This window comes from Nycticebus coucang, chromosome 4 (genome assembly GCF_027406575.1).
Source record: "Nycticebus coucang isolate mNycCou1 chromosome 4, mNycCou1.pri, whole genome shotgun sequence".
NCBI classification, from domain to species: domain Eukaryota; kingdom Metazoa; phylum Chordata; class Mammalia; order Primates; family Lorisidae; genus Nycticebus; species Nycticebus coucang.
Genome location: NC_069783.1, coordinates 84,350,777 through 84,411,724, shown reverse-complemented (window position 1 = coordinate 84,411,724; position 60,948 = coordinate 84,350,777). Strand labels below are relative to the sequence as shown.

Genomic DNA, 60,948 nt, shown 5'->3' with positions numbered 1-60,948 from the left:
CAGGTATGGGCTGAGGACACCAGGGACACACACAGCTGGCAGGCAGCTCTGGCCACGAGCTCCTCCTCCTTTACAGTTGAGAGTGTGGTGAAGTGCCTGGACTATGAAAACAATGCCTGAGTTTAATTGTTCAGTTGTTCGCTTGACTGCCCAGCCAATCACCAGCTGTGAGACCTCAAGTCAGTCCTTCAGTCCCTCATGTTCTGGTTCCTTGAGGTTAAGGTAGTACTCGTGGGGCTGCTGTGAGGATTAATGAATCGGACTGTAGGCAGCACTTCCTCCTGCCTCATAATGATACTATTGCTATTTCTTTATACAGATGATAACAGCTACCCTTTAGTGAGCCCTACTATGTGCCAGGCTCTGAATTATTGTCCTATCTACAGTGACTCTTAACCTGTACAGGAAACCTCCCAGGTAGCGAACCATTATCACACCCATTTTACAGATGAGGAAATAGAAGCCCTTGCCGAGTGGTGAGCCAGGTTCCCACCCAGGCCTGGTGACTGAAGCCCAGACTCTGAGGACCCAGTGTCTAACAGCTGCATGTTTCTGCTGGGGGAAGGGGCCTGGGCCACGCAGAATATGTCGTTTGCGCACCACGGGGATTTCTGAACCCAGCTTGGGCGCCCTGCACCTGGCACGTGTGAACAGGAGAAAAGCTGGACTTCTCAGGTGGCTCCGCGGCCCCCAGCTTCACGCACCCCTCCCAGCGCCCTCACCCACAGGTCTGGGTTTTAGGCAACGTATCAGTGATGCCTGTTAAAAGCAAAGCACGGGAAAGGAGCTCTTAACAGTACAAATGTGTCCCTTGCCACGCCTGATTCTCCTGGAACCCCGGCGCGCACAGACAGAAGTTGTGTACACAGGATTTTAGTATTTCCTCTCCGGCTCCAGCCCCAATTTGAGGGCCTGTAAAAGCTTGAATGGCGTCCAGTGCGGCGTGGTTTGCCTAAGCCCGGCTCCCGGCGCTGAGTCAAAGCAGCCCACACAGGGACTGGGGCGCCTGCTGGGGGACCAGCTGAGGGCTGGGGGACAACGTGGGGCCGGGCGCCTGCGGAGGGGGGGCAGCGTGGAGGTCTCAGGCGAGGTGCCTGCGGGAGGCCAAGGTGGGAAGGGGGAAGGGGACAGGCGGAGGTTTGGGGGATGAGGGGGGTCAGGGTGGCTGCAGGGGGCTGGAGGGAGCGGGGTGGCTGGGGCGCCACACCCGTGTCCAGGCGCCTCCCCCCCCCCTTCCAGCCGCTCCCACCCGCTGAGTGCACTCCGGGGTGGAAGGAGGCGAAGGCGGGACTGCCTGACCCCTGTCTTTCCCTGTGCCTGGGAATTCTCCCACTTCATTGGGGTGGGCATGGGGGTTGCTCCCTGTGGCTGAGAGGCTGCTCCAAATGTCTTCTCTGAGGCTGGGAGGCTTTGCTAGCTCCTAATTTTTAAATATGCTCCCAACACCCCATGCCCTGCTGGGAATCAACTGACACAGTTCTGGAACTGGCTGTTGTGAGTATACACAACTCACCCTCTCTGGGCTTCAGTTTCTTCATCTGTAAGACCAGGCGGGGTGAGATTCCATCTCTGGTCCCTGACAGCACCATGGAGTCTGAGGAGATGGTGAGCTCCCCCGCTGCAGGACACATGCCCCAGCTTTCTAGAGGGATGAGGGCCCCACAACCAGCCAGTAAGGGGAAGAGTGAGTTTCGGGGCCCAGCAGATTTGGGGGGAGATTAAACAGAGCACCCTACTCTTGGGGAACTGGTCACCAGCTTTCCAACAGTCCCTCACACTCTGAGCACAGGTACTTCTGTCCACACCACCCAGGTCAGACTGGGCTGGCCTCACACCTGGAGTCACAGGAGATCCATTCAGCTGCATTCCAGTCTGTGTTCCCCAATTCCCACATTTAAAATCTGAAAAGCAGTTGTGTATAGGTTGAATGTGAGTGCCTAGGTGATGTTAGAGACTGTCTTACCTGAATCTCATTTGGTGGCTTGAAGTGATAGAGACAAGTTTAATCTGTCTTTATCCCACTTGCTGGGAATTCATACGTTGCATTAATATTAATGTGTTTGATGACAATGTCTGCCCCAGACCCTGCTGTGGGGGAAAGGGAGTTACATAATAAACACCATAGAACTATGACTTTTCTAATTCTTCTAAAAACAAACAAACTTCAAAACTTCCTGACCCCAAGGGTTTCTGATAAAAAGCTGTGAACAAGCAAAAACTAAAGTGACCAACCAGAGAGAAATGGCAGTGGCTACGATTCAGATGGTTCTGCTGTGCTTTCCACACAATGACACTCTGGAGGATGGGACCTGCTGGCCCCTCAGCCCACTGGGGACATCGTGTAGCACTAACAGTGATTTTGGTGTTTAAATAGATGGATGCTTATGCATGATATGGCCCCCCAAAGCACATTCCTTTACGGGCGGCTGAAAGGATATTTTTACAGTCTCATTTCAAAATAATGAAGATTCACTGGAAGGTACAAAGAACCATCTAGAGAGGTCCCTTGCACCCTTCACTCATCCTCCCCCAAGTCTCACATTACCATGGTGCTTACAACATCAAAGCCAGGAAACTTGGTACAATCCTTAGAATGTATCTGCATTTTACCAGATAAATGTACACTTGTGTGTTTGTGTGGGTATTTGGAGTTCTTCGCAATTTTATTATATGTGTAGCTTTGTGTAATTTGTCCTTGACCCTTTGAACAGTGTCTTTGCAGAGCAGAGGTTTTTCACTTTAATGAGGTCCAGGTTATTATGTTTCCTTTTATGGATCATACTTTTAGTATCTTTTTTATTTTTATTTTTTTGTAGAGATAGAGACTTGTAGTATCAAGTGTGTGTTAAGATACATACTTGCCTTGCCTCTGTGCTTTTTCAAGTCTTACAGTTTTGTGTTTAAATTCATTTAAGTTCATAATTCAATCTGAGTTAATTTTTGTGTCAGATATGAGGTTTGTTTGAGTCTCATTTTTAGCCCGTGCTTGTCCCCAATTGGCTAACGGGACTCTAAGGGCCATTCTGACCACACTCAAGGTTTTGCTCTCAGCACTTTTAGATGCAGTAGAGGAGGTCTGGACAACTCAGACAAGTTTCCCAAGGTTAATGGGGTTGCCGTGAGTGCTGCTCACTAAACATTTCCATTCTCTGTCTTCCATGCCTGTGGTAGGATCACACTCAGGGCCCCTGTGTGGTTGGCTGGGCTATATGACTGGCTTTGGGCAATGTGTTGTGAGCAGAAATTGTGTCAGTGTGTCCCAAATCAAGGCACTTAAATGGTATTGTGAGACCTTCCGGATCTTTATTTTCCCTTTGTCATGACAACCAGCGAGTTAAAAATGGTGGCAGCTCTATCAGCCTGGGTCCCAGAGTGGGGAGAAATGGAACACAGCCCCAGTGGACTGAGGATGGACGTTCAGAATAAATAAGAAATAAATCTTTGTGTTTAAGCTATTGTACTTTTAGGGCCATTTGTTACCAGCATGCATGACCCAGCCTATCCTGACTGATACAGCCACCATCTGTTCTCAAGAGCCCTCATGGCTCACTATCACTTGTCACAGAGGAAACAAATAAGAGAGGGATATGGCTGAGTATGAGCCCTTTCTGCTACCAGAACACCAGAATCTAAGCAGCAGCTGTCCCTAGGCCCCCTGTGCCAGCTCAGTTCAGAAAAGGCCAGCAGGGAACTCAGTGATGGTGCTTCCATCCAGTGACCAGGGAGACCTTCCCATTCCCATAGGTTAACAGTAGTCACTCCCCCCAGCCAGGAGCCTGGATCTACTTCTAAGGGCCCCTTTGGGACCCATGAAGTCAGGGACCTAGAATGGAAGTGAGGAGACACAGTGGACTTCAGAACGTCATGTTCAGAAGCAGATGCCTGAATTCTTGCCATGTACGAGGAGCACCCATGGCAGAAAACAACACAATTTTTGGCTGTGTCTCAGGATGTGACTGAGTCCCTGTAGCAGAGACTGCCTCTGCTTATCCATACCCATTTTCCCTTCTTCCTTTTTTTTTTTTTTTAGACAGAGTCTCAGTTTGTCGTCTTTGGTAGTGTGCCATGGCATCATAGCTCACAGCAACCTCAAACTCTTGGGCATAAATGATCCTCTTGCCTCAGCTTCCTAAGTAGCTGGGAGTGCAGGCGCCAGCCACAATGTCTGTGTAGTTTTAGACACAGGGTCTCACTCTTGCTCAGGCTCATCTCAAACTTCTGAGCTCAAGAAATCCGCCCACCTTGGCCTCCCAGAGTGCTAGGATTACAGGCGTGAGCCACTCTGCCTGGCCCTCCTTCTTCCTAGTTAACAAACTCAATTTGTTTGGGATGGAAATGGGCCTAACCTCAGAGGATCCATGGATGATCCCCAAGCATGACAAGCTGGTTTCTCAGTTTCCTAACCCCCTTGCATCCTAGATTGGACCACGAAACATGGGTGGAAGTCTGCTGGAATGGCAGGGACAGTGTTGTTGGTAGAGCTCCTGCTTCCCTGACAAAAGGTGACAGGTGCAGCTGATGTGGCCTTTCTTTCTCCACCTTCCCACCTGTTGTTTTCTTTCAAATGTGGACATGATATTTAGAGTTGTAGCAACCATCTTAAGACCAGGAGGAAAGGCCCTAAGAATCTCAGAGTTGTTAAGTATCCACAGCAAAGTCAGAAATCACCACTTCCTGATTTCTCATTACAAGAAAAAATCCCCTCCCTCATGTTTAAACTTCTAGAGTCTGGTTTCGGCTGTTACCTGCAGCCAAATGCCTTCCTAACTGGTACAGTGCCCACCAGAGGAATTGGAAGAAAGACTTTTTCTGTTTACCAAGAAACTTAGTACCATATTCTTTTTTTTTCCCTCATCTGGGGCCACATGGCCCCCAGATCAATCCCGTGCTTTGGCAGGAGGTCTGAGAAGCAGTCCATCTCCCAGGCTCTCCAGTGGCAGGATTTTGCATCTTCTGTATCAACTCCAAAGTTATCTTTCCAAAGCACGAACCTGACCATGACACTTTTCTGCCAAAAAAATTCCCTAATACCTACAGAATGGCACTCAAACTCCATTTCCAAGCCTTTAAGGCCCTACCCTCCTGGCCTGAGCTTGCCTTTGAAGCTTTGCATCCCTTTACCTTGCACCAGTGACCACCTACTCCCTCGAGTTAGCCCACCTCTTTTGCCCATATCCATCACAGGCTGATATGTTGTTCCTTCATTTTCATGTGCTGCCTACCTTTGTAGTCGCATAATACCTTATAATTACTTGTTTACAATCTTTCCTTCTAGAGACTCTGAGCTCTGAGAATAAGGGCCAATCCTTATCCTATTCATATCTTCTTTAGCTTCCAGCACAGCCAGTAACCAAAAAGCAGTCTGAATAAATAAAACCTTAGCGCTTTGGTTGTACCTTGCATATTAACCCTGAGGTTTCTCTTTGGGCTCTATATGGAGTCATCCTTAGGATAACCTGTGAAGTTCCCCACTATAAAGAAAGGGCTTGCTCAGTTTGTTATTTAGCAATATTTATTGGGCAGCTGCTATGTTCCTAGATCAGTTAGCTATTGCCACAATCATGCTATGGGAAAATGTCCCACCCAAAAAAATCCCAATAGCATATGACCATGAACATTTATTTCTCACTTGTCTGACAATTGGCTGGGGGTATCACAAGGTGTTATTATAAGCCCCACTTTTCAGAGTGGAAACCACGGGTATAGAGAGGTACGATCACAATCCAATCTTCATAGTTAATGAGCAGCAGAGCTGGAATTAAAACCCAGGGACCCAGGCTTGAATTAGATTTTTAACCATTATATTGCACTGCCTCTCCATCTTAGGTGGGTAGCAAGAGTTTACTCAATTTTGGCTCGGCACCTGTAGCACAGTGGTTCAAGCGCCAGACACATACACCGAAGTTGGCAGGTTCAAACCCAGCCCAGGCCAGCTAAAACAACGAGAACTGCAACAAAAAATAGCCAGGTGTTGTAGCAGGCGCCTGTGGTCCCAGCTACTTGGGAGGCTGAGGCAAGAGAATCACTTAAGCCCAAGAGTTTGAGGTTGCTATGAGCTGTAACACCACAGTACTCTACTGAGGGTGACATAATGGGACTCTGTCTCCAAGAAAAAAAAAAAAATTTACTCAATTTTTTAAATCATAGCCAAATATTTTAATGAATGGGTGTAATATACCATAATAATTTAGCTAGTCCTTACTGATGTACATTAACTTTTTTTAATCTTTTGCTATTACTAATGGTGCATGAATAATTTGTGCCCCTCATTCAGCACCTGTGAATTATATCGGCAGGAAAAAGTTCTAGAAGTGGAATCACTGGATCATGGTTACGTGCCTTTGTAATTGTAATAGGTATTGTTAAACCACTTGCCAACAATCTATACAGCATCAGTTTCCCCACACAGTGTATTAGTAAGCTTTTGGATCTGCAACAGCACGATGGATGAAAAATAGTATATCAGCATTGTTTTAACTTGCATAGTTTTTACTATGAATAGGGTTGAAAACTTAATGATGCTAGTACTCAGAACATAGTAAGTACTTAACAAATGTCCACTGTTATTACTATTATATATTAAGTGAGGGGGGGAAAGAACAGGGCCCAGAGCAATATGTACAATATGCTACTACTTACAGGAAAAAGTGAAGCTGAGAATAAATATCCATATATCCACATATACACGCATATACTCCCATACATACGTACACATATAGAGACACACATCCCATACATATATACACATATACACACACCCCATGTGTATACACAGTCGCAGTTCCATAGTGGAATGCTACATTGACCACCTCCCTAAGTTGACTTAATTTTCATAGACCAGACATGCATCACACGTACATATCAGTCTAGCAGGCCTAGTTCCTTATGTTGACCACCTCGGTATGTTTATCAGTTTGTTACAGTGGGTCGATTTTACTATATGTACACATCCATACATATATATATCTTATACACAATACATACACACCCTATACATATGTATACATGTACTCACACATATACATATATGCACACACCCACACATATACACACACATGCCCATACACATACGTACTTGCATGCATACATCCACATAACAGTTCTCAGGAAAGACATGCAAAAGTGGAAGCCATCAATGCCTCTAAGGAAGGAACTGGGTGCTGGTGACAAGATTGAAGAGATTTTCCTTGTATCTCATAATTTTTTTTTTTTTTTTTTTTTTTTGTAGAGACAGTCTCACTTTATGGCCCTTGGTAGAGTGCCGTGGCGTCACACAGCTCACAGCAACCTCCAACTCCTGGGCTTAAGCGATTCTCTTGCCTCAGCCTCCCGAGTAGCTGGGACTATAGGCGCCCACCACAATACCCGGCTTGTATCTCATAATTTTTAACCACTTGCAGGAATTAATTATTCCCAATGGCTGTATCCCTGGCGTCCTCTTGCAGGGGAGAGAGGAGCTCCAGCCCCATTGCTTTAGCCCTGGTCCCCAGGAAGTGACCACATCCCATTTTGCTGCCTTCCCACCCTTGCCTCTTGAGGGCACCAGACTCAGCCCCAAGGATAGCTCAAAAGAGGGCAGGTTGGAAGAAGTTGAGGAATTAAAAGGGTTGGTGTTCATTCTCCCACGTGCCTCCATGTTATTTAGACCCTCTCACTCCATCTGTGCCCTTAAATGCAGGGGGAGGAAAGATAACATAAGGAAGGAGCCTTCGGCCTTTGCCATCTGCCAGACATCCTGAGGGTGACAGAAAGAAGTCCTGGACTTGGGTGCCCTGGGCTTCCCTCTCCTCTTGCAACTGATGTCCAGGGGAGGCAACTCCTATCACCTTCCCAGGCCTCCATTTCCTGAGAGTTCAAAGGGTTATTGACACCTTGCCTACGTTAGGGTATTTGGATTAAATCAAATAAAATAGGAAAAATCGCACTAAAAAGCCCCAAAGCATGATGTTAATGAGGTGTACCAAACACAAGAGCAGAGTGGAAGAGGCTCTAAGCCACCACCAGACAGGCGTCTCTCAGTGTTGCCACTGGTGCCCGTCCCGAGGGCATCTGCTGCCAGCATAGACCAGCCCAAGAGTCCGTCTTCTCAGCCAAGAGAATGAATGAAACACTCCGCCCAGGTGCTTCCAGATGTCACACAGTCTCTGTATAGAGGATAAAGAGAATAAAGACGCAAGAAAGAGAGAAGCCAGTTGCAAATTTATGAAGTGTCTCTAGGAATTTTGCAGAATGTATTGAAAACATCAACCCTTGGTAAAATTCATTGATAAAAAACTTAATGCTCAGCTGTAAGAAAGAAGGACATTCTGATCTATATTACAACATGATTTACTTGTTGCAAAGTGAAATAAGCCAGTCACAGAAGCACAAATATATGATTCCACTTAGATGAGGTATCTCAATTAAGCAAAATCACAGACACAAAAGAAGAATAGTGACCAGAGGCTGCAGGAGTAGAGGAAATGGGGAGTTATTATTTGATGGTTTCTGAGTTTCAATTTGGGATGATAAAAAAGTTCCAGAGACGGGGTAGGTGCTGTGGCTCATGCCTGTAATCCTAGCACTCTGGAAGGAAGAAGTGGGAGGATCCCTTGAGCTCAGGAATTCAAGACCAGCCTGAGGAAGAGCAAGACCTTGCCTCTACTAAAAATAGAAAAATTAGCTAGGTGGGTGGGTGCCTGTAGCCCCAGTTACTTGGGAGGCTGAGGCAGGAGGATTGTTTGAACCTAGGAGTTTGAGGTTGCTGTGAGCTAGGCTGATGCCATAGCACTCTAGTCTGGGCAACAGAGTGAGACTGTCTTAAAAAAAAATTAAGGAGGCCAGGTGAGGTGGCTCACGCCTGTAATCCCAACACTCTGGGAGGCCAAGGCAGGTGGATTGCCTGAGCTCACAGATTCAAGACCAGCCAGAGAGAGACCCCCTCTCTAAAAATACCCAGGCGTTGTGGTGGGCGCCTGTAGTCAGGAGGCTGAGGCAAGAGAATCGCTTGAGCCCAAAAGTCTGAGATTGCTGTAAGCTGTGACATCACCACATTCTACCCAGGGAGATAAGTGAAACCGTTTCAAAAAAAAAAAAAACAGTTAAGGCAATGGATAGTGGTGATGGTTGTACAACACTGTGAATGTTACTATCATTGCATTAGAAACTCAAAAATCCTTACGATGGAAAATTTGTATATTATGTCTATTTTACCACAATAAAAAAGTTACCAACACCCCCCAAAAAGAAGAAAAACACCAACTTAATGCTCAAAGCAAATTTTGCACAAATACCTTAGTGGATACTGAATTAGTTTGGAAATCAGGGCCCTGAAATTTAAAAAAACAAATACAAAAAACCCTCTACCCAACCCCAAGACCAGTAGGGTGGGCATAATGCAGAGTGGAGGGCGGAAGGGCATAGCAGAGCTTAGCCGGAGAGGAATCTACCAGGTCTGAGCCAGCACCGTCTCCTGACCACTCTGTTTGGGGTTCTCATCAGTTAATAGGGAGGAGCCACTGGGCAGACCAGATGCTATTGTAGAATATTTATGGTCATATAGCTTGAGTCTGTGTTTGCATAAGCAATTTCACAAAATGCATATGGTTCTCTATCACACGTGAGGGCATTTATCTAAAACAAATCCTTTTGTTGACTTCCTATATCCCTGAGTTTAAACAAAGGAGAGGACACCTCCTGCTTATTACCCAGCTGAAAATTGGTGGTCTATTACTTTGAGAGAGAGATGGGAAATTAATGACATTTCTGCCTCAGAAGAAGCAAAAATGCAGATATGCTAGGAAGGAAACAAAAAAGAATCATGTGGAATATAATTTACATTTTAGGAGAGGAAAATGTGTTTTTCACTGACATGCTTTAAAATGCTCATGACATATGGTTGAGTGAAAAATGCCAGCTGAATAACAGCATGGTCCCACCTATGAGGATTTGCACACATATATCTCAATGGGTGTGGAGGCAGAGAGGTGGCTGCAGGGATCTTCACCGGTCCAATAACTGTGCTTATCTCCACGTGGTCATACTGGTGGTGATTTCCCAATACATTTCTATGCCATTTTTCTATATCATTTACTGTTTATCCAGAAACAGAAAGGGATATAAAAATATTTCTTTCTATATCCTTTCAAAGCAACTCATCTCCCAAGCTGATCTAGAGGAAGAAGATGGATGAGGAATTCCTGGCTTTGTGCAGTGAGTCTTGCTGGTGAATCTGTTAACTCTGAGGCAAGCCAAATACAGGGACAGGTGGGGCAGGGCCAAGGGCCTGGTTAGACAGTCAAACTGTGCCAGTGAACACAGCATCAGGGCATGAAATCACAGCTGGGACATGGGAGTGGGCAGGGACTATGCCAGGAATCAAGAGAACGGAGGTCAGAAGCTGGAGAGTCAGGCCAAAAAGAGAGAGTGGCCAAGGTACGGTACTCAAGAGGATGTACCAGGATCTGGGCAAAGGTACAAACCAAGCATCCAGACTGAGGCCAACATTCTCAGCTCCAACAAGCCCCTAGGTCCAGGAGAAGAGATTCCAAAAAATGATGCTCAGTATGAGTGATGGGAGCCAGTGCAGGTTGAAAAGACCCCAGGTGCCTCCCCCACCTGCAGGTAAGAGCAGCCAACTGGCCCACAGCCCCAACACAGCCGTGATGGCTGCTAGAGAGCCTGTTGCTGCCTCAGCAAGAGAATCCTCTGCCAGTGCTGACTGCACTGCCTCCTGCTCAGGCAAGGATGGTGGATAGATTTAATTTTGCCTGCCAGCTCTGTTCTGTGAGTGGTAGCTCCCGGGACTGCCAGACTGGGAAAGATTCTAAGGTGGGGTGGAGCACACAGGGAGGTGGGGGATAAGGAGGGTGGGGGTGATGGGGGGAAGATCCTAAGGCTGAGCTGGAGCTTAGAAGGAACTCTTGAAGTGATTGATTAGTGATATCTGCCAAGGCACAGAATGAGAGTCTTGTAGCCCAAGTGCCATTATCCCAACAGCCTAGCCTTTTAACACTAGCAGTTCACCCTTACCTCCTCTTCCCCTAGTTGTCATAAAAAGGACAAATTACCTCCAGTCTCACACTTTTTATTTTGGCTGACTCACTGCTAGAGTTTCTATATACAGAATTCCTTTTTATGTAGTTGTAATCAAAAAGTACATCCTGTTGGGCATGGTGGCTCATAACTATAATCCTATCACTTTGGGAGGCTGAGGCAGATGGATTGCTTGAGCTCAGGAGTTTGAGGCCAGCCTGAGCAAGAGTGAGATCCTGTTTCTACTAAAAAAGGAGAAATTAGCTGGGCATTGTGGTGGGCAGCACCTATAGTCCCAGCTACTTGGGAGGCTGAGGCAAGAGGATTGCTTGAGCCCAAGAGTTTAAGGTTGCTGTGAGCTATGACACCACCGTACTCTACCCAAGGTGATAGAGTTAGACTTTGTCTCAAAAAAAGAAAAAGTATGGGCGGCGCCTGTGGCTCAGTCGGTAAGGCGCCGGCCCCATATACCGAGGGTGGTGGGTTCAAACCCAGCCCCGGCCAAACTGCAACCAAAAAATAGCTGGGCGTTGTGGCGGGCACCTGTAGTCCCAGCTACTCGGAGGCTGAGGCAAGAGAATCGCTTAAGCCCAGGAGTTGGAGGTTGCTGTGAGCTGTGTGAGGCCATGGCACTCTACCAAGGGCCATAAAAGTGAGACTCTGTCTCTACAAAAAAAAAAAAAAAAAAAGAAAAAGTACATCCTAATTGTAAATTTTTACTTGGCATTATGGCACAAGGATTTTCCTGTGACTGATTGTTTTTTAATAACCTTTTTAGAAAAAAGTAACACAAGATCATTGTACAAAGTACAAAGAACCAACAAGAAAAAACTTCATAAAACTTTAAATTCTAGAACCCATAGAAGACCCCAGAGCTTGTCAGGCAGGAGGAAGTGGGAAGCGTCCTCATACTAGAGCGATAGCTCTGGAATTTGCCATAAATATCAAAATTATCTGGGATGCTTTTTTTAAAAAATGCAGATTCCCTCCTACAAACTTGTTAGAAAAGGTCATTCTTCCCCCACCCCTCAAGAAAAGCCAAAAATTAGCAAAAACTATAAAGGGGACAATTCACAGAAATACAAATTCAAATGGTCAATAAACATGAAAAATGTTCTTCTCTATTAGGCAGGAAAATGAAAATTAAAACAATGAGATGCTTCCCCTCTTCCCCAGAAGATTGGCAAAAATTCAAATGTGATAACATCCAACACAGGCAGGGAAATGGGCATGAATTGCTACAACCCCTTGGGAAAGCAATCTAGAGTTGTTTATTAAAATTAAAAATACTCTATACAACCTCACTTCCAGGATCTACTCCACCAAAGTAAAAAGACCAGAACATAAAAATATGTGTACCAAGAAATTTAGTGAAGCACTCATTCATTTTTCCAACAAATACTTGTTAATCAACTACTATGGGCCAGGCTCTGTTTAGACATTGGAGATACAGTGGTGAACAAAACACACAAAATCCCTCCTCCCATGAAGGTTACCTTCTAGACTCTAGGGATAGGCAGTGTCATTAAAGTGGCATAGCATGTCGGTTGGTAATGATGACCGGAGAAAATAAAGCAGAGAAGAGAGAAAGCGAGAAGGCCTGGGAAAGTAGGAGGAGTCGGAATGTGAAATTGGGTCATCAGGGAAGCCCTTGCTGGGAAGGTGGCATTTGATCAAAGAACAGAAGGTAAGGGAACAAGCCACGGGGATATTCAGGGGAATTGCATTCCAGGCAGGAGGAATGGCCAATGCAATGGCCTAGAGACAGTCTAGGTTCGGTGTGTCAAAGAATCATGAAGAGGACAGTAGAGGTGGTGAGGTCAGGGAAGTACCTGGGGCAGGTGGCACAGGGCCTTGGAGGTAAGGACTTGGCTTTACTCTGAGTGGAATGTAGCCATCTCAGGGATGCAAATATGAATTGAGAGTCAGCTGCATGCAAAGGGCTCACCACCCTGAGTGAGTAATGAGAGAAAATCACAAAGGCCCAAGGATTGAGCCACAGGGCCTGCCAATGAGCAAAGTGACCTGAGAAGGAGCAGCCAGAGCAGCAGGGACAGCTAGAAAGGCTGAGCTTCCAGAGCCATGTGAAGGAAGTATCTCAGGGTGAGGGAATAGGCTGTATCAGATGTCAGATAGGCCAAGTTCAAAGAGGACTATGGATTGACCTCACATCATGGACTTAGCATCCTGGACATCCTGGAGGAGAATGGCTGGGAGATGCCGGGCCTGGGGAAGGACTTGGATCATTGAGGATGGGCAGTTGGATGAGCCCCTCAAGGAGGGAAGTAGGAAGAACCCTGAGAACAAGGAGAAACAGAAACACAGGCGGCAACTGACAGGACCGGAGGAGCAGCTGCGGACAGGCAGCTGTGTTCTCCTGAGAACAATGGGGTACCCTGTGTCCTTGAGCTCCCAGGAAGATGCCTCTCACCCAGGGCCAGGAGGATCCTGGTGTTAATTAAGGCTCATCAACAGCGAAGTTGTGCTTGCCAAGGCCCTGCCTCTGAGGAAGCCTTCAGGCAGCAGGGACAGGCTGTGGCTCCTTGGGAAAGTGCTCAGGCCTGGAGGAGGAAACCAGTCCTTGACTAAGGGCCTGGCCAGAGGAAGGCCACAGCCCTGGGAGGGGCCCAGAGGGCCTGAGGAGAGAACAGGCTAGCTGAGGCCAGAGGAAATGAAGTGCCTCTTCCTTCCTGATACAGGTGAGGCCCAATGGGGCAAGGCAGGTTCAACATGACAAGTTTAAAGTAAAAATTACTTAGATTTTTAACGCAGCCTGCTGTTGAGTGAGCAGATATTATCTAGAGAGAGAGAATTATGTAACTGGAAGAGGCTTTAGTCATCCTCTCTTCCAACCATTTATTTTACAAGAGGAGAAACTGAGGATCAGAAAGGGAAGTGGTTGGTCCTGGGTCACAGAGCCAGTAAGTGCCAGGGCCCCGGCACCCTGTGACTACTTGTGTGTTGGAGGGTGCCCAGCAGATGCTGCTGCCACGAGAATCCACACATTGAAGAAACCCTCTGGGAACAAAGAACAGGACCCAGGAGAGGCCAAAGGGCTGGAGTACAGCAGGGAGGACCAAGAGAGGGTCTGGGGAGGGAAGGGGGTCTTAAGGACAGACCTGGAACGGTAGGAGAGGAAGACAAAGCTCTGTGGGAAGGCAGGCCTCTAGGTGAGCTGAGAACCTGGGAGTGGGGTGCAGACAGGCCCTGGTAGGGATCTACCTCCCACTCCCAAACACCTGTCCTGTGAGTGAGGCATCTTGCTTCAATCCCTCTGAACTGCTCTGGGCTGGAGAAGCTTGATGTCTCAAAGGGTTCCCTCACTGACTGGCTCCAGCTCCTTACTCATCTCCCAGAGTACTCATCCTGCTTCAGACATCCCTTTCATACCTGAGTTGCTCAGGGGCTGTGGTAGGTGGGCGGAGAATCAGGGCCAGGAGGATCCTCCAGGCCACCCACACTGCATTGATACCTCAGGTCCTGAGGGCTGCCCTGCACTGCACAGACCAGCCAGACACCCTCACTACCTGCCACAGGTGCACAGCCACAGTAGGCATGCACAAACTGTGCCATGAGGGAGATGCCAGGTGTCCTGGGAGGTCCAAGGCATAGGGAGGTTTGATCAAATGTTACAGGACCTTTAGTTGAGTGGTAGGTCTGGGGCCTGTAGCGGTGACTTCTAATCGATCCAAAGGCTGAACACTCATTTATTTGTAATTTTTTAGAGATGTGCTGAGGTTTGTTTTTGTTTTGTTTTGCTTTGCTTAACAACTCTGGGAGGTCTTTGCTCTTTTGAATAATTATCTGGCTCAACATATAATCTCTCAAAAGAAATTTAGCTGTTCCAGCAAGAACAAGATGGGCCCTCAGGCCCTGTGTAGCAGCTGAGCCCATGTGGGGAGTTTCGATCTGACCCTGAACTCCAGCATGCAGACTGGACCAGGCAGCTTGGGGCCCAGATGGGAGCCTGCCCAGCTGGAAGGGACCTCAGAAGTTTCAGGGCCACGGTCTACTTGTACTCAAGAGGTATCATGCACAGAGTTGAAGACCAGGCCAAGCTGGAGCCCAGGCCTTCAGGCTCCCAGAGGGGCCCACACTGTCCATGTGTCACTGGAGGCTTGCCTCTCAACAAGTCCTCACTTGCCTGAATGGGGGCTCTGAGCCCCTTAAGCCATTAGTCCCCTCTCTGCCCACTAAAGAGGGGTGTCTGTGGGAGGCACTGACAGGGACGGTCAGGGAGGGCCAATCATTCAGAATCACATGTCTTAGCGCCTGGTAGGAATAGGACCTGTGAGGCTGCCAAGAGGGGACTGGGGCCTCTTGGGCAACTGCTCCCCTCAGGCTTGGCTTCCATCCCTCCTGTCCACAAAGCCAGGGAAGGCAGCCCTGACAGATGGCACCAGCACGGAGCTGTCAGTCTTCTCAGCAGGTCCCCATATCCCAGCAAGACCAAGTATCCATGGGGTTTAGAGGACAAAGCTCTCCCTTGCTCTTTCCTCAGAGATGACCACTGTCCCCCCACCACCCAGGCTGCCTCCCGTACAGCGTCCTCACTAGATCCTTCAGCCTTTGACTTGGGTTTAGAGTAGGGATTTTCAACCTATGTGCCATTAGAGGATCTTAGGCATGCTGCGAAAACTTATTTTAAAGATCATTAATTAAATGATTTTCAAAAGAAGTTCAAAACACAATAAGTATATAACTTTTTTTGCTCTTTTTTTTTCTTGATCAACGTAATTTAGGTGTGGTGTAGAAGTTTAACTATAGATTCAAGTATGCTATGAGATTAAACAGGTCGAAAACGGATTCTTCTGTGGCCTTCTCTGCTGTGTTACCATCCACGTCAGGAGTCCCACTGGTCTAGAACCTGGCTCTGAGGGCACTGGCCTACTTCCCACCTCGTTCTCAGGCCCAAATAAATTTCTTGGGCCTTGTTGGAAGAGATGTTACAGTGAAGAGCTGGGATGAGGGAGAAATAAAAGGGGTTTTTGCCCCATAAAAAAAAAAAAATAAAAAGGTTGAAAACACCAGTTTAAAGATTGGCCTGAATAAAGCCCTTCTATGAGTGGCTGGGGCAACCATGTGGTTAGGAAAATCCTAGTGATCTGGCCTATCCTAGATCCAAATATTCTAGTGACTGCAAAAGCAACAGTCCCTGAACTGTGTTACAGGAACCCCGCTTAATGTCCCCTGAGAGGTCGGTGCCTGAAATAAAGAATAAGTGTTCTCCATTAAAGATAAACAAAATGTGGTATATCCATGCAATGGAACATTGTTCAGCCCTGAAAAACAATGAATTCTGATACATACATGCTACCACATGGATGGACCTTGAAAACATAAAATAAGCCAACAGAGAAAAACAAATACTATGTTATTCCACTTCTATGAGGTATCTAGAATAGGCAAATTCATAGCGACAGAAAGTAGAAGTTACAAGGGCTGGAGGAAGATAGCACGAGGGAGTTTCTGTTTTAGAAGGTACAGAGTTTTTGTTGTTAATGATGAAAAAGTTTGGGGCATAAATAGTGGTAATGGTTACACAACATTATGAATTTATTTAATGCCACTGGTTGTACACTTAATGGTTAAAGTGATAAATATTATTTTATCTATATTTTACCATAACAAAAAATTTTAAAGAAATAAGTGCTTATATATGTTTTAGAGGCACTGAGTTCACAAAGTTAAATGAGTTTTCCTATTGCAGGACTTTTCAGAGCCTTTATGAAGGGGATATATTATGCCGTGGTCCTCAATGGACAGGATCATTGAATCCCTTGTTTTTAGAAAGCCTAGTCTTATTCATCTTAGAGTTGTTTCTCAAATTATAATATTGGGCTTCCCAGGCTGCCTCTCACACCAGAGCCCATCTGAAAGAGGCACGGAAATCTTTGTTAAATTTCTTGTCCTGATTTTTGTGTAGGAAATAAAGGTTAGCGTAGCTACCCCAAAGTATACCAAAATAGTAATAATAATAAATAAACTTGCTTTTTAAATTCTATTTTCTTCTCCAAAAATGGAGATTTCTTTCCTGGGACTTGGAAATATTTTGAGTTCTTTATTAAAAAAAAAAAAAGAAAGAAAGAAAAAAGTGTGTGAGAGAGACTTCCAGAGAGGATTTCTCTAGACACTTCTGGTTGTGAAATCGCAGAGGATGTAAATGTGCTGTCTGTGGGCCAGATGGCTTTGGAGGTGTTTGGGGTAAGGGCATGGTTCTGCCTGTCCTGCTCCCCGTTCTCCTGTGTGGCCCATCTTCTGCCTTTGGACATGCCGTGGTGACAGGAAAGCCTGAGGGGAAGACTGTGGCTGGTTCAGGGTGACGCATCTTTCCTCTCAGAAGCAAGAGCCTGGACACTCATTCGACTGAGGGTGAGTGCCCCAGCCAGCTGCCCATGTCTGCTCATAATCTGGTTATTAGCCACTATTTTTTTATAACTAAGGAGGAGGGCAGGGGAGCATGTTAGAATGAAACAAAAAGACTGGGTTTAAGCACCAGCTGTGGGACAACCTCGGGTGAGTCACAGCCCAGAAATGTGCTACCAGGGAGTGAAGCCAGAGGAGAAAAAAGTTATATCTGCCGGAAACATGATGAACCTTTTAAAAATACATGCAATTAACTGCATAAATTAGGAAGTATTAATAAAAGGCAAGGTCCTGCTTGCTTTTTTTGTGAGTGTGTTTAAAAATATTCCTCAAGAACAGGAAAAATAATTCCTCTACACACCACTGCCTTGTCTTAGTGATACTTTGGGGAAATTGAGGAAAGCTGTCTGTGTCCCCTTGAGCTGATGCATGGTACAAAGAAGGGAACCGCCACAGGGCTCAATTGAGGGACAGATGACAAATTCAGTGGACTCAGGAGATCAAAGTCAGAGCCAGCCATAGAAATGAAAGTCTCTGAGGAATCTTCAGAGATCTAGGGCAATGCTAGGCTTGCTTCCCACTGAACATGGACTTGGGGTGATGCTTTTATTTACATATAAAAAGGAAAGACAGGCCCTGGGGACAGGAGAGCAAGCACCTAGGTCATTCCTGTGGGGTGAGTAGGGACTCTTTGTCCACCCCAGGTTCTAAGATTGAGAGAACTAGTGTTCCCAGGGTATCCAGGTGCCCGCAAGATTCAATGCAGGGAAAGTTGGGACAGAAAGAAACCCTTCCCATCGCAGCAAACACCAAGGTCCAGAAAGAATCCTGTTTCATAGGCAGTCAGAGAAAAGGAAACAGGGCCTTTTCTGATTAAGCATCAGAAAGATGCTTAATGATGTCTCAGGATAGAACTTGGCCACTTCCCCCAAATGATCAAGCTGGGGGCATGGCTAGACTTGGTAAAGACTGGGAGATGAGCTGGGCACAGTGGCTCATGCCTGTAATCCTAGCACTTTGGGAGGCTGAGGTGGGTGGATTGGTTCAGTTCAGGACTTTGAGACCAGCCTGAGCAAGAGCAAGACCTCTATCCTACTAAAAAACAAAAATAGAAAAATTAGTTGGGTGTTGTGGCAGGCACCTATAAGTCCCAGCTACTTAGGAGGCTGAGACAGAAGGATGGCTTGAACCCAGAAGTTTAAGGTTGTTGTGAGCTAGGCTGGCTCTATGACACTCTAGCCTGGGGCAACAGAGTAAGACTGTACCTCAAAAAATAATAAAAGATAAATAAATAAAATAATTTTTAAAAGGCTGGGAGATGATGGAAACCTGGAGAAGATGACTGGTGGCCCTGTCTGTGATGGGCAGCTAAAGTCCAATGTGCAGCCACAGAGGCTGGACAACAGCCTGGAGGCAATGAGCCCAGACAGAGACTTGGGAAATAACCCATAGCAGGGGAGGGACAAGAAGGGGACAGATCAGGGGCAGGGAGGCCACTCAGGAGGCAGCCACGTGGCCCTATGAGCAATAACGAAGACTGAACTCCTAACGTATCCTCCAGGGAGGCCATGCGACCAAGGTGGCTGAGAGAGCACACCTCTTCATATGATCAGTAGTGACTGAGTGTTGTCTTGAGAGGAATTCGGGCAGCATCAGGACCCCTGGAGGAAGAGCCCCTGTGGCCTAATGATGTCTGAGGTGGGGCTGTGAAGGGCGTGGCAGCGTCCATTCCTTCATCCGCACACACTCGACCAATGTTCATTCAACGCCTGCCTGCCTGGCATGCACACTGTGAAGAAGCTCAGTTCTCTACAGAAAGCAAAGAGGCTCTGCGCCTGACCTTTCTCCCTTCGAGCCTCTCCAGAACCTTGTAAAAGATCATCTTGCCGGGGGGTTCCCTTTCTTAAGGGTCTTGAGTAAAAGAATGCTTGGTAGTTATTTGTGGAAGGAAGAAAACAAAAATCAGCGTATTATCATATTTTCCATTTTTATTCATTCATTCAACAAAGAAAACCATATATGTTGCAAGGCCCTTTTGAGGATTTAAAGCTACATTAGAGCAAATCTTCACCCTCCAGGAATTCATAGTGTCATCCAGAGATCAGACAAATGTGATCACATATCTGTAAAACAAAGTCATTATTTATCAATCTAAATTCTGTAGGGTGCCTGGCTTCAGGAAAGCAGACAGCTTGTCAGAGGTCCAGGAACGAGAAGGAAGACTCATGGAAGGTGAAAATCCATGGGGCAAAGAATGAAGCCTGCCCTCTCCCTGAAAGGCAGGGCCCTTGTGCCTTGAAGTCCTCCTGGACCTGCGGAACAGAAAGCCGCTGACAAGTGGCATGGCAACAGGAGGGCAGAGGGAGAAGGACAGATTCGTACTACAAATCCACTCAAAGGGAGTCCTTGGACATACCTGAGTCTTGCTGTTTGTCACCTGGGCTTCTGGCAATGACCAATCCATGGCCCAGAAAGCTGAGTAGGAGGGAGGTAAGTGGAGTCCCTGCTCCTCGCCAGCTTCCCATGGCTGACCACGGCACAGTGCCTATCATTCTCCTGAGCTATACCTGCACCTTTGCCCTGGATCATGTGCAAGTCCTTGAGCAAAGAGAGGCTCTGTCTGTACCTGCAGCTCCCACCAGTCGCTGCACCTGGCTATGCCACCCAGTGCCTGACCCTGGGACCTGCCCACTTGTGCCTCCACTGGCTGAGAAAGGGGAGACCAGTGAGGGTGGAGTAATCAGGGGAAGACAGAACAGCACAGGACCTTAAAAGATGTGGCTATGGGGACAGGAAAACATAGTTTGGGGATATAGATACCTGCTTAAGATTCTTCTTTCCAGAACTTAACCCTCTCCTCTAGGACAGTCTAAGGACAGATCTAGCAGGCAAAACACAGCCTCTGGGGGGTCTTGCAAAGCTTGGCCTATGAGGTGAGATCTCCAACTAACAGAGCCATTCTTTATGGTTTTGCCTTGAGGAGAGCAGACACGTGTGTGCACACGTGGGTCTCCAGATGGACACACCCACGCGGGTCCCATGGGTCCCTGGAGAGGACTCCCTCATCCCTTTGTAGCCTGTACCTGATAACCCAAAATAAACAGTAAATTAAGGACAGTGTGTCACAAATTTATCTGCAGGTGGCTCTGATCACAAATCCCCAGCGGAAAATGCTCTCCCGAGATCCCACGAGGGCAGTTCTTCATAATTTATATTTTGCTGAGGGTCTTCTTGCAAGGTAGCTTGCATAAACTGTTTAGAATCTTGCCAATGAGCTGGGTGCCATGGCTCACACCTGTAATCCCAGCACTTCGGGAGGCTGAGTCAGGAGGATTACTTGAGGCCAAGAGTTCAAGAGCAGCCTGAGCAACATAATGAGACCTCGTCTCTACAAAAAATTTAAAAATTAACTGAGCAGATTGGTATGAAACTAATCCCAGTTACTCAGGAGGCTGACGCGGGAGGATCACTGGAGCCCAGGAGTTGGAGGTTACAGTGAACTCTGATCGCACCATGGGATTCCAGCCTGGGCAACAGAGTGAGACACTGTCTCAAAAAACAAACAAACAAAAAGTAGTCTTGCCAGTGGAATTTGAATCTACCAAAGATGTGACTGTGAGGACAGGAAAACATATTTTGGGGATATATATATCTGCTTAAGACTGTCCATTACCGGGGATGCCCATACTGTGTGTGTGGGTACACACGTGCACGTGGGAGGGGGTACAAGTCTGCATGCTTGTGTCTACATGAGAACACTAGTTGCTATACGGAGGGGGAAGCTGGAAAAGGAAAGGCAAGCATGAACTTACTTATTCATATACACACACATGTGTACATACACACACACACACACATTTCTGGCACATCCTGTAACCCATATTAGTAGCTCTAGATCACTTTCCCACCAGAGACCTAAGCCCATTCAAATCAGTGGCTCTCAACCTTGCCTGCCCATATAAATTACTTGGGGAGCTTGTAAAAATCCCAATGATCAAGCCATACCCCCGATCAATACATCAGAATTTCTGGAGATGGGACTTTGGCATTAATAATCACATCAATACTTAATAACCTCCTCAGGTGATTCCAGTGTCCTGCCAGAGATGAGTACGCCTCTGCATAGATAACCTTTCTCCTCCTGCCTTGCTCAGAAAACTTCTATTTGGGCTGGGCATGGTGGCTCACACCTATAATCCTAGCCCTGTGGGAGGCTGAGGGGTGAACTGCTTGAGCTCAAAGTTCGAGACCAGCCTGAGAAAGAGCAAGATTCTGTCTCTATGAAAAATTAGCCTGGTGCTGTGATGGGCACCTGCAGGCCTAGCTACTTGGAAGGCTGAGACAGGAGGATCACTTGAGCCCAGGAGTTTGAGGTCTAGGCTGATGCCATGGCACTCTACCCTGAGTAACAGAGTGACACTCTGCCTCAGAAAAAAAGGATGAAAGAAAACTTTTTGTTTGTTTGAGATAGAGTCTCACTATGTTGCCCTCAGTAGAGTGCTGTGGCATCACAGCTCAAAACAACCTCAAACTCTTGGGCTTAAGCAATTTCTCTTAGCCTCCCAAGTAGCTGGGACTACAGGCGCCCACCACAATGCCCGGCTATTTTTTGTTGCAGTTGTCAGTATCGTTTAGCTGGCCTGGGCTGGGTTTGAACCTGCCACCCTCGGTGTATATGGCTGGCACCTTAACCACTGTGCTATGGGCAACGAGCCAAAAACTTCTACTCAAACTTCAAGACCTAACTCCTATGGCCCCTTTCCAGGAAAGCCCTTCCTTAATCCCCTCACCCCCCAAGGCAGAAATAGTTCTTTCCTTCCTGAAGCTCCCAGCAACACTAGTCATCCAGTTGTATCACAATTACTTGTTTGTCTGCCTGTGTGTCCCACCCCCTGTGTAGAACCAGGAGCTCTGATGACATGCACTCTGTTAGACCATCTCTCCATTCCCAGGGCTTTGTTTAATGTCTGACATGTAGCTGGTGATCAATAGATGCTTCAAAATGAAAAGGAAGTAATGAATACTATGAGGAGATGGATGGGAAGGGGAGGCCATGGTTATTTCTAAGTGTCAGGGGCGTAGGTCTGCTCACTGGCAGAGGATGGTGGTATGCCACCCTTTAGCAACAGAAGGGGCCCTCTGTTGCCAACAGCTTGATGCTGGTTGGTTCACATTTCTTGCTTCCCTAGGAAATGCCACCAGGGTTACTCAGAGGTTCAGAGGGACAACCTAGTGGTGCTGTTATCCATGTCTGGGGTCCCAGGGGGGCTGACCCTTCCTGTCTCCTCTTGGCCCCATTCCAAGCCTGCTGTGTCCAGCCTGCTTCTAGGGCACCTTTGCTCTGAGGAACACTCGGAGCAGTCTCAGTCCCCTGCTTCTGGGCCAGCACGGGGATCAAGGGACAGCCCACACGTGTTGGTCCTTGGTAAAGGACCAAGCCTTAGAAACACTAGTGCAAAAGGAGATGGCTCCCTACAGCTGGCCAGCCCCAACCCCCACCCAGGAATCTAAGAGGTAGACAAAGAGCAAGACACCAGGTGAAACCAAAGACAATACTGTGCGTGCTGCATGGCTGAAGCCTCTGGACCCCATCCTTCCCCCACTCCTTGGGCAGCCCTGACCCTTGGCCTTGACAGTGCTCTCCCATTTCTTACCTTATAACCCCTCACCATCCTCAGCGGCTTTTCATTGTCCTTATCTTAGATAGGCATACTGAGGTGGAGTGACGAGATAAGGCCACACAAGACATTGGACTGGGACTGTCAAGGGGCTGGAAATGGTTTGAGAGCACAGGATTTGAAGTGAGGCCATCCTGTCACTTGCTAGCCTTATCTCTTTGAGTCCTCAATTTCCTCATCTGCATAATGGGATTAATAATAGAGGTCCCTTCTCATGAATTCATGGTACATATTAAGTGAGGTGTGAAGCAGAGAGGCCTGGTCCTTAGTCCAGGCCAAGGCCATGGTGGGCGCCCCCTCCACTTCCTTCCACACACACATACACACTCTTACTCTCACACGCACACTGCCTACTCCTGAAGGGCTCTCAACCTCCAGGTAGAGGCCAACCACCTCCTTCACACCTCCCCAGCTCATCACCAGCTTAAGTCCTGGTCACCCAGAGAGTCCACTCAACACAAACAGGTATTTTCTTTAGATGTTGAGGCTTTTACTTCAATTTGAAGCAGATGATTGAGCACAGATGTGAACAGCTTTGGCCTTCGAGCACAAGGAAGGAGCAGGCCTGGGCTTTGTACATGCCCCTCCCCACATACTGACCCATGCCCTGTCCCCTCCTCCTTTGGCCCCTCCTGCACAACCTGTGGCAGACACTGGCTGCCAAGTGGGGTGCCGTCTCGTTTGCCCAGCCATGAGGGTGGGCCCTGGCAAGAAGTGGCAGCTGGGGGAGCAAGGACCCTTGGGCAGTGCCCTGGGGCAAGTCCTCAGGTGGGGATGGGGTCATATTGCTTCCTTCTGCCCTTACTCCCTTCCCATGAGGCTCAGGGGGGAACAATGGGAATCAAGCCCCAGTGCCCAGGCAGCCTGTGGGTGGGAGAGAGGGGCAGGGACTTCAGGCCCTACTCCCACCGTTCCCAAAGACCCCCAGGCTCCCTATCCCAGCCTTCAGGCTTATCTTGCACCTAAATGGTGCATGACCTGGTGCAGAGTGCACCAGGTCTGGGTCACGGGCTTCCAGAGGTCACTTGGCCATCCCTTCCATAAGTTCCTTATGGAATTGCTGTCTTGTCCTTGGCTTGACACGGGACTTGGGCCATAGGAGAGGCAGAATTCAGAACAATGGTGTGGCTTTTCACTTTGGGGTTTCACACCCCATTTTCTTCAGGTCTCTGTTGAATCTTTGGCAATGGATTTCTGCAGCCAGACAGTGGGCCCCGCAGGAGGAAGGCAAAGTGCACAGTAACCTTGGAGTGGTGTGGCAGGGTGAGGGTGGAGGGCCAGAGGGAGGCAGGCATGCTCCTGTCTGACCTTGAGAGGCAGTGGGCTGAGCATCTGGAGGTATCTTGGAAAAGACGACCAGGCTAGACTTGGCGAGCTCACCTTCTCCTCAGGCCTGACTGGACAGAGGGCCCACAGCAGCGTCCTCAGTCTAGTCCATGGCCAGTCACTCCTGAAAGAAATGACCAGCCATTAGAAGCAGCCCCTATCCATCTTGATTCCTGTTTCCAGAAGGCCAACCAGTACCAGGTGCGGGCACCCACAGCACAGACTCTCACTTAATCCTTGCAGCTGCCCCAGAGGGGCTTGTATGGCCCAGAGGAGACTTTACCTTCATGAGTTCCGTAAGTGGCAAGGTCAGGATTCAAACCCAGGACTGGCTGTCTGCAGAGCCCACACTGTCCACTTCTCCCTGCATGTCCATTTCAGAGCCCCTGATGTTTTTGATGGTTTGAGGAAATGAGTAGGCCTCCAGAAGCTCAGGGACACCTGGTACTTACAGCATTACCCCAGGGTGCACCTCTGAGAGATCTCAGAGTCAGGCCTGTCCCCACCCTGGGGTGCAGGGCTCCTCTGCAGGCTGGTGGGCCCCCAGTGGAATGGCTGTCTGTGGCTCCTTGGCCCCTACACTGTTCCCACAATAGCACTATACAAGGAGACACAAGTTGCACTGCATTCACCTGCAGGCTGGGTGATCTGAGACAAGTCACTTAACTTCTCTGGGCCTCGGTTTCCTCATCTGTAAAATGGCATGGCCAGAGCATATCAATTTCAAGCTTTCTTTTGAGCAGTACAATGAAGTCTATGGAACCCTAACACAGAAAACAGATAAACATGGGTCTATTTGGGGCAGTGGGGTAAGGAGACACAGAGAGGGAGACCCAGAGTCCAGATAGATTCCCTTCAACAAAGAGCCTGACATCTCTGAGACTCCATAGTGCTAAGGACCATGGTATGAAAACTGCTAGGTAAGACCTTCTTTAAGTTTCTTGTAGCCCTGACCTGTGGAATCTTTACTCTGGCAGCAGAACTCGATATTGCACTAGATAAAACTGGCCACAACTAAGGGTTTGACTTGTCACCAGGAAGGGACAGGAGATGGGAGCTGCTTTAGCCTTCTGAGTAGTCAGAGCCAGTGGGGAGACTCTGTGAGGGCTCCAAGACCATGCAGAAGATGAAAAGGAGATCCCATAGTCCCTTGACCTGGTGCAGCATTCACCCAACAAAGCTGCTCCAACTGCTTCTCTTTTTGTATGTGCCAACCCTGAACCAGCAGCTAATAGTTATTTTTAAAGCAAAGCATCTGCCAGGTACCTCCAACATGCTAGGGAGCGCTCTGACACCCCCATCTCAAGGGTGAGCCATCCCAGGCACAGAGAAGGCCATGCTAGCGGCAGCCAGCACCAGGATTTGAATCCAGATCGGCAGTGTTCATTCTACCACACAGAGGCTGTTCTTGCTGAGACACAGGCTTGGAGAACAGGGCTGGAGCCAAACCACAATGTTGGAGGGCTGCTAACCACAAGCCCTGGTGAGCCTCGCAGGCTGGGGTGACCAGCCAAGATGCAAGGCTGGGGCAAGGCTGCAAGTGGGGTCTGAGAAGGGCAAGGGAGCTGGGCCAGGGAGAGGGAGTGCTGCTCTCCAGCTAATAGCAGCTGAGAAGGGAGACAAGGAAAAGTGAAGGCGGGAGCGCCTTAATGTGGTGAACCCCAGGCTCACATGCTCCAAGCCCACTGGGCAAGGCTGGCCCCAGCAGGAATCTGCTTTGTGTTACTGAGTCTGAAGAGGAGGATTAAGAAGCGGAAAGGAAACCCGTGGGGATGGCACTGGGTCTGTGGTCCATGGGGTGATTTACAGCCCGCGTCATCCTGGCGCTGGCAGCCTGGGCGGGCCACGGACTGGGCCCCCAAGTGCCTTTCTTGTTCAGCCTGCCTGCCTGTGGTCAGGAGAAGGAGTGGCAGGCTGCGTAGCTGGAGCCATGCTACTGGTCGTACCACAGAGACCACTGGGGCAGCCTGGGCCCAGCCCCAAGCCCTCTGCCGGCCCTTAGACCCTGCTAAAGCTGCGGCTACCACCCAAGATTAAGGGAAATGGGGGTTTCTCTCAATGAGGCCTGACTCCAAGTCTCGGTCCCCCCTTGTGCTGGTGTCTACACTGGGTCTCCATTCCTACTACCCACCTCCCCAGGAATCCCAGCATATGTATCACCCATGCAAGGAAGTCTTACGTCAAATGCAATGTGATGGGGACAATATCAGGGAACATATGTGCTAGGACCCTCTCTGCAATTAAGCAGCTGGGTGCCCTCGAGTAACTCATTCTCCCTCCCTGTGCTTCAAGTCCCTCACTTGTACAGTGGGCGGTTAGCATTCACACCAGCCAGGTGAGGTATAAAACCACAGACCTCGCTTTCATCTTGGAAAGTCACTATGTATATTAGCATATTAAAGGCTCTGAAAAGTCCTGAAGTGAAGAAATCCAGGTGGCTTTATTTACCCAGTTTTTCCCAACTGATCTGACCACTTAATAGCGACTGCATTGTGAGGAGCAGAAATTCACTTCAATTGTCCAGTAAAAGGAAGCTTATTCAGGCTACAAAAGGGCATTTCACAGCAGCCAGGAGGAAGGTCTCAGGAAAGGAAGAAAAGAGCTGAGCAAGGCCCGTGACTACCCTCTAGGTGCCACCAGTGACAGCACTGGGCCCTAGGCAGGTAGCTGCTTCTTCCCTGCCTGATTGGCTCAGCTCTCAGCATGCCAATCCCAAGGCCCAGGGGAGGAAGCCGGCTGGTCCTGACTAAGTCAGATTTCTTCCCCTACTCCAGTCAGCTGTGACAGAAGGATGGGAGACCAATGTGCCAATGACACCCCTTAATAGGGGACTACGTTGGGGGATAATGCGGGGAAGACAACCGCACCACAGAACCCCTCTCACATAACGCCCAGCAACATCCTGTCTCCATCCTGTGTGAGGAGCACAGTGTACGGGGGTTGCGCCCCTCCAGCTCTGGCCTTTTGTGGGTTCTTTGTGTGTCTGCCGCAGGCCGAGGCTCTGGACATGGCTTATTCCCTGGCTCACTATTCTCAGAGCCACCTCTGCCACAGAAGATGTCCTTCAAACAGGTTCTGCTACTAAAGTAAACTTTGAGAACACTTAGATGAGATGGCCTTGTGGGTCCTTTTTGGCTAGTCCCACATGCTGAATCAAACTGAGGTGATTTGGTCAGTGTGGCAAAGTGGCTGAGTAGGTCACAATCAGAAATCACCTTTTCATCTGTTCACTTGTCCCACAGTAGCATCTCAATAAACACTTGTTGAACCAGTGGATAACCAGTCCCAGTCACAGGCCGTTTTACTTACCATAGCTTTTATAGACCGCGGAATGCTTTTCCTATTTCAAAAGTAATGTTGGAACATTCCTGTAAATGTGTTCTGTCTATTTTTTAGGGGAATTTTTTTAGTAGTTGTTATGAACTCCGAAACAATTTTGCGTCTTTTTTCCTTTTGTTCATTTCTAGTTTTTTTATTTCTAACTATGTCTCCTCTGCATACTAAGCTTGTCTCTGGCTTTATGTACATTGTTTTCCTCTTGTGATCACTTCTGTATACCACAGGTAATTTTATCACTTTGAGGAAATTGAAAAGATGATTTTGTCTACTTTCTAAGTTATTTTACCTTTTAAATTGATTGTCAGTCCATGAAGCCTGCTTTACCTACTTAACCACTTTTCATTATTTTCAAATTATACATTTTTATGTATTTAGTCCATTGAAATACTGCCTTCTACATACATGTAGAAAAAAGAACATTCAATGGGATTGAGATCCTAACAGTTGTTTGTTTTTTGGCCTGTCCTAAAAAAGTGGTCAGATTTCAAATGGATTTTTGTTGTTGTTGGTTTGTTTTTTTTTGCAGTTTTTAGCCGGGGCTGGGTTTGAACCCACCACCTCTGGCATATGGGGCCGGTGCCCTACTCCTTTGAGCCACAGGCGCTGCCCTTTCAAATGTTATCTTAAAACTAAAATATGAAACAAAAGCAGAGAGGGCATGCAAGAAATACTTTTCAAAAACCACATTTATTAAGCATTATTTTGCCTTTCATTTATAAGTACACCAATATGTGAGCTAGAAAGGGGGTTACACATTTGGCTCAGAATGCTGCTCTTGACTCACACTGAGTTTATCTTGGCCCTAAAGCCATCTGTGGCCCAGTTAATCTCTCCAAGCCTCAGTTTCCTCATCTTTAAAAGTCATAATATCTACCTTCTGGGTTAGTTGCAAAGACTCAATGAGACGATCGAGCCACAACCTCAGCAGGGCCTGGCGCACGGCAGAAGACCTGAAGACATTGGCTTAAGTTCTTGAAAAGGGGAGCTGGGTCCTGAGTTTCACTAACTGCTATTTGATATGTCAAGTGGCATCACAGGCTGGAAAGCCTGAAAACAACCAGAAACCAACTGTTATCTTGACCAGTTCACTTTCAACCAATTCTTTTTAAAAACTAAGTACAATTTTTAAAATTGCATAGATAGTGTCTGTCAACTGACAGATGGATAAACAAAACGTGGACTATCCATACAATGGAAGGGTATTTGGCCCTAAGAAGGGAGAAAACGCTGATTGATATACAGGACACCACGGAAGAGCCTTGTAAGTATCAGGCTAACTGAAAGAAGCCAAGTGACAACAAACCACATATTCCACGATTCCATTCACATGAAATGTCCATGACAGGGAAGTCTGTAGAAACAGAAAGATTAGTGGTTGCATAGGGCCAGGGATAAGAAGTCAGCTAAAAGCTATGGGTTTCTTTTTGGGGTGATGAAAATAAATGTTCTAAAATTGACTGTGGCGATGGTTGCACTTTATCTGTGAATATACTAAACACAATATGGGTGAGCTACATTTTAATAAAGCTGTTAAAATTTTATTTACATGGAGGTTAATTATGGAAAAATTAGAAGAAAAAAATTTCAATCACCTCAAACTCTCCGCCAAAAAAGAACTGCTGATAACATTTGGATGACTACTGTTCACATGCTATTCCTTCACGTAGACAGACATACTGAGTGTTTTATGAAAGTGGAATTATTTTGTGCAAACATTGTAAGCTGGTGTTTGTGTTTTCTTTAACACTCAAGCCCACACAGCCTTGTACTTGACATCTCCAAGGGCCTGGCTTTGCAGAAGTTATTCTGGGCACAGGCACTGAGCTTCCGGCCTCCAAACTTCCCAGGGAACTGGAAGCAGGTATGGACCAGTCCTCCCCTAGCGCCTCCCACCCGCCTGGCCTGGGCGCCACAGGTGACAGGCAGGAAATTTATGAGCAGTTGGAGTTGGTCGCTACTTGTCAGGGGTGGGAGTGTGAATCAAGGATCATGCTGTGTCCAGGCTGGGAGGGTCCTCAGAGGTCCTGGTGTCTTAAGAGTTTCAAAGTTATGGCCAGAACCTCCAGTAAGCCAGGAGAGTTGGCCTGGGGCCCATGAAGTGGGAAGAAAATTCATTTATTCAATGTCTTATTAGTTCCTGCGAGGTGCCAGCTCTGTGCTGGGCAGTGGGGTCCAAAGCCCTGCCCTGGGCAGCTTGCAGTCTAACCCTGGGGAAAATCTGGGAACCACTGTCAACAGTCAGTACCATTGATTCTGCCCAGTCCTTTTTGTGTTCCTCAAGGTTGATCACCAGAGAGGACAGCATTGCCATAGGCTCCCAGGTAGAACAGCTACCCTGAAGGCTGGGAGCACAGGCGGGGCCTGTGGTCAAACCCCTCATTCATTGAGGTCAGGGGGTATGTTCACATCTCAGAGTCAGTTAGTGATGGGCAAGACACTGCTACTAGTAAGAAACGTCTGTCATATCAGGCGATGTGCAGGATGGCAGCAGGTAACCTGGGGGGCCCCTTCCTATGCTAAGATTCTAGAGGTGGGGCGGTGCCTGTGGCTCACAGGGTAGGGCGCCAGCCCCATATACTGAGGATGGCAGGTTTGAACCTGGCCCCTGCCAAACTGCAACAAAAAAATAGCCATGCATTGTGGCAGGCATCTATAGTCCTAGTCCCCAGCTACTCAGGAGGCTAAGGCAAGAGAATCGCCTAAGCCCAAGAACTGGAGGTTGCTGTGAGCTATGACCTTATAGCCCTTTACCACGGGCAACAAAGTGAGACTCTGTCTCTAAAAAAAACAAAAAAGGATTCTAGAGGTGAAGCTGGTACCTTAGGCAAGCATTTTGAGTAACACCCCCCACCCCCGCCGTAGACCCGCACTGTTGCAGAGCCTGCTTGGAGTCTGCCCGCCCCCTGGAATATAGGCTCCAGTGGGCGGGGGTCTGCCAATTGTGTTCCTGCTGCCTCCCAATCCAGGACAAGAAGGGTTTGCTCAAGTTCAACTGATTATCCCACCAGCCCACCCCACAGCAAGCTGAAGCACTTTACCCAACTCTTCCTACATCCCTTCGGGCCGTGAATTATTGTCAGTGTGACTACCATGGTCCCTTGCCCACCCGCAAGCCTCCTCCACGAGTACCCTTTGTCCTCCCAGGGCCTGGGAACAGAAGTGAGTGCCTCAGAGCCACCACTTACTGAGGGTAGTCGAGTGCCTGGCACCTCACCATGCTCCTTTGCATGTGCTGTCTCAGACAGTCCCCGGGAGACGCCCATTGCTGCTTCCGTTTTGCAGATAAGGAAATGGAGGCCTAAGTGGGTGCCTCACTTGCCCTGGGCCACATTGCTAGGATGCAGCAGAGCAAGGCAGATCCCTTGACCCCTAGAGACCGTGGTTTCTTCACCAGCAGACAGAACCAGCAGTCCCCCCAAGCCATCTACCCAGCCACCACCTCCTCGGTTCTAAGAAAATCTTGGCCTTCAACTCTTGGAACCAAAGGGAAGGTGGCAGGTAGCAGGAGGGCTGGCACCCCCAGAGCCAAGGCCAGAGCTCCAAAGGCCCATCAGGCCTGCAGGGGACAGCCACGCCGCCGAGCAGACGCCTTCTCGGGCTGCAGGCCACTTTCTGGCTGCCGAGCTATTTCTCTCCCTGTGCTCTGCCTGTGTGTCTCTGTGCCAACTCCTTCTTGGCCTCTTCTTTGTTTGTCTCTCCATGTCCATCAGTCTATGTGTCATTCTGTCCCCCACCCCCAACCCACCCCACGCTCAGCGTAGGCATGTGGGGGTCAAGCTGGCCCAGGCAGCTGTTGCAGCTTCCCATCTGCTTCCGTCCTGTGACGCTGTCCTGCCACCCCACTCAGCTACACGCCTGCTCCTCCAGACCCCAGCAGCTCCAAGGCCCAAGGCCTCCCCACAGCCAGAAGAGGCACGCAGGCCAGAGGGGGCCAGAAAGCTGGAGAGATGAGTGGCCCAGTGGCCAACCTCGCACAGACACCCCCCCACACACACACCCCTAACCCCAGTACAGACAGTCCCCATCAAGCCTGTCTGTCCCAGGCTAGGAACTGCTGTCATCATTCAGTGCCTCTCCTCCCAGGTCCTTACTGCAAAGTGACAGCAGGGGGTGATGGGCACCAACCACACACCAACCACACATGACAAGTCAAGTCATGCCAAAGTGCTGGCCAGTGAGCCCTCACAAAGATAATCCTGTGTCTCCAGGAGGCTCCCAGGAGGGAGCCTAGCTGTGAATATTTCCAGATCAGTGGGGGCATCTGGGTGAGGGGGGCTTGGGGAGGTCATGTGCCCTTTGAGTAGCCCAAATAATCCAACAATTTCAGCAAAAATAGTGTGTAAACCATGCAGACAGATGCAGTTTTAAGATGAGAAAACACCTCCCCTTGTCCTTCCCCTAGCTAGATTCTAGAGCCACCTCAGCATCCAGCGGGAAGTGGGGACATCTCTGATCAGGGCTCTTTACTCTCACACATACACACACGCATACACATCTGTGCACATCCACACCCACTGACCGACAACACAGCATGTTGGATCAGGGCCCGCTATGGTGTCAGATGGCCACTGTTTGATTACTGACTTCCCCAGTCTACCAGCTGGTGACCGGGAGCGTAACCTTTCTGGGTCTCGGTTTCTTCGCCTATAAAATGGTAATAACAGTATCTACTGCATGAGCTTGTCAGAAAGATTAAAAAACACAATCAGAGCAAAGCCAAGCACTCAATGCTTGGCAGTTACAGGTCAGAGCACATATGCATGTGTGCACGTCCCCAGAACCCCACTTTCCCATCATCAACTCGAACCAGGAACTGCACCTCCACTTCAGGCCACCAGGCCTGCCTCACACAGCACTGAGGGTCCGCTGGCTGAAAACACCTCGTTCCCTCATGCTTCCATCCCTCCACACGCCCAGTGAATGTTCACTGAGTGTTTACACTACACCAGGCTCCACTGGAGCCTCTGGGGACCCAGCAGTAAACAACACAGACAAGAAGCCCAGCCCTCCCCGCTCCACCACCTTAGGAGAACTAGCCCTTCCACAGAAGTGAACTTCCCTAGAGAAAGGAAGCCTCATGTTTTCTGTGCCAAAACAGCTTGGACAGGCCCTTTCCCAATAATTGATGCACTTCCCTACATTCTCAGTCAGACGTTACTGAATGTACTTCAGCTTCCTCTTGACAACTCAAGGTCAAGCCCATGAACATCAGTCTACATACAACTCCAGGGTCCCTGAGGCTTGTGGGGCCCTCCGTCCTGACACTAAGTGGCCCTAGGCTCTTGGCTCTTCTGAGCCTGTGGTTTCTCCCTGGTCTGTGATTTTGCTGGCTGTGATTCTGGGTGCTATCTTTGCACCTGCCCCAGGACCTGGCTCCCCACCCCTGCCTCCTGCCTGCAAAGGTTGTTTCTGTCCAGCAGTTCTGATCTGAGACTCTGAGAGTCAAGCTTCAAGGAACTGTGCACAGACTAAATTAGCAGGTTTTTAAAGAAGAGCCCCGGGGCATCCTCCTCTGAATTTTTATGCATGGCCTTTGGGTCATTTAGCTCTGAATTCCAAAGTGTGAGGCCCGTCTCTTTTGTTCTCCAAAGTTCCAAAGTGACCCCAGCACCTAGAACAGTGGCTGACACAGAGGAGGTGATCCTCAGCAAAACCTTGTGCATGGTGACCACAGTGACAGGAGGTGATCCTCAGCAATACCTTGTGTGTGTATGGTGACCACAGTGACAGGAGGTGACCCTCGTAATACCTATGTGTGTATGGTGACCACAGTGACAGGAGGTGATCCTCAGCAATACCTTGTGTGTCTGGTGACCTCAGTGATAGGAGGTGACCCTCAGTAATACCTGTGTGTGTATGGTGACCGCAGTGACAGGAGGTGACCCTCAGTAATACCTGTGTGTGTATGGTGACCACAGTGACAGGAGGTGATCCTCAGCAATACCTTGTGTGTGTATGGTGACCACAGTGACAGGAGGTGACCCTCAGCAACAGCTTGCTGCAGCGCTGCAGATTCAGGTTGGGTTCTGGGCCGCATACTTCCTGGGGCTGCTTGGCTCTGCCTGGCCCTGCCACTGAGGAGCCAACTCTAAGGGCTCCTGACTGCCCCTGTGGGGCTGTTTTGAAGCCCTTGAAGACCACCAGGTGGGAACTGGCCCCCCAAGCAGGAGACCCTCCATCTGATCCTGACAGATGGCACCTGTGGACCCACCAGCACCCCTATGCACATGTAGGCAAGCACACACAAGCAGACGTGCACACACAGCAGGTGACAGAGGGACATACATGTCACCCTCTGTCTGGACATGCTGTTGAGTCCTCAGTGGGCTGCTCTCTAAGTCCCTGGCAGGGGAGAAGGTGCCCAGGGTCCCTCTGCCCACCTCCCTGAGGGGCCAGCAGCATCTCCAGTAATGCTGCTGGTGCGTGCAGTGCCTCCAGCCGGCAAAACCCTTTCACAACTATCCTTTCTTCAAATGCTTCTCACCCACACATCTATATTTTTAATCCATGTTTTATGGGAAAGTGAAGCTTATTTGAGGCAAGGGCCTGAGGTTACAGAGCTCACAGGAGCTGAGCTAAGACTCAGATCTGTGTCCCTAGCCCCAAGCCCCTTTCCCCACGCTGCCAGACTGCCCCTGCAGCTCACACCCTCTCCCCGTGAGGGCAGAGGACATGGGATGGTGGTGGCCTGGGTCCAGGGGCACTGGTCTCAGAGAGTGTGATAAGCCTGCCTCATCTCTCTCCAGTGGTTAATAATCAAATGCCAGAAGGTTACAGGATTCAAGAAAGCAATGGGCATGAGAAGTCTGTGCAAACTGTAAAGCACTGCACACAGACAAGAGGTCACAGTGGCCTGACCTGGTCACCTATGGTCTGCAAACCTTAGTAACATCAACTGAAAATAAGGTTAGCAGCAACCATTATGCAGGGCTGTGGTGCATACTGGTAAGCTCAGGGAAGTGGCATTCTGACATTGTGGTTAAGGTTATGACATTGATTAGCCCACCTTGTCACAAATCAAGGTCAACCCTCCAGGTGTGTGCCATGCAGCTATTTATTCTGCAGACCTTCCAGCTGACATACCCTGACATTTTTCTCAGGTTCAAAGGGAACATCCCTTCTTTCAGGGAAGGTAGGGGATTTCTGGGCATAACTGACTGCCCTCATGAGAAGAAACACTCTTCGCAGCATGGCCCCTGTCCTGACTTCAGATGCAGCTTGAAGATGAAGTGCTTGGTGCTTTGGCAGCCACTGTGTAGCCATGAGGCAAAGACCAGAAGAAGCCTGAAATCAGAGCCAGGGCATAGCGGCCCCTTTTCAGATTTCTAAACTATGAAAAACTCAAGCCCCTGTTAGTTCAAGCTGCGTTTTTTGAGGGGTTTCTGTTACTTAAAACTCAAAGTTTTCCTTACTAATTCAAGGGAACAAGGGTATCAGCCCAGCAGTGCTGATGGAGCCCAGGGGCCTAAAGCCCCCAGTTAATCCATTCCTAGAGGCCTTGAGTTCATCAGCACAGAATACTCAACCCTAGTTGTGTGGATTTTAGTGGAAGAAATGGTGTGTCATTATTTGAGGATCTACTATGGGACACAAAGATGAAGGAACTCATAGTCTAGCTAGAGACACAGGCACTAAACCAGCATTGTGTAACACAGAATGGGATGTAATGTTATATCACATAATATATCATACAATATACCACTAAAAATACAATGCAACATAATAACACGAAACAAAATATAGCACATAATAGAGTATCACATCCTATAACATTTGGTATCATTACTTTAGTACGTCGCATCACGCTCTCCCCAAGTGGATCATACATATTCCTGCAGTATGGGCATGGTGGTGGCTTGCTCAGGGACCCTGAGGAGGAGGCTGGGGTAGGGGTCAGGGAGAGCTTCCAGGAGAGGCAAAGCCTTCTAGAATGAGTGGGAGTTACCCAGACAGGGGAGAAGGGCATTCCAGGCAGAAGGAACAGCATGAGCACAAAGGCCAAAAATAGCTGCTTTGGGCAAGGAGTTCCATGCTGCTGGCTCAGGCCAGGTCATTTGGGGGGACTGTCAGGTGTCTTATTGAGTCTGACCTCATCCCTTGGCCTGTAGGGAGCCCCAAGGGGTCCTGAGCAGGGATGGTGTCAGGTGGTCCGACTGGCTTTGGGCAGAGCTGCTGAGAGGGGCTCTTGTGGGAATGATGAGCCTGAGCAGCTGGACAGTAGGTAAGCCCAAGTGGCTGTGAATTCTGGGGAATAGGCAGGAAGTCTTACAGGAGGGTGTTGGTGTTAATGCCAGGGCTACAGAGAGATAGCCTTGTAGCCTTCAGGAATACAGAGGGTCCTGACCTTGCCCTTTGGAAATATTTATCCTCAGACCGCAAGCAAGGCAGGGGTTTCTGGTCTGCTGGGGCAGGGAGAAAGAGAATGACCTACTTGAGGATAGACAGGGAGCCAGGGCCTGCTGACACGCTCTGTCCTAGGTCCTTCACTGTGCCAGGTGTAGGGCTCAAGACTGTGCAGTGGGCAGGGCAGCCTAGTTCTCTCCCCGAACCCCTTGTCCTCTGAAAGCCTCAAGTCTCAAAAGCAATTTCTGGCCACTAGTCTGACTCCACATCGTCCCTAGGGGACCAGAGTCAGTGGCCACTCCTCTTTCCCCAGGACCTCCTTCCCTCTGGCCCCATGGGGTTCAATTTCTCAGGCAGGAGATATGGAGAGAAATCAGAGTTTGCCAAATGATTTCACACCATTTATGTCACTCATCCTTGAACAGACCCAGGAGACAGCTAGGCAGGCTCCTGGAGTTTAAGACACCTGAGCACCCAGCTACTCAGCCCCTAAAGGCAGAGCTGAGACCAGCTCCAAAGTCCAGACCAGACACCTGTCCACACAGGCCACAGTGGGGAGGGAGGCCCCCATGGGTCCACGCTGAGCCCTTCAGATGGAGAGATTAATGGCCCTGAAATTGTGGTAAACATAAATATTTGGTCCTGTCAGAGCTGCTGTCTCTCCAACTGGAACTGAGAGGAAGGCAGAGAAGAGGGCAGGAGAAATGAGGTGTGAGGGGTTGAATAAAGTGCAGATGAACTGCAAAACGCCCTCCAAAGCCCAAATCTAAGGCTTGTGAAAGGCTGGCCACCCACAGCAACGTCAGTGATGGGCTTATTCCACTGTTGGTTGTGAGGGGCTACCAGGGCTTCTGGGTCTAATGGGAAAATGGGTGCAAGGAATTGAGAAAGGAAAAAGAAAACCTCCACCCCTGCCTCTGTGTCCCACCTTAGCAATCACATCACCTCCACCTGATACCTAGCACGCGAGGCTTGACTCGGCTCCTCCTTCAGGGTCCAAAGAGGTGTGAGCAAGTCAGCCAGGCCTTGCTCTTCTCTCCTTTCCTCTCCAGGGCTGGCGTCCCAGCTGCCAACCCTGCCCTAGGACCCCACAGCCCCCAGACAGGCCACCCGGTGACTGCTCCCAGGAGGTGCCCAGATTCCTGGCTGACATTTCCCAGAAGCCTTTGGCAGCAGCAGCAGCAGCAGCCGGTTCTTAAAAAAGGCTTCATGTCATGCTGCAATCAGCTGCAGGGCCCAGGCACTGGGGTATTTATGAAGGCAACTGTCCTCCCAGAGCATCTCTGTGCTGCTCTCTGATGAACTGGTGGGGGGTCTCTGCATGGTCTCTGGTGTCCCTGACCCTCTCCCTGGACAGACATCATTCATATTTGCACACTCAGAGTGATGGGCAGAATGGCTCTGCTGTGGCGCTACTTATCTAGAGCTGCACAACTGATGTGCCCTCCCAGACACCTTCTCACTGGCCTGTCCCCTCCTGCAAGGTCCTAGGGAAAGTCACTGTTACCATCCCCTGTTAACAGCTTTGAGAAAGAAAAAGTTCAGCATCGTCCAGAACTGAAGAGGTGGACTTCAGACTCCTTAGAGGAGGAAGAAAAGTCACACTAGTGTGAGAAGAGGAAGAAACAACATTAAAAGAAAACAGGGGGAAAAAATAAAAACCAGAGATAAAAAGTCAACAGAAAACAGCGGCGCCTGAGAAACAAGAATTCCAGCCGCCAACTTTTACAGCGTCCAGCCCTGTTATTCATAACTGAGTTTCCTCTCTCACAAAGAACCTTTTGCATGGTTTTCCCTGCTGCCTCCAAACCAGCTGCTCGCACTGTTGTATCCTGAGTGATGATGAGGCTCTGAAAGGGTTTTTTGGGAACAGATGGCCAGGGGAGAGCTGGGGAATGTGCCAGCAGCGGGCCGGGCGGGCTGCCAAGGCCTGCGGTGACTGAGTGCTTGGGCTTCCAGCTCGCGTGCTTTCCCTGCCCTCTGCCCTCCGTGGCGCCAGCAGGCCTTCCCAGCGAGCGCTCAGAACATCTGGAGTCTGGGGCTGCCAGGAGGGGGGGCTGCGGCAGCCGGGCGGGGGACCCTCTGTTCCAGCGGAGCTCCCATGGACTCACCAGCAGGCCCGCCTCGCAGAACAGCTAATCAAAACCACAACGCCCGAATGGGAACCAGGCGCACTCCCAGCTGCAGCCAGAGGCCACCAGGCGACTTACCCTGGTGTCAGGCCTTGCTGGCGGCAGCGCTGGGGTGCTCAGCACTAACGATGCCCCCAGCCCACCCCACCCTCACCACCACCAGCGGGCTATTGGCTTCCCGCAGCTAAATGGAGTCTTAGGCGCTGCAGCCCACTGCTTACAGAAGAGCTGTTGCTCAGGGCAGGGCACCGCCTATAGCACCACACCAGGCACTTGCCGGGACCTCCCAGGCGTAGGCCACCGTGCCCAGCAGTGTGAGAGCCTCATGGAGCCGGCAGGCCTCAGGAGTCAAAGAGCTCAGAGTCTGAAACCAAAGAGACAAAACGGGTTCAAATCTGAGCTTCCCCATTTCCTAACCATGTGGCCCTGGGCAAGCGGCTGCCCTTCTCTTGACCTCAGTGTTCCTGCTGGGCACAGAGGAGTTTGTATGATGACAGGCAGAGATGACCTGAGGGAGGTGCCTGGCACACAGGGGGCACCCCACACACAGGCAGCATGACTGCCTGTGGTGGTCTGTTGATAAGTGTGATGGTACATCACAATGTTACACACATTCCTTAGTATGAATCCACGCACTTTGAAATCTGAGGATTTCTGGATTGGCCCCACTTGAAAGGTGTGGTACCAAGGGTTTGGGCCAAAGCACTAGAGAGAGGAGACCCCCACTCAGAACCGCTGATGCTCATCTGCTTTGGGCTTGTCAGTCATTCGTCCACCCTGGGCGCTGCCCTTTCCTGAGGCGTTTCTTCCTGGGGTTCCAATTCAGTTATTACCTTGCAGCTATAAATTCATGAGATTTCCTTTCTGGAACTCACTAAGAAAACTCCAGCCCTTTTCTTACAGCATCTTGTTTAATCCTTCTGGCAAGGCAGCAACAAGGAAGGTATGTGTGCTCTCACTTTACAGATGAGAGAACCCAGGAATCAAGAGGTCAAGCAACATGTCCAAGGTCACACAGCAAGCAATAAGTGACAGCACCAGGACGCAAACCCAGGTCTCCAACCCAGAGCTCTACACTTTGCCTACTTGGTTTTGCTGAGGGCCTCCCCAGTGTGCTTTCACGTATCTTAAGTGACAGCATCACAGAGAACTAAAAGAACTTACAGGGTTCTCTGGGGTCAGCCCCCACCCTACATAGACACCCCTGCTCCAACATTCTGAGGGCACTGAGACTCCACAGAGCTTTCCAGAGGGGAGTTCTGGCTCAGAGATGTGATCTCTGCATTCCCAAGGGTGGTACTTAGAGCATCACGGGGCTTCCAAGGTCTCTGAGCTCTTCTGAGCATTGTTGATTCTTCCTTGAGATGTCTGAAACCCTGAGTTTTCATTTGTGCCCAGTATGTTGGGGAGAAGGGTGGGAATCTATGAGTGCTTGCGGGGGGAGGGAGCAATGTGAACAAAGGAGAGAGGAAGAGGAGAAGGTGAAAGGAGAGAGAAAGCAGCACCCAGCCTTTATCCTGCCTCGCCTCAAGACCACCCAGGGAACCTCAAAGCCAGCTCAGCTGGGAGGCTCCCCAGCTGACAACTCCTCCAACCCAGGCCTGCCAGACGTGTGGCCTAATGGTGTCAAATGGGAGAAGAGAAACAGCAGCTGAAAGAGGACTCCGTGTTAGAACAACAGCTGGTGACAAATGTCTATGTAATTGGATTGCCAGAAAAAAACAAATTGAATCCATTTTTATGACTAGAGGGGAATTTGATGGTGGTTTCCCACCCACCCCCCTTTCTTCCCAGCATAGATAGACTCTGTGGGCTCTGAAGGCAGATGGCATTTAACTCAGTAACTTGGTCCAGAGTATTTGGAAATGAGACCCACCTGCCTACCCTGCTCCCACATGGGAAGCAGGACAGGGAAGTGGCAGGAGCCAGGCACACCTCTCTTACTGGCCAGGTGACCTTGTGCTGAGAGAATAAGATGAGGTGCCACTTCTTGGGGCTAGCGAGCAGAGTCCCTGGTACTCTGGGAGAGTCCACTGCACACTGGGTATTGTCAGCATTCTCGGGATACTGCACCAGGGTCCCAGTGCCTCCAGGAGTGACTTTCGGATCTGTGCGAAATCCATGATGGGCAGAAAGAAGTAACACAGGGGTAGTCATCAAGGCAGAAAGAGGGGCTGAGATGAGGCTGGCAAGGACCTTGGAAACCACTTAACAGTGGAGACCCAGGCTCCAGTTGAGACAAAGCCAGGACAGTGCCCCTTGGTAGACACTCCAGGGCCATATGAGGGGTCAGATTCAGGCAGGCTGGGGCTCTCAAGACTCTGCCTCATACACCCAGCCCTCTGGGAACAGTCCACAGAAGAGACAGGTGCCCACAGGTCCTATCCAAGGCTGTCCAAACAGTAAGGGGCCCCTTTTGCCACCTAAGCTCACTCCAACTCCTGTTCCTCAACCCCAAACCAATGTGCCAAGTCATGTTGTCCCTGACACTGAAGTTACGAGAGTCTGCACCCATAAAATTCTTCCAAAGAGGAGCCAGATCACCCTCAACCTGCCTCCCCTTCCAGAGAGCAGCAGGTCTAACTGGGAAGACACAGACAGAAGTGAGCAGCACCCAGCCTACCCGCCACCTCTGGCTCGGGATCAGCCTCAGGTCTGGTTGTAACCTCCTGGCCATGCAGATCCAGCTTCCCCAGGCACCACAGCTGCAGGACACCACCCAGGGCCCTCATTGTCCAGGCCTATGGTAGATCCTGGTCTTATCTCCCCCTGGCCCCAACCCCAGGCCTGTGAGCAACTTGAGTGCAGTAACTTACTGTCCATTTATTACCAAGGCTCAAAATACACCATCAATTTTAGTAAGTGCTGCTGCTGTTATTATTATTACTACTCAGTGGCTTAAAATCGCTGGAAGGGGGTGCCCTAAATTGTAGAAAATTGGCCCTTTCCTTTTTTTTTCTTTGTAGAGACAGTCTCACTTTATTGCCCTCGGTAGAATGCCTTGGCTTCACACAGCTCACAGCAACCTCCAAATCCTGGGCTCAGGCAATTCTCTTGCTTCCACCTCCCAACCAGCTGGGACTACAGGCGCCCACCACAATGCCCAGCTATTTTTTTATTGCAGTTTGGCCGGGGCTGGGTTTAGAACCCACCACCCTCTGTATATGGGGCCGGCGCCCTACCCACTGAGCCACAGCTGCCGCCCCAACTGGCCCTTTCCTATTTGGCAGGTCTGGCATAGCCCGCCCAGCCCAGGTGTGAAAGAACAGTTCTGCCTCTTCCTGCTCTTCCTCTTTCCCCTCCTCCTCCTCAGAAGCTCCCAGGAGTTGCTGCTTTAAAACAGGAGCTGCAGAAACATGGCCCAGAGCCAGGTGCTTAACATGCATTATCTCCAGGCTGCAGCCGGAGTCAGAACTGAACTCTCCGGAGCCTTCCACCCCTCCTGCCTGCGTCTCTGCCAGGCGGTCTCTGACACAGCCCTCTGCTACTGGGGACTCCAAATAGGGCTCCAAACCCTCAAAATCATATCCTGTGAGGCCCAGAAAGGAAAGACTCACTGTCTGCAGGACCCCAATGCCTCCATAGGGAAGGGCCTAGATGGGATGCACTCAGTCAAGTGCACCTTAACTCCCATTCTTAACACAGGCCTGAAGGGACAGGGAAGCTCATGAGAAGTGCAAGGGACCTCAGAGGACACTTGAGGCTCAGCATCCCAAGGAGTTGTCCTAAAGGAGGGTTGCCCGGCCTCCTGTGGAAATAGACTCTAAGGCAGGGGTCCTCAAACTGCAGCCCGCAGGCCACATGAGGTGGTGTGATTGTATTTGTTTTGTTTTTTTACTTCAAAATAAGATATGTGCAGTGTGCATAAGAATTTGTTCATAGTTTTGTTTGTTTTTTTTTTAACTATAGTCCAGCCCTCCAACAGTCTGAGGCACAGTGAACTGGCTCCCTGTTTAAAAAGTTTGAGGACCCCTGCAAGGGAACAGGCCCCCAGTGGAACAGCTCAAATAGCCATCAATCACTCCAGTGATGACTATCACCATTCCAGCTACAGCAGACATCTGCCCATGGTTCCCAGAGCCTGCAGGCCCAAACCTTTGCTCCCCTACCTGGCAGGCCCATCATCAGAACTGTACTAAGGCTTTAAACCCTAGTTAATCTGCAACTGAGTTGCTAGGAGGGTAACCACGAAGCTATCCTCCACCACATACCTTGTTAGAAATTAGTTTACCAGACCAGTTTCCACAACCATAGACAGTGCCGGGGGCAACAGACTCCAGCATGGTTCATTTCTGGTAGGAAGGAGCTGGGAAGCTAGTGGCCCTCAGGGGGCCATCTCATCTTCCAGGAAAGAACAGCCAGGGACCCCAACAGCCCTAAGTGAGAGGGACTGAAGTTGGATGGAGGGGTCTCGTACAGAAACCGCACCCTCAGGATGCCCTTCAGAACCAAACTGGGCCTTCTCAAAGGTCAGACCAACAGGCCAGCCCGAGAGTGGTAGGACAAGGACTGCAAGCCCATCCAGCCCATGAATGTGCCTCCTGACCCAGAAAGGGCAGAGCAGACCCCTGGATGGAAGGTTCTAGTTCTCGTCCCTCTCCTACTCCCTCATGTCCCAGCAGGACGGTAGGCAATCCCCCAGCGCTCCCGCCCACCAAGGCCCCCAACACTGGTTGGAGGCTTATGTTAGAAGCAAGAATTCTGTTTGCCTTTTCCCTTTTCTCACCATAACTACTCCTAGTTTTCAAATCCTCTTCACCAAAGAGTGTTCAGTCACTGCTTGGCTGTAGGGACTAAGTGGCAAGTTATCTTGTGCCTGTACCACCTATCCTACGTCTGGCACACAGAGGGTAGTCAGTAGCTGCCCACAAAGGAAGAAAGGGAGAGGAGAGTGTGTTTGCCAAGGAGAGCTTTCAAAGGCCAGTCTCTTTGCTTGGGGACCCCTGCAGTGGTCACATATCCTACAAGGGGCTGAAGAGGGTAGAGGGAGGGAAGGAGGAGCTCTTCCCACACCTGAGTTTCTAGGCTTCCCCTGATGCTGCCTGGGTACCACCACTCACGCCCTGAATTTCTCCAGCCACTGTCCAGAGAAAAACCACTCCAGAGCAGCCTCTCACCCAAGCATGTTCTCAGCCTCTTCCCGTAAAGTTGCAACCAGAAACAATTTACTGTTAGAATGCTGCAAGCCTTTTCAAAGAAACAGTCCCACATATGAAGGGAAAAAATGTATTAGTCTAATTGTCCTGGCAGTTGGTTCCCCAAACAGAATCTCCCTAAGTAGAAGTGGGGCCTCAGAGGCCCAGGCAGGTGCCACAGGAGGAGGAAAATAAAGCAGCAAGATTCCAATTACAACTCAGAAGTCAGGACCAGCTAAAGATGTGCTCCCCATTCAGGCCATCTCAACTCTCCAAACAAAAGGGTAGGGCAAGGAGGAAGGGCAGGGAATCCCCTTCCCTGGGCCTCAGGGTCCACAAATCTACTCTCTGGCAGAACATGTGCTAGAGGCTCAGCGTGATGCCACACATCCCAACCAAGGGGGCGGGGAAAGAGGGGACAGCACAGCCAGACTAGGAGAGACAGACAGACAGAGGAAGGATGACGACCAGCATTAAAGACTTGGGCAGCAAAAGCACAAGTGCCAAGAAGGTGGGTCACAGGGACCAGAAAGAGGTGCCTGAGTGCAAGGGCTCCAGGGACACCAGGAGTCACAAGATGGGAAGAAAACTAACTACTTGGGACACACCAAGGGCCCACGATTGCAACAGCTGCAGGGCCAAATCTCAATTATTCAGTTACAACTACTGAATTGGGGAATGGTCTGGGAAGGGCTCCAAGATGAACTCTGGTCCCCACAGGGAAACCCAGGATCAGCCAAGTGTCCTGAGTATCTTCATATGGGAAACGTGGCCCTATGGATAGTATGATGTGAGTCTGTGAGACAGTGAAGGTCGACAGGGCAAAGACAGACCCAGAAGGGCAGACTGAAGGCAGGGAAGTGCCCTCAGGCTTGGGCTGGCTGGAGGAGGTAGGAAGAGAACTGTTTCTACCCTGGAACTCCCATTCAGGCCCCAAAGCCCCTCCAAGACAACTAAGGTAAGCAGGTCCCGCAAGATGAGTCTTGAGTTCAAACCTGAGGGTCTTAGGGTCCCATTACCCAGGGATGAGGAGGCTGTGAGGGTCCCGCATGCCCAGTGTGCACCTCACTCTCACACAGTGACTCATTTCATTTTCAAGGTAGTTCACGATTGAGTATTTCCACCATCCCATTTATCAGTGAGGAAACCAGCTGCAGGAGGGTTAGAAATGGGTCCAAGATGGCACAGCTGGTCGGTAGTGAGCCAGGGCTCAACCCAGGGTTGCTGGATGCTCTTAACCATAATCAGTCTCCTTAGTCTTCCAATCTGTACAATGGGGAGGTTGGTGTCTTAGATTTATGGTGACTTTAGGAGAAGCCAAAAGCTCAGCTCTGCCTGGGCTCCTCACCCTCCTTGCTCCTCTTCCTCAGCAGGGTGGTGGGGGCAGCCTCCTCTCAGCCTAGAACCCTGCTCCAGGAGAGCCAGGAAAGGGAGGGGCTTCCCCGCTCCTGCCTTCTGTGGAGAAGAGGAGGAGGTGGGGGAGGGATGGGGGGATGGGGGCGGGCCAGGCAGTGGGGTGGGAAGGGGACAGGGTGCTGCCCACCCTGCCCATCCACACCTCTGATGAATGCCTGGATGCCAGGGGAAGTTCATGGAGAGTTTACGAAGCTTCTTTGTCACAGCGCACCGCATGGAGCCATCAATCACGCCTTCATTTACCGGGTCACTTTCCAGAGGAAAGCGCCCAGCGCAGCAGTGGCGCTTCCTCTCTCACGCACTTGATGAGGATTTCATCTAACTGGTCCACATTAAATCACTCCCAGGAATGCAGGTTCAATTAGAAGCAGTAGCTGGCTGTGAGGAGGTGGGCGGCCTTTCCTGGTGTGGGCCAGGGAGTCCATGGGGGCCTCTGGGAAACCAGGAGAACCCACCAAGGGGAGCGCCTGCTTGAAAAGAGTCTAGGGGAGAGATGTTAGGATAGGGGGAAGGGCAGACAGGAAGGAAGGAGGCTGCTGAAAGAATAGATGGAAGATGATGGGGTCGCCCGGCTCCCCTGGCGTCCTGCTCAGGGCAGCTGGAGTCCCTCCTCACTGACACAGACGCAGACCAGTCCCACTCTCTGTCTTGCTCCCTGCAGCCACGTAGAAATAGATCCAGAGGGCTGCAATAGGCCTGGCTCAGCATTCACCCCCATGGGAGACGGAGACGCCTAAAGCACAAGCCATCTGGGGACCCACAGCTGTGCCCAACACCTTTCTTCCTACACACATCCACTTAGTACAAGCTGTTCCTTCTGCCTCAGATGCTCTTCTGTCCTTGGCGTCCCCAGTGACCTCCTGGTTGTCATGCTAGTCCTACCGAGCTCAAATACTGCTTGCACCAAGATGCCCTTTCAAACTCCCTGGGGCAGAAGGGTTAACCTGTCCATCCTCTGCCTGGCCTTCCACACCTCTCACATAGCAGCACTGTCCTGCCTTATGTACGTATGGGAAGGTCTCTCTGACCATCTCGGAGCTGCATGGGGACAAGGACTGTAAGTCTGTCATCTTCATACCCCCACCCCGCTTGCTTGGCACATGGTTGGGGCTCAGTAAACCTCTCCTAAATGAATGAATATCACTTGCCTTAATGCACAGCCTCAGATGACCCACAGATCAAGTCACCTTCCCAAAACCTGCCAAAGGATTGTCACCCCGTTCAGGGGAATCTCATCCTGATAGAACCACAAGAGGAATTAAGCCCCAGAGCACCTAAGGCCAGAAAGGGCTTCAGAGCTAAACAGTGACTGTCCAAGGTCACCCAGCAGCCTGATTACCAGGCATAAGGTCACACTCATAATCTCAGGAAGGTGAGGAGCCCTGAAGCTGGGGTGACCACCAGCAGACTTCCAAGAGCTGCCCTCTGGCCCCTTCAGAGTTCTGGGTATGAATGGGGCAAGTTCCTGTTCCTGCCCCATGTCCTCCCCAGAGGACAGTGCCCAAGTGGCTGGTACATACCTTGCGCTTCTTGGCACGTCCCTCGGCCTGCAGGGTACGGGTGCAGCGCTGTACACACTCGGAGAAGCTGAGGTTGCTGTGGTCTGCGCTGTAGTCGAGGTCAGCCAGCCGCGCCAGGGACAAGATGTAGTTACAGGCAATCCTCAGGATGGCCAGTTTGGACAGCTTCTGCCCATATGAGTAGCATGGCACCTGGTGGGGGAGAAGGTGTCAGGAGGGTTTGCAGGAGTCTCTGTGCTGAGCAAGCAACCCCCGTGCCCTCCTTGGCCAGGCAGGTGTGGGGAAGGTGATCTGTCTGAGGTGCACCTGGGCCCTCCACCCTGACTTTCTCATCTGTTCCAAATACCTGTTTTTTACACACACACAGAGGGACACATCCACATTCCCATTTTGCAGGGGAAGAAACTGAGGCTCAGCTCATTCAATTCATCCGAATAAAAGCACAGTGAATTTCCACCATGACAGAGCTCTGTCCTCCACGTTCCCTGAGAAGGAGTCTCTCCAAGAGAACAGACTTTTTTTTTTCCAGCTCTGATATTCTTCCATTCATTTATTCCCTAACACTTGTTTTGTTGAATATTTGGGGATCCAATAACTCATAACATGATTCCTGCCTTCAGAGAACTTACACTCAAGACTGATGTTGTAATGTCATAACAGAGATAGGTACCTGGGACTCTGGGAACACACAGGAAACTGTCAGTGCTCAGCTGGAAAACACATGCATAGTTTTCTTTTTTTATCTTTTTCTGTATGCCCTCTGGAACTGGGATGCTGCCGGGCAGACAACGATTGCTTAATAAATACAGCCCCCAACAAACTTGACCCTTTCTGTCACTGTTTCATTATCAACTGGATACTTCATAATCGCACAGGGATTTGTAACAGGGTGAGGAGAAGCCTCTAACTTTTTAAGGTCATTTACCAACATTTGTGCTACATGAACAAAAAGCTACAAAAACTGTGGCACAGCTGAACAGTGTTCTATGCTGTGATGTGGAAATATCTCCACAAAATCGATCTGACAGGCGCTAACCAATAGATCCTACTATTTCTACAATGTGTTGTCCACCTAAATGGCTGGTCTCTTCTTTCCGACAGCTCTTCAGGATCTATACGTGGTATCCGTATCACTGATTAACCCGTACCCCACAGAGATGGGGACCACACAGCACATTCACACAAGTATTTAGTAAGCACCCCCCACATGCCAGGCATTCTTATAGGCCAGTGGTTCTCAATCAGGGATGATTTTATCTCTCAAAGGATGGTTGGCAGTATATGGAGACATTCTTGATTATAACCACAAAAGAGGTGTGATTGGGAGGGGAGAAGCCAGGGATGCTGCTAAACATCCCACGATGCACAGGATCCTGCACCCCCACAACAAGGAATTACCTGGCCCAAAATGTCAACAGTGCCAAGGATGGAAATCTCTATTCTAGGCCCTGGGAATAAAGTATGAACAAGGCAATCAACTCAGACTGGGGACCTTAAATGCATCACCCACTCTGATCTCACTTTAAACCTCACTCGCGTCCTACATCAGAGGAGTCTGCCCTCAACAGAGCTCTGGCAGCATCCCATCTGTTCTGGACTGCCCATGCCTCCCTGCAAGCTGAGGGGGAAGGCCATGTCTGCGGAGTCCCGCACGGGCCCTGCCAGTAACAGACTCTCAAAAGGTTTGTTGATTGAGGAAGTAATCTTCTCCATATCTACTCCAGAATGTTCTAGAGTGGGTTAAAAAAACCTGTCCTCTCTCTGAGGATGAAGATTTAGCAGGCTGGCATAGAGCCTGAGACATATACCTGGGTTTGTCACCTGGGTTCAACTCCTGGAACTGGCTCTGCCAACCTGGGCAAGAGACAGAATCTTTCTGAGCCTCAGTGTCCTTGTCATACTGTGAACAGGACTGGCCTCACAAGAAGGTAAAGATTAATTGAGATGACGTATGCATTGCAGGATAAGGCCTGATAGAAGGCCATGACATTATTACAGTCAGAATCACAGGTCTCCAAAGAGGGCCTCCAGAAAGAGTGAGAAGCAGGTCTGGAGCCAGGACACGTGCTCCCCCCTTCCCTTTCCCAGGGGTCCAGAGACTAGGAAACCCAGGGAAGAGGAAAGGGTGACAGAGAAAAAGCCAACTCTCATACATTCCCATCCCCCACTCCCACCCTGGCCACAGCCCCAAACCCATCCAAGAAAAGCTGGCAGAAAAATGCACTTTGCTTATTCCCAACCAGAATCCAGAAAATCCTGCTTTATCAGCCTGAACAAATAAACAAGGTCTGGTCGTCCTGGGGCAGGGAAGGGGGTCTCAGGGGCCAGCCAGCATCTCTGCCTCCTGCTCACCCACTGAGAAGGTGTGCTGGCCCCGGGGTGGGCGGGGGGCGAGGCTCTGGGGACTGGGCACAGCCTGGTGGCAAGGCCCCCAGAATTGTTTTCACTCAGATGCCCTGCAGGGGCTTTCCCATAAATACCCAGCAATTTGAATCCCTGGCTCATTAGGGCTTTGCTGGGCTTCCAGCAGGGAGCTGGGATCGTGGGAGGGCTCTGCTCACTGCCACCCAGGGTCACTGTGGCACTATAGAGCAACAGACGCAGCCAAGGCCAGCCTCATACTAGGTTAGAGGCCAGTTTTGTTCCAGAGTTGTCACTTTGTCCCATTGCATCTGTCAAGCTCCAGGTCTAACAAGAAGAAAAACAGCTAGTAAGCTCTCTGGCACTGTTGTAGCTATTTACAGGTAGTATTATCCCATTTAAAACCTTTCTCCTAAATAAAGACGATTATCCCATGTTCAATGAGGAAACAGAGAGGTGACATGTAGGGCCCCAGATTACACTGGTTGAAACCAGAAGCTCGTCTGACTGGTACCCAAGGAAGGCACATGGCCATTGGGCTCCCACTATAAGAGGTGGCCACATAGGGAACACCAAGCGCTCCTATCAGGTAGTTGCCCGCTTCCTCCCACCTCCAGGAGTGGCTCAGCTCACCTGGCTAATTCCAGACCCTCCTGACATCCAAGCCCCAGGATGCAGCCACCCAGCCCTGGCACCCCAGCTCAGAGGCACCTGGCCTGGGCTACCCCAGCGACCTGAGAATCTGGCAACCAGCTCTGGTTCCAGGAGGCCAATATGGGATGGAAAGAGCTGGTCTGAATTCTGGGCACTTACCAGTAGTATTACTGTGAGCAAGTGCCCTCACCTCTCTGAGCCTCAGTACCCCCATCTGGAGAGCAGGAACAACAATTCTGTGTACCACACCCTGCTTCGGGGACTACATGCAGCAACTCATGCAAGATTCTGTACAGCAGACTCCAGTGCCCATGGAGACCCAGCCACCTTGCTGATTCCTGTGATCTTGAAGGCCAGGCAGAGGATGGGGGTTCTGAGTACAATGTCTATATTCATCTGTTAAGCAGCCCAATGAGGTATAAATGATCACTTTCACTTTACGGAGAGGGGTGTGACCTCCACCCCCAGGCATGAAGAATTCTCTGGATCGCTTAGCTGGTGAGAGATAAGCTGGATTTTGAACTTGTGGTTTAGCTGGGCTCTTTCCAATGAGCCAGCAGGAATTGCCTGGACATGAGCATCTGTAGCCTAAGGTGGGGAGGCAGACTGGTCACCCTCTGAGCTGGTGATGGGACAGTTCTGGGCTGATGATGCCACGGGTCCATGACCTTTGTGCATTACCTCTTTGAGCATCCACAGCAAGGCCCCAAGTCCACCCACCCACTCCACCACCTGCAGAGGACCCCACAGTGGTTTTCTGCTCACCCTGATCAGAGGACACAGGCTCACCCTCCTGACAGACTTCCACGAAAATAACAGGACCTGCCTCATGCTCATCCCACACGGATTGTTAAACTTCAGAGGAGCAGATTTTGGCATTTTCATAAGGTCCCTCAAACCCCTAAAACATTCCATCAAAACAGCTCCAGCAAACAGGAAAAAGCAGGAAGGGCAATGACCTGGGAGCCAGAGGGACTGGCTCTACCCTGGCCATCCATGTGACCTCAAGTAGACCCCAAACCTTATGGAACCTCAATGTCCTCACCAATAAAATGAGCATCAGAATGCCGGCAAATGTGGAGAAGCATCATAAAGAAACAAAGTCAAGAACCTCAAATGAGAATGCAGGGGAGGCCTCAAAGCCCTCTGCCTTCTTGCTTCTGTGCCAATTCCTGCCTACCCTTCAGCCCTCCTGAAAGGCCAAGACTCCTGGACCCACAGAGCCCTATATCCAGGACACATAGCTGAGCATTGGTTCCAACTGAAACCATTCTCTAATCATTCATGTCAGTGAGTGCTGGATTTCTGGGGTGAAGTCACTCTACCCAGAGCTGTTCAAGGTCCTTGTCAAGATCTATTTCAATAGGTTCTTTTAAATCCCAACCACCCATACAGCCACAAGGCCAGCCCCTGAAAACCTGAGTCTTAGCGGTTAAGAGCTGTAGCTCCAGGGCCAGACAGGCTTGGGTACAGATCTTGGTCACTCTGTGACCTTGAGCAATTTGCCACCTCTCTGTAAGTGTTCTTGCCTGTAACAAGGGAAGGTAGCACTATAGATATGCAACAGCAAGCCCAGGTAAGGCTCATAGTCCCCTGCAATGGGGCTTAACAAGCAGTTACCCTAGTGACTGGGGATGTGATGGAAAAGGAGAAGGGCCTCTGTCACATGGAGCCCCAGCACAAGCAGGCTTGTCCCCCATAGCCTGAGGGGATGTACACAGGCTGCCCTGTCCCCCCCCCTCCCTTTTACATGTGGGGTGTAAGAATGAGGGAGGTGCTGAGCTGGGTGCATAATCCCCAAGCCCCCTCCTGGGCCACCCTGAGTTCACTCCATGAGGATCCCTGGGGGACTCTAGGGAGAGCAGAGGAGGTATAGTTCCTCACCACTCTCCAGTACTGCCATCCCTCCAGCAAAACAGGGGCTTTAGGGGAGAGAGGAAATCCACACACACCAGATACCCTTGGGGGGGGGGAGCACAGTTTGTGAGACAGAAAGTTCCACTGCTCTAGCCCCTCCTCTCACCACCCAGCAAGATCATCCTTTCCCTTCAACCCCTCCCAGCTGGCAGGGAGCAGCCCTGCACAGGGACCAGGCCCAGCTGTGCACACATGGCCTTCACATGAGGTGGCAGGGAGGGCTCTGGTGCAGCTGGGCTGGTGGCATGTGCTACAGCCTGACCATCTGCCCTGCACAGCCCCCCCACCCTCTGGCCAGAGGGCCTCTTCCCACCTGCACCTCGCAGGTGGCCATGCAGCCTGTGTCCCCTGTTCCCTTTCGGTTGGTTGAGAGGATAGTGGAGCTTAACAAAATAGAAGCCTGTCTGGCTTCTTCGTGCTGAGTTTGGATGGCTCCAGGGCATTAGACAGACTGAGGAACAGAGCTGTTCAAAGCCTCTAGAACTCTGATTCAAATCCAGGGTCTACAGTGACAGTGACACGCAGCTATGCAGGCTGCGACTATATGATGCCTTGGAGGCACCACCACCCTGGAGTCTGGTGAACAGCATGCCAAAGTGGCATGCAGCACAAAACCCACAAGGCCACAGGCAGTGGCAAAAGGCTGGGATACCTCAGCCAACTTATGTAAGCTCTCTGAACCCCAGTGAAATGGGGCAGGGGATAGAGAGGGTAGGATAACAATACCTATTTATTAAACGAACCAATATACATAACATGCTTAGCACTATCTCTGGCACAAAGTATGGGATAAGTGGTAGCTGCTGTGATGGTTATTAGAGAGTTCTTACCGCTATGTCTGTTGAGAGCCTTGACCAACCCTGAGGACCTTGGAAATGCTTAAGAAATGTTCCCTCTTCTCATAGCTCCCATTCCTTGCCTCACTGGCTCTATGCAAAGAAGCTATGGATGAGGTAAGTGATATTACCATTTCCCAGCATGAGCAGCTAAGACCCAGAGAGGAACAGTGACTTGTCCACAGCGACACAGAAAGCATGAAGCACAAGCACGACTCAGAGGCTGGCCTTTGGACTCCCAAGTCAGTGTTTCTTTCATCATACCAACCTCTGGAAAATGAAGTCCCAGCCCACAGCCACAATCCCAGATCCGATCTTAATGCCACGGCGGCCCCAGCCCCATTTTGGGCAGAGACACTTTCTGCCTTTCCTCCCTTCCCAAGGGCCCATTTCAAACAGGCAGGCTTCAGCCTAGATCCAGAGCTACAGCCAGTCTGAACTGGGGCAGGGGGAGGGGCACATTATACAGGGGAGGCTGAGACGCAGAAGAGGAAAGAGATCCTCTGGAACATAGGACTTTCTCAGCAAATGGATGCTGTGGTGGTGGTGTGGAGCATGGCGGGGACATGGTAGATGTGGTCTCAACCCCTGGCTCTGTGACCAGACATGCACTGTATTTCTTTCCTTCCCTGATAACAAGCAGATGCCCACTATGGCCTAGCAGCCTTTTCAGGGAAGGGTCAGAATGGTTGGGGGGAAGGAGGAAACAAATAGAAGCAGGTGCTTCCGTGACCGTGTATTTGTGTTTCCAGGACCAGGCATCTGTGTGTGCTCTTGGGCACACGCAATGAGCACATGTGTGTACCTGGGTGTGTATACACACTCTCTGCCTGACAGGGCTTGGGTTTTGCCTTCTGCTTAGATACACTGAACTTGTCCTTTTCATATACAACTTCCCACAGGAAGGGTGGAAGTGAAAGGAGACCAGAATTAATAATCTCATCTCAGAGAGTCTGCCAAGTGGACACCCAGCCTCAATTATTAACAAACATCACAGGTTAGGGGTTGGGGGGAGCCCATGACGCTGACATGGATGGCACTGTGGGAAGCATTTGACGAGGTAGGCATTCCAGAAACAGCTGTCATTTCCCCAACCTTCCAGGTGATCTTAGACAAGTCTTCTTCCTTTTCTGGGCCTCAGCTTTCTATTCCATAATACAAGTTGATCCAATCCTGATAGGGATATTGTTAAGACAGAATAAGGTGGAATTTTTTTTTCTTTTTTTTGAGACAGAGACTCACTTTGTCGCCCTTGGCAGAGTGCCATGGTGTCACAACTCATGGCAACCTCAAACTCTTGGGCTTAAGTGATTCTCTTGCCTCAGCCTCCCAAGTAGCTGGAACTACAGGCCCCAGCCACAACGCCTGGCTATTTTTAGAGACGGGGGTCTCACTCTGGCTCAGGCTGGTCTTAAACTCCTGAGCTCAGGCAATCCACCCACCATAGCCTCCCAGAGTGCTAGAATTACAGGTGTAAACCACCTCGCCTGGCCAGTGAGGTAGAATTTATTGTTGAAAGCAGTAAAAGCCCCTGGACAAGTGAGATGTAATAAGTAACTCAGATAAATATTCTCACTCAGAACAGAAAGGGGCAGCTGGAAGGGTAGAAAGGGCTTGCCCTGAACTGGAGGTCAAAGGACCTAGGTGCCAGCTCTGTCCTGCTACTTACCAGCTGTGAGGCTCAGGCATGAGGCCTCCCCAATCTGGGAGGAACTTCCTTAGTTGCAGGATGAACAGGTGGACATGCATCTCTGTCCGTCTGCCAACCTTCTGCCCCAGGAGGTGGGTTACAAGACATCCCACAGAATGCTACCCTTACCTAGGCATTGAGATAGAGCTGCTGGCCCAGAGTGGGACTGGCTGCACCACTGTGCCCACTGCCCAGGGTATCAGCTGGTATGGCTATAGGCAGAGGCTTAGCCCGGTCTGTGACAGCCACCTGACCTCCCCACACTCACCCCATCTAACCAAACATCTCCCCCAAGTCCAAGCAAGACACTTTGGATCAAAAGCCATAAGGCCTCTTTACCCAGGGAGTTCAATTTCCTTCCCATGGACAAAAACAGGCACTATAGCCCTCTTGTCCCCCACTCCTCAGAAGGAAGGAGAGTATGATTCAAAAAGAAGATCACGGTTTCTGAAATGTTTTGTTGTTGGCTAAGGACCAGAGAGGTTGAGAAACTTTCCTGGAGTCACACAGCAATTCAGCTACAAAGCATGCAAAGAAACTCACTCCACAAACCAGTCACATTCACCTACAACCCTTCTGCATGCCCTGTGTGAGGTGGGGGTAAGCACTTACCACATCCTTCCTAGATCTCCTTTTTCTCTAAGAAAATGAGAAGTCTAGAACCCCAGGGCAGTCAGTGCCAACCTTGTTTAATGAGTACTTGTAAACTGCCCCTCCCCACCATGGTTAAGTCTTGGGTATTCTTCTACCCCACTGGCAGAGGCACTGTCCAGTGAGGGAAGTCCCAACCAGCTCCCAACTAAGAAGTCCCCAACTGGCCCCAGAACTAGGCTCTGCAGATCCCCCAGAGGGAGGCTCCTGACTGGCTGGACCCCTGGGCAGAGCTGCCTCCCTCACTACAGGATGAGGGGTGGGGTTGAAGCAATGTCCTGGGAAGGCTCCCACCAGCCAATTCTAGAGGCCACCCCTGGGGAGAGGGCGCAGGCGTGTAGCTCAGGTTCTTAAGGACACCAGGGCCAAGGATGCAGAAGTAGAAGCAACCTAAGTGTCTGGGCATCCCCGCTGGGAGCTGGGGACTGAAGAGGGGTGACAGGCTCCCTAGGACTGCCGGACTCTCACTCCCCACTGCTCCACCACAGCATTCCGGGACTCAACACCACTAACAGGGGCCCCAAGACTCTGGCCACGACAGATGCCGGCAAGAGATTAAATTAAATCTGAATTAAAACAGATTCACAGATTCCCACATTCCCCCCCTTCACATCCCATCGCTCCCACGAGACTTCGGGAGACAAATACTCACCGTCATAAAAGTGAACTGTGATGGTTAAAGTCAGACTCTTAGACTGGGCTACCCCCCGCCCCCCGCGGGGGGATGCACATGCCTGAGCCAGAGACCTCGAACGTTTACCCCCACTTTACACAGTAAGATTCGAACCAACGCTGTGCAAGGTCACTGCCTCAGGACTGCCCAAACCTGTCTTAGCCCCGGGGCCGACCAGAAGGGGACAGCTTGTCCCTTAAACACACCCCTAGCCTACAGTCGCCCCGCCATCCACCCACCCACTACGGCGATCGCCCTCGGGCACGCTGAGTGAGTGCGGAGAGGAGCTGGTACCTGCTTCCTGAGTGCCTCGAAGGCTGCGCTGATGGTGTGCACCCGAGTCCGCTCCCTGGCGTTGGCCAGGAGCCTCCGGGTCTGCTGCAGGGCTTTGATCTCCGAGGAGGCAGCAGTCGCTTCGGCTGGCCGTTTCCTAGGCGACGCGGAGGAATCCGGGTGGTTATTGTAAATTACGTGTGAAATTGAAGAGTAGGAACTTTCCCCGGGGCGCGTGGGGGGCGCAAGACGCACTACGGGATCTGGGGGCGCTGCAGGCGCTAGAGGCGCTGGGGGCGCGGGGCGCGCAGGCGGTGCGCACAGTAAGATGCGGGGACGCAGGCCGGGCTCCCGGAAAGGCTGTGCCTCGGGACCCGCGGGTATTTGGCCCTGCGGCGCCGACGCCGGCGGCGGCGTGGGGAGTCCCGGCCCCACTGCGCCCAGGGTAAAGCCGCGTCTCCGCACATCCGAGACTTCGGGCGCCCGGGAGCCCCCCCGCTCCCGGTTTATGTCCGCGCCCCCACTTTGGGGAACAGCCGGAGCCGCTGGGGCTGGCACTGGGACCGGCTGCAGCCGCTGGGTCCTGTCCCGAAGCCCGTTGGTGGCGACCGCGCCGGGCTCAGGAGCTTCCAAGTCCAATCGGAAAGTTTTATAGCCATTCGCGCGCCGCGCCGGCTCCTTGCCTTTCCGCTTGAGCTTCTTGAGACCATTCAGCTCCTTCACGCACACGGTCTTCCATGGCCCGTCCTCGAGGACTGGGATGTGCTTCATGGCTCGGACAGCGCGCGAGGCAGGGGCGGGGGGCTGCCCGGGACGCTCACTCGCCGCGCCCGCTCTGCACGCCGCGCGCGGGCTCTGTCCCGGCAGCGCTCAGCGCCGCGGAGTCTCTCGCTCTCCCCCTTCGCTCCCTCGCCCTCCCTTGCCGCCTCCCTCCCTCTCTCCTTTTCTCCCCCTCGCCCGGGGCAGCTGCGCCGCCGGCTCCGCGAAGCCGCTGGGCTGTCCGTTCCCGGAGCGCTCAGAGTGTCATCTGAAGTCCCTGCAGCCTAGCCAGCATTTCTGGAGAACGCCCGCTGAGCTCCATCTGTGTTTGTTTAGCCTCAGTTTACACAGAAGCCCAGTTCGCGAGATCAGTCAGCGCCGCCGCCCGGAGAGGAGGTAGCTCCCGCCGCCACCGCCTCCCCAACCCCGGCCGCCCGAGCCGCGAGCGCCTTTAAAGAAACAGGAAGCATTTTTCAAAACAGCTGGGCTGCCGGCCTCCTCCTTTGTCCGCGTGCTCTCTACCTCCCTCCCACCCTCATCCCTTCTGCCCAGAACCTGCCTCCTCCCGCGCTCCCTTCCCGCCCCCTGCTGTAGTCCCGGGTGCTTCTTTTCCCTGAGGACCGTCGGCTCCTGCGCGACCGTCTGGAGCACGTGACTTTGGACCCTTCGGCACTTCCCGAAATCGTAGCAGGGCCTTCTCTATCTGGCTTTGCTGTTCTCTCCGGGACGAAGCACCGATCTTCACCCCTCAGCATCTTCCCGCCTGCCCCTCCATCCCAGCTCAGCCCGGTGACTTCTTCAGGGGAAATCGGTGGAGAATAAGGGGGGCTCTGGCGTTGCCCGACGACCCTCACCCCCATAGAATCCAAGGCGAGCTGGAGCAGGGAAGCTAGGAGGAGAGAGTTTAAGTCATAGTGAAACTGAGGCTCAAGCTTCAAAGTCACACAGCGATTCAAACAGGCAGAGGAGCTTCAGATTTAGACCTAACCTCTGTGAGAATCTAAAGTCACACACCCCAGGCGCCCTGCTAAGCCCAGATTTACTCACATATGAAATGAGAGATTTGGAGAAAATCAACCCACAGTTACAGCATTGCTATGAGGAATTAAAGAATTAGGGACAGAAGACATGTCAGTGGCTAGAGGAGTGGTAGCTGTGATTATTATTGCTTTTATTAACTGAGGTAGAACAGCTCTTAGAGGCAGATTTCCTGGACACAAACCCCAGCTCTGCCACTTACTGTGTGACCTTGGGTAAGTCACTTACCCTCACTGTGCCTCCCTTTTTTCATCTGTAAAACAGGGGTCATAATCATACCTTTCTCTCAAGGTGGTTGTGAAGGATAATGGTGAGGGGCAGAAGTCAACTCCTCAAACCCCCCCAGTCCTCTGTGCCATTGTGAGGAGGGTTTTGGAAAGAGGTCAGATTAGTAGGCCCTCACACATCCTCTTGGAGGCCCACATTCCAGCTATATATCAAGCCCACACAGAGCTTAACTCCTCCCTGGTCCTTTTTCTGTGGCAGTTCCCCCTCAAGGCAGGTAGGCACTAAAAGCCCAAAAGGTGAATTTGGGTGAAGATAGATCCATGACCCTGGCCTTGAGCTCTGATGATAATGCAAGGACTCACACATAGACTGGAGTGCCCCCCCCCCACTCCAAGAGAGAATGCCTGGGGGTGCAGGAGGCAGGGACAGCATGTGGCCTGCAGCACACAAGGTCCTAGGAGATGGGATGGGGTCTGGGCAGAAGGTTCAAGGGCAGGATCATGGAGCTAGGGCCAGAAACCCATGTTAGGCCTTGGCATTTCAAGCATTGAGCCCCATAGCTGTAAGCAAGTCATTTCATCCCGTAGGAACTCTGTTTTCCATCTTTGAGGATATCTCTGTCCAGCAAACTACTCAGTGCAATTGGGAAAGTAAAAAGAGATCATGAAGGTAAAAGGGCTTTCTTTGACATAGCCTTCAAACAGACACACACCCTTGAGGCAGGCAGTTTTCTGACAACAGCAAATGTAAAACTCATTTTTCCTCCTGAGGTCAGTGCCAGCATCATAAAGCATGTGCATGCTGCAACACCCACTTCTTTGGACACCCACGTCTTCCTGCAGCTTATCTCTGCCCTAAAGGCCAAGGCTGTGCCCCAGAGAGGAGGTTTCATTCTCTTCCTTGTTTCCCCTCCTAGTCTGGGACCCTGAAGTCCTGGCCTTTGCTCACAGATCCTCCCTGTCTCCCCTCTGCAGAGCATACTCATCCTCTCCCTTTGATGACAAGCTCCAGTCCCCTTCCTCCTGGAAGCTTTCACTGATTCCCACAGTCTCCTGTCACTCTTGCTGGCCTCTGTGCATGATTACTTGCCGGCAAGTATTGCAGTAACTTATCCTCCACCACAGCTCTGCAGGACCCCCTGGGTTTGTGAGCTCCTGAAAGGCCAGCTCTTCCCTTCCTCCCTGTGTCTAAGAGTTAATACTCAGATGGCAGGGTGAAGGGGCTCACGACTGCAATCCTAACACTCTGGGAGGCCGAGGTGGGTGAATTGCCTGAGCTCAGGAGTTCAAGACCAGCCTGAGCAAGAGGGAGACCGTGTCTACTAAAAATAGAAAAAACTAGCCAGGCATTGTGGCAGGCGCCTGTAATCACAGCTACTCAGGAGACTGAGGCAAGAGGATCCCTTGAGAACAAGAGTTTGAGGTTGCTGAGAGCTATCACGCTACAGCACACTACCCAGGGTGACTGAGTGAGACTCTGTCTCCAAAGAAACAAACAACAAAAAAAAAAGAGTCAGTATCCAGAAAGCCTTTACGGAGGACAACCAGCCCTCATGCCCTTTACATTCCTGTCTGCAGACCCAAACCTTGTACATTCAGCCAGCCAGTGGCAGAGAAGGAAGAAAAGCTACAATGCTTCTCCAGACTTACTCAGGTACTCTCTGATCCTTAGGTTCCTCTTCTGTAGAGTGGAGATAACAACAGCATGCCTCACAGGGCTGTGAGGATTACACGGGGCAGTACATATGGCATTTATCATGGTAGCTAAAGTCTAGGGAACGTGGGCCTGAGGAATCCTGGGTTAACACAACTGCCCAGGCCCCCTTGCTTCCCGGGTTCAGCCCCAGACTCCAGATGTAGTTGAAGCTTGGAGTACCCACGGCTAGTTAGAGTGTGTGAGAAGTCTCTGGCAGGACTAATTATCATTCTTAAAGAGGACAAGGCCATCCCTCAAGAAGTATAGGAAAATCATGTATCCTGGTTGAATACCAGGGGCTCCACTCACACTGATCCCAAGCCACTTACTAACTCCCCCTAAATAGAGGAGAAGGTCACAGAGGTGCTATGGGGTGGGAGGAGGAGAAAGGAGTGGACAGGACAAGTCACCCATGCTGGGTGGAGGTACAGCTAGGCTCCAAGCGAGGCTCTAGGCTCCCAAGGTGCTGCCTTCCCTCTCACCAAGCTGCCTTTCCTCCTAGCCAAATGCCCAGGCTTTGGAGTTGGCCACAAGTAAGCCTAGAAGGAATCTTCACTTTGCTCCTTCCAGCTGGGTGGGCTTGAGCAGCTACTTCAACTCCCTGTGCCTTAGTTCAATGTCTGGGCATTGTCACATTTGTCCCATTTGTCCTCAGATGGAATGGTGTGTTGGGAACAGGAGGCAAATTGTAAAGAGTCCAGCTGATGTTAAGGGTCCCTGCTAGTATCACTCTCAGCCTGCCAGATCACAGTCCTTCCAGGTCCAGGTTAGCTGCCCATGCTCGGCTGGTTTAAGGGTCAAACCTGTCTCAGGGGGTCTTCATTCTGCCTTGCTGAGAGCAAAGCGGGCTGGGCAGCTCCCCCTGGTGGTGCTGCACTGCCAGGACCGCACACAACACTGCAGCCTCTCCGTGAGAAACTTCTTGGTAGTTGTCCACCCAGGAGTGGTGGCCCTGCAATGACGGTCATATGGATTTCACTAATTTGTAGAGTTACCAGGCTCCAAGGATCTAGGTGCCCCCTGCCTTTGAATGGCACAATGCAGACACTCCAAGAAAACCTATTCCCTTCATTAAAAACATTGTCCACTGGATTAACTGTTTGAGGTTACCCTGGAGTAGAATAATGATGCCACTGGAAGATTCCATACTCCCCTGGATGGCTGGTCCAGGGAGAAGAATGAAACTAGAAAGGGAAGGGGGAGCTCAGGCCACTGGGAACAGATGCTAGAAAGCCAGGCAATAATAATCACTACCACGTAGGGAGACTCTATTTCATGAATCCTCATAATGACCCGGGGAACTAAACCCATTCTACAAAGAAGGAAACTAAGGCTCCCAAAGGGAAAAAAGTTACCAGTGGAAAGGAAATAACAGAAGTGGGATTTGAGCCCAGGTCAACTGACAAAAAAACCCCATGCTTTGGACTATTGCACCTCACTTCCACTTGAAAGCTTGGTGATTAGCATCTGGGGAGGTAAGTGGGCCACCTATGGGGCTGGCCTCTGGCAGCTGGCTCTTCCTGCACATGCAGCCAACCTGGGCTTCTTGCTGTCCAACTATCAGATGGAGCCAGTATCCAGGTACTGGTCCTCTCCCTGCATTGCAGGTAGCACCTTCCCAGCAGTTCCTTGGTGCAAACACACCACCTGTGAGTGAGAACAGGACAGCAATATGGGGTGGCATCCAGTGATTACTGTCTTCTTGGCTGGAGGGGATGAAACTTTGGATACTTGCTACATGAAACTTTATATCCCTAATCTGGAGTCCCTGATTGTTCCAAAGTAGGTATGGTACCCATTAGAGAAAGAGTGGAAATTAGACTGCCAGGAGGAAATTCTCCTGGTAGAAACAGATACAATTTAAATAGTGCTTCTGTACTCACAGCAGCCTCAGATAAGTCCACC

General features: G+C 50.4%; 1 protein-coding gene across 1 annotated transcript; it reads right to left on the bottom strand.

The window, feature by feature from the left end:
* Positions 1-21,887: 21,887 nt before the first annotated feature.
* Positions 21,888-56,582, bottom strand: ATOH8 (atonal bHLH transcription factor 8). Its single transcript, XM_053586817.1, has 3 exons — positions 55,345-56,582; positions 46,269-46,460; positions 21,888-24,507 (listed from the first exon to the last, which is right to left on the bottom strand). Exons 1-3 carry the CDS (start codon positions 56,092-56,094, stop codon positions 24,502-24,504), a joined length of 948 nt encoding a protein of 315 aa, XP_053442792.1. The 5' UTR covers positions 56,095-56,582; the 3' UTR covers positions 21,888-24,501.
* Between the last annotated feature and the right edge of the window lie 4,366 nt (positions 56,583-60,948).

Excerpts from the sequence above, each read along its gene's own strand:
- ATOH8 (XM_053586817.1), bottom strand. The coding sequence starts at position 56,094 with ATGAAGCACATCCCAGTCCTCGAGGACGGGCCATGGAAGACCGTGTGC. Across the intron at positions 46,461-55,344 it reads TCGAGGCACTCAGGAAGCAG|GTGCCATGCTACTCATATGG; the intron begins GTACCAGCTCCT and ends CTCCCCCACCAG.